General features: G+C 44.2%; 1 protein-coding gene across 1 annotated transcript; it reads left to right on the top strand.

Annotated features, from left to right (window-relative positions):
* The first annotated feature begins 37,179 nt into the window (after positions 1 to 37,179).
* On the top strand, positions 37,180 to 69,341 carry ATP5F1D (ATP synthase F1 subunit delta). Its single transcript, XM_073597080.1, has 5 exons — positions 37,180 to 37,397; positions 46,617 to 46,770; positions 62,091 to 62,179; positions 65,431 to 65,559; positions 69,271 to 69,341. The coding sequence occupies exons 1-4, from the start codon at positions 37,275 to 37,277 to the stop codon at positions 65,551 to 65,553; spliced, it is 489 nt and encodes a 162-aa protein (XP_073453181.1). The 5' UTR covers positions 37,180 to 37,274; the 3' UTR covers positions 65,554 to 65,559; positions 69,271 to 69,341.
* Positions 69,342 to 72,089: the final 2,748 nt, after the last annotated feature.

Genomic DNA, 72,089 nt, shown 5'->3' with positions numbered 1-72,089 from the left:
CGGAAATTCTGATCGTGTGTACACAAATCCGACGCACAAAGTGCCACGCATGCTCAGAATAAATTAAGAGACGAAAGCTATTGGCTACTGACCCGTTTATAGTCCCCACGTACGTGTTTTATGTCACCACATTCAGAACGATCGGATTTTCTGACAACTTTGTCCGACCGTATATGCAAGACAAGTTTGAGCCAACATTCGTCGGAAAAAGTCTATGGATTTTGTTGTCGGAATGTCCGATCAATGTCCGACCGTGTGTACAGGGCATTAGTGTTGTGGTGACGAAATCTGAAGGGTCTGCATCCCTTTGGGTGAGGATGAGCTTAAACTAGCCATATAGCTAGCTGTGGAAGTTGCTTATCACTGTAGTGGTCGACACTACTACAGTGATTGTCACAGTTTTCTGGTTTGTGTACCATAGGGGGTAGCCTGATTTGCACTGCTGGCATTCAGAAAATGACTTGTATTTTTTTAATGAATACAAGGTGTTCTCTGATGACGCCACTGCCCCACCTCTTAGCCTCATCCAAGCTGGACCAATGTAAGTATGAGTTAAAGATCGTAAAGTCCTAGACTTCAACTTAAAAACCCTTGGCAGGAGTTACAAGTGTGTGCCAAGTACGCATTTTGGCATTGCACCATTTACCAGCTCCAACAGAAGCTCCTGGTCATTTTCAAGCTCCTGTCCATTAAAGTGGTTGTAAACCTTTATGCCCTGTACACACAATAGGATTTTCCGACAACAAAATCCATGTTTTTTTTCCGACGGATGTTGGCTCAAACTTGTCTTGCATACACACGGTCACAGAAATCTAGCTCATTATGCCTTTGTCTTTTTCAAAGTGGGTTTACAACCACTTTAAAGTATAAGCAGGGCCTGCGCTACCAATAGGCGAGGTAGGCATCGGCCCAGAGCGCACGTCAGCTGGGGGCGATCTGCTTGCCGCCCGTTCACAGTGTCACTCTGCCCTTATTTATACTGACACCACCGTCTCCTTCTCACTGTGCTCCGACCACCACTTTCTGAGCCGGTGTTCTGCCGAGAAAGCTCCGCTCGGCGGATAAGGACCCCCCTCTACTGCGCAGGCGCTGCGCCAGCGCAGTAGGATCCGGCGGAAATAGCCGAAGATGAATAGGGGAAAATCAGCTGTATACGGCGCCTGTAAGAGGGCCCCTCGCGGGCTCGCTTCGCTCGCCACACTTCGGGCACGGCTTTGCTTCGCTCGGCTCTTTTTTATTCCCCCTCTAGGTCCACTTGGATGGTGGGGAAGGAACCTGGACCCAATGCGCAGGCGCCGTGTACAGCTGATTGTAGATTTTGTGCTTCGGCTATCTCCGGCGGCAGATAGTAGTTCTTACTGCGCAGTACAGGGGGGGAACTTATCTGCCGAGGGAACTTTCTCGGCAAGACACCGCCTCGGTTGTCTGAGCTGAGCGATGGGCGGCAAGCGCCCTGTGATTGACCTCACAGAGTCATGTGTGGGTGGCAGGGCTAGCCTGTGGGTGATCGCGGCAGGCACATGCGCTTGCTCCCGGAGTCCTGCCTCTCTGCCTGCCGCGCGCTGTCTCCTCTGCTCCGGACCAGATCTCCTTGTGACAGTCTAGCAGAGGCAGATGGGAGACAGAATAAGCAGGCTGCATTCAGGAGGTGGCAGGGTTGTTGTCTGAAGACCTGACAATGGTTGCTGTGAATCTGAACTAAGTTTTAGAGCTGCAGATGCACTGGCAGAGTTAGGAGCTCCAGTGGTATCCAACACTTCACCTGATGTAGAGGTCAGTGGGAAGTTCCATTCCCCCCAGAAATCTCTTGATGCATGTTATGTTATGATTTTTTTTTTTTAATACTTACCTTTTGTGAAGTCTCAAAGCCGTAGTAAACCAGACTTTTTTTTTAAAATCCCCTGCAAGACAATGCATAATGTGTTAGTATGCATTGCATACTAGCACATTATGATATACTTACTTCAGAACAAAGCTCTTGCCCCAGTCTTCTCTCCAGGTTCACATGCTGCAGCCATCTGATTGGCTGCACAGCGATGACGTCACTCCTGCGCACTGCTCACTGACTGGTTGTCCTCACCGCACACTGTTCATTGGCTGGCTGTCCTCACCGCACACTGCTCACTGACTGGCTATACTTACCACACACTACTCACTGACTGGCTGTCCTCACCGCACACTACTCACTGACTGGCTGTCCTCACCGCACACTGCTCACTGACTGGTTGTCCTCACCGCACACTGTTCATTGGCTGGCTGTCCTCACCACACAGGTAAAATCCTCCCTGCTAGCGGCCGAAAAGCGCTGATAAAATGCCCAGCACGGCAAAAACTACTGGTGTTTTAGTGCCGTTTTAAAGGCGCTGTAGTGTGAAAGGGGTCTAAGTAAAGAAAAAAAAAGTTTGCCTGTAGTTCTTCTTTAACTTGACACAAATGTATCTATTTAGATAACACAGACACAGCTCTTAAAAGAGAAGTATGGCATTTTTTTATTCCATATTCATACTTACCTAGATGGATGCAACATCGGTCCGATGCTGCATCTGTCCCCCTCTGCCTCTTCACTGAGAACCGAGCCACCGAACACCACCGATGGTTTGGTTCTCTCATCTCTCCGGCCGGAGAGCTGCTGCCTGTCAGTCAGCACCTGTCCTGCCCTGCTCCTCCACGCTCATTGGAGCGCTGAGCTGTGGAGGGGCGGGGAGTGGCCGTCTCAGCGTCACAGCGGCTTGCCATCAATCCAGGCACCTGGCGGATCCAGACTTGTGAAGTTGGGATTACGCGGTGTCTTGACTGGTGATGTCAGCAGAGAGCGGACTTTAGACCTAGCAATGTGGCACGACCCCAATCTCTGTAAAGAGCTGCGTCTGCGACTCTTTAACCATGTGATTGGCTGTGTCCAATCACAGCCAGTCACATGTAAACACCGAGATGCTGGTAATCGACGCTCCTCGCTTCACACTGACAGAGAGTGCGTCGAGGGGAGCCGATCAGCAGGATCTTCACGCAGGGGGACATCTACACATGTAATCAGGGCACTGATCATCAGTGCCCTGATTACAATATAGTGCCAACAGTGTCACCAATCAGTGCCCACCATTGCCCACCAGTGGCAGCAATCAGTGCCCATCAGTGGCAGCAAATAGTGCCCACCATTGCTCACAAGTGCCACCAATCAGTGCCCTTTAGCGATGCCAGTCAGTGCTGGCTATCAGTGCCACCTATCAGTGCACCCCATCAATGCCCTTCACTGCTGTCGATTAATGCCCATCAGTGTCGCCCATCAGTACCCTTCATTAGCGCCTATCCGTGACGCCTATTAGTGCCCACCAGTGCCGCCTATCAGTGCCCACCAGTGCCCCCTATTAGTGCCCACCAGTGCCGCCTATTAGTGCCCATCAGTGCCACCTAACAGTGCCCATCAGTGCCACCTATCAGTGCTCATCAGTGCCACATATCAGTGCCACCTAATCAGTGCCCATAAGTGCCACCTCATCAATTCCCACCAGTTCAGCCTATCAGTGCCCATCAGTGCCGCCTCAGCGCACATCAGTGAAGGAGAAAAATTACTTAGTTACTAAATTTACTGACAGAAACTAAGTAAAAAAAATTTTTTTTCTTCTTAGTAAAAAATAAAAAACCCAGCAGTGATTAAATACCACCAAAAGAAAGCTCTATTTGTGTGAAGAAAATTATAAAAAAATGTGTTTGGGTAAAGTGTAGCATGACTGCGCAATTGTCATTGAAAGTGCGACAGCGCTGAAAGCTGAAAAATGGCTTGGGCAGGAAGGGGGTGTAAGTGCCCTGTAGGCAAGTGGCTAAAGACTAGAAGTAGCCTGCATAGGTGGATGAGCCACTTCTCTATTTTGCAGCCACTGTACAGTATATTAGGTGACGCGCAAGAATGAATACAATATCATAAGCCATTCTAGCAATAAATGAAAATAATGGATGTTCTGTGGTAGGTATTTATACATCAATGGTCAAGGACAGAAATTTTTCTTGACTCTGCTATGTTAAAACGTTACTAGGATACATGATATGGCTCATGTACTTTATTTCTTATAGATCTGTTTTTATTGATTTTTTTTTTGTGTAGGAAACACTTACATACTCCAGAACTAGATAGTTGGCCCATGTATCAGTCCACAACAATCTAGGTAAGGTTCCAAAGTGTCTCCTCATAGATAAGACACCAAAAACACTAGATAACAGAAAATGCAAGGGCTTGGATTCGGCTCTTAATAACAGAGGGGAACATAACAAAGGGCCTATATTCACCACAGTTGATGGATCCTCTAGCAAGCCCACACAGTATGAATTTTTTTCTTTCTGCGCCAATTTTCATAGGAATCCTGATATAACGGAAGATTTGAGTTGAGTAAGCATTTCCAGAAAGTGATAAATGTAGGGGTCGCTTTCTTCCAGTGTATCATGATTGATTTCCTAGCATACTTGAATGGCATATCCCAGATGTCGGACCAGTCCTCATTATCTATATCCAGTGTATCTCTCAGAGAGATCCAAAAAGAACATTAAAGATGAGACAATAATTTAATGAGGAGGCTGGTTTCTGGAATTGATCATTATGCAACAGGTTTTCTAATGAAGAACAAACTAGAGATAGGTCTTGGCGAGGGAATTGGCTGCGGAAGGCATAAGACAATTGCATATATCTAAGCTGGTAGTATAATGGCAAATTGAATTTTAGAGAAAAGATGTCAAAGGGCATTGACTTCCCATTGGTAATGATAAGTCCCAGGGCCTTTTTAATTTGGCCCAGCTGTGGGGATCTGGGAGCATATGAAAGTGTGCCAGAGTGAGATTGTTCTACAGTGGGCTACAAGGTGAGAAAGTAGGAGGGACCGGAGATTACATAAGGGGGGGGTCAGTGTATAGGGGGCTCTGATGCCACTAAATAGTAGGTGTTGTAGTGCCTCCAAAGAGTTTAAAATGGCTGCCTCCAACATTCGGGAGGAATTGCTCAGATTTGGCACCAGCCACCAGTGGGCAGTAACAAGATGTGTGGCTATAAAATACTTATAAAAATCCGGCATGCCCAAGCCACCTTGTATCGTCAGTCTAGTTAATGTGGCCAGTTTGTATAACATGAGGCCTGTGATGCCCAATAAAAGGAAAGCAAAATTTAACTGAGTTGTTTAAGAAAAGGACTTAAGGATCTAAGTGGGTACATTTTGAAAAAGATATTTGGGGACAATCTTCATTTTGATCAAATTTATACGACCAATTAGAGATAGGGGCAAGTCTTAAGCCGATTTTTAAGCTCTGAGCGTACAGGAACCAGATTCAAGTTCACATAAGATTTGACTTAGTTAACTCTCAGGCCAGAGACCTGTGAGAAGCTCAGTAGGACATTTAGAGGTCCCTGTAGAGAAGGTCCAGCAACATTCAAAAACCGCAGGAGAATAAATAAAGAATTGAATAAAAAAAAAAACAGAAGGAGGTTGTCCACATATAATGCAACCCTCTCCTCTAGCCAGCCATCACTGACAACCCCAATGCCAGTAGAAATAAGTATAGCCTCCGCGATTAGCTCAATGGCTATGGCACGTAATGCACGGGAGAGGGGACAACCCTGACGCATGCCTCTGTGTAATGTGAATGAAAGTAAAAGCTGTCCCCCCTAGATGCACAGCCACAGTGGGTCTATCATACAACAATTGTAACCATGCAATAAAGCGTAATGGGAAACCCATTATCCTTGGTACCTCCCATAGATAGGGCCATTCCACAGTATCAAAATATTTTTCAATATCTAAAGAAGCCACCACTCTGGAACCTACATTAGTGTGTTGTGCCTGGATGTTTCTAAACAGCCTGTGGATTTTTATATGCGTTGACTTGTGGGGAATAAATCCCGTCTGATCCAAATCAATGATAGTGGGCAATAATTGGGTGAGCCTGGAATTCTTGTATCCCTGTTAAAAATTGTCTAATTTGCATCTGTACAACTCTGTTCTAGTAGCCTCTGATAGATGGAGCTGTAAATCCCACCTCATAGATATAAGAAGATAAAAGTTTTCTTTGGAAGGGGAGGAGGCATATTAGTCAGCCTGAGCCTTTGCAGCATACTGTAAAGGCTGGGTGCAGGACGCAAGATCAGATGTTATGGTTTTCTGTATAGAGATGTATTGGCCAATCATGCACGCCTTGAAGGCATCCCAGACCAAAGCAGAGGAGTCGGAGGAGGAGTGCTTTGTTACGAACCTGAGAGGTACCCAGAATCAGAAATACAGGGCTATGGTCTGAGATGCCCCCTAGGAGGTACACTGCATCAGCAACATTAGAGAGCAGTGGTGGATTAGCAAAACCTAAATCTATATGGGAAGAAGACTTGTATGAATTAGAGAAGCACGAATAGGCTCTATCAGTGTGGTGTCACCATCTCCAGATTTTGTTCATATTAGAGGCCAGTGCCCAACTGGAAAGATCCCCAGAGTGTCAGATTAGTGGAGAAGGTCTATCTAGGTCTAGGGACAATGTGGCATTAAAGTCTCCCGTTAAACGGACCTTGGCTGGACAATAAGAGCTGACTTTGTCTAGTAACACATATAAACAGATCTGAACAAAAAGGTAAGAATTAACAAAAATATATCTACAATCCCAGATAACAAGGCAAGGATTTGCTAGTTAAGGTGGATACACCCCTAGAATATAGAGAGTATGTGACATGGAATGCCATTTGAATCCACGATCGTTTCAATAATAAAACCTTGCTACCCGGCCGTTAAGTGCATTTCCTGCTAAATAGAATATTAAATCTGACGTACTGGAATGAAAAGGAGCTCTTTTGCATTTAGAATTCAGGCCTTTAATATTCCAGGACATCAAACGGAGAGATCCAAAGCCACAACTAGTCATACAATGATAACATATCATAAATGTAGGAGATGATGCAATAGAGGAATACTAATAGCAATGTAAAAGTACTGTGGAGAGCACATTAGCCAAAGAAAAAAAAACAGTGTAAGGCCTGGTTCACACCTATGCAGGTTGCAGTTTGCATATTCCAGGTGCATTTTGCATTTTTCAATACACATTTATGATCTATTGAAGTCTATGGAACCAAGAACCAGAAAAAAATCCTGGACCCTTTCCATAAAATGCATAGATGTGAACGTGACCCATAGGAAACCATGTTAGATAGACTGTAGTGTGTTTCTGCAAAACTGAAAATGCAATAAAAAATGCATAGGTGTGAACCAGGCCTTAAAGCAAAAAGAAGAAAATGGCTCATGTACTTTACATTGGGGGCCACAGTATAATTCTGTGTACGGCTGGATTCACACCTATGAATTTTTAGTGCTTTTTGCATTTTGCAGATTTGCACTACAGTCCATTTAACATGGTTTCCTATGGAACACGTTCTGTAGTGAAAATCTGCAAAATGCAAAAAGCACTAAAAATGCATAGGTGTAGAACCCCCAGTGTCTCCGAAAACATTATGCTCCATACGGTAGGTGGAAAATCCATTCCAACTCCTCTTGAGGCATTAGCTTTTGGAAAACCTTAAAGAAGCTTCCCCACATATAGCTTAAGGCTCGATTCACATTTATGCATGTTGCTTTTGAGCGTTTCTGCAGTGCTTTTTGAGGTGCTTGCCGCGTTTTTTGACAGGTGTTTTTACCGCAATTTGCATTTTGCCTTTTCCGAGAGAAAGGCAGCGTGGGGTCCCCCCCCAGGTCCATACCAGGCCCTTGGGTCTAGTATGGATTTGGAGGGGACCCCCCACACCAAATTTAAAAAAAAAATGGCGTGGGGTCCCCCCAAAATCCATACCAGACCCTTATCCGAGCCAGGCAGGTCAGCAAAGGGAGGGGACGAGCGCCCCCCCCCCTGAACTGTACCAGGCAGCATGCCCTCAACATGGGGGGATGGGTGCTTTGGGGCAGGGGGGGCTCTGCGCCCCCCCACCCAAAGCACCTTGCCCCCATGTTTATGGGGACAAGGGCATCTTCCCGACAACCCTTGCCCAGTGGTTGTCGGGGTCTGGGAGCTGCCTTTAATAAGGGGGCCCCCAGATCCCGGCACCCCACCCTATGTGAATGAGTATGGGGTACATCGTACCCCTACCCATTCACCTGGGAGGTAAAAGTGTCAATTAAAAAAACACACTACATAGGTTTTTAAAGTAATTTATTAGGCAGCTCCAGGGGTCTCTTCCGACTTCTCCACGCTCTCCGGCCTCTTCTCCCGCTCTCCAGTGTCTTCTGCTGGGCTCCTCCGCTATCTTCTGCTCTTTTTCACGCTCTTTTGCTAGCGGTTGCCCGGTCTTCTCCGTCGTCTTCTTCCCTCCGGTCTTCTTCCAATGTTGACTCGACGCTCTCTCCCGCTGTAATCCCATGTGTGCGGTGGGCAACGACTTATATAGGCATGGGGCGTGGTCACCGGGTGATGTCATCCAGTGATCCCACCCCCTTATGACGTCAACGTCCCATCATGCCCCGGGCGATGACATCACAAGAGGGGTGTGACCGCCAGATGATGTTATCTGATTGCCATGCCCCCATCGTTATTTAAGAAATGCAGGACATCGGCGCCGACAGATCAGCGGGACACAGCATCGGAGGAGGGTCGTCAGCGGGAGTGGCGGCAGAAGAAGAAGAACACCGAACAAAGAAGACAGAAGAGCGGAAGAAGAAGCAGGGGGAGAAGGAGAAGACCGAAGGATGAAGATGGAGGAAGACCGGAGGGAGAAGCGGAGAAGAAGAAGATTTTTAATAAAAGACTTGTCAAAAACTGTCTACTGTATTTTTTAACACTACACTACTTTTTTTTAGTGAATGGGTAGGGGTACAATGTACCCCATACTCACTCACATAGGGGGAGCGGGATCTGGGGGCCCCCTTGTTAAAGGGGGCTTCTAGATTCCCGATAAGCCTCCCGCCTGCAGACCCCGACAAACACGTGCAAGGGTTGTCGGGAAGAGGCCCTTGTCCCCATCAACATGGGGGCAAGGTGCTTTGGGGTGGGGGGCGCAGAGCCCCCCTGCCCCCAAGCATCCATCCCCCCATGTTGAGGGCATGCAGCCAGGTATGGTTCAGGAGGGGGGGGCGCTCGCTCGTCCCCTCCCTTTCTTGACCTGCCGGGCTGCGTGCTCGGATAAGGGTCTGGTATGGATTTTGGGGGGACCCCACGCCATTTTTTTTTAAATTTGGTGTGTGGGGTCCCCTCCGAATCCATACTAGACCCAAGGGCCTGGTATTGACCTGGAGGGGGGACCCCACGCTGTTTTTTTTCACAATTTTTTTTTTTTTAATTCAGCTGGAAACCCGCTGACAACTGATGACTCATCGGTTGTTAAGGACGCGGCAGCCGGCTTCCCGGCCCCCTCCTTAGCAACCAGCTATATACAGTGTAAAAAAAAAGAAATAAAAAAAATGCACAACGCAAATCGCGGCAAAATCGCGGTAAATTTGCTGTAAAAACACGGTACTTGCGTTTTGGATACGGGTCCATTGAATTCTATTACATGCAAAACGCTGCATTTTGTGGGAAAAAAGTCCCAGACCCTTTCCAAAAACGCAGAGGCACAAAAATGCATTGATGTGAACATCAATTCCATAGGAACCCTTGTTAAAAAATTTCCCTGCATTTCTGCAAAATGCAAAATGCATAAAAAAACGCATTAGTGTGAATCGAGCCTAATACAGAAGATATGGAACAAAACCAGCTATTTACAGGGGGCGACAGGTATTAATGAGTTCAGCCCCATTTGGGTAAATGAGTCCTATTCGGAGCTAGCCAAACTGCAACATATGGAAAGGTGGAAGAGACGTGGTGTTTTCTACCTGATGCAAATTATTAGTAATGGGAAATTACTGCCTTTCAAAACTCTGAGGGAGACGTATAGGCTACCAATACAAATGCACTTTTACTATATGCAACTCAGACATGCTTTCATAGCCCAATCGAAGGCCTCTGAGTGGCATGTGGACTCTACACCCATTCTTTTTCAGCTTAAGACAGCGGAGACGTCTAAAGGATTCATTTCCCAGAGTTATGGTACATTAATAAGTACCTCAGAAAACACCCCCTTACAGTTAAAAGAAAGTGGGAAGCAGATGTAGGACCCCTAGACGAGGATCAGTGGGAGGAAGCCCTACAGTCAGGCGCCATATGTTCCTTAAACGTGACACAAAGGTTGACACAACTATATACACTCCTGAGAGTATACTACAGGCCTCACAGATTGCATAACATGGGACTGCTACCCACGCCTATGTGTACTAGACACATAGGTAAAAGGGACCATGGGGATTTGATACATATGCTCTGGCGTTGCCCCAAATTCCACGTATATTGGAAAGGGGTTTACGAGAAGATCTGGACAGCCACACAGCGGGAGAAAATGCAAGTGTCTTTATTGTAAAATCTGGATCATAAAGCATACAGGACACTGTAGCGAAAAAGTACAGAAAAAACAGCTAAGGCGTTTCGCACTTATGCCAAGTGCTTACTCATATTGGAAGGGGATGACAGACACTCTAAACACAGTGTTTCAGGTGTCAGTCCTTTTGGACCCTAGACACTGCATTTTGAATTTGCTAGATGAGCTGGAGTGGGAACCCCATACGAGAGAAGCCCTCACTAGGGCCCTTTTTATGGCTCGCAAATTGATAATGCTACATTGGAAGTCTGAGTCAACCCCCTCGGTTAAGGAATGGATTACTGCACTAGGCAACACATTGCGAATGGAAAAAGTTATATACCAGCATAGAGGATGCTCTAATAAATTCGAAAAACTATGGGAGCAATGGTTGGGGACCCCGGGACTCGCTCCGGATGACCTAGTCATGGATAGACTCTTAAGGCTCAATACGGGCTAAATACACTACACACTCTGAACTACTGCTAAATTAAGATGGGTGGGTCGAGTTGCTACAGAAAATTGGGCAGGGGGCACTGTGGAACTTTACCATGGTTGTATGGTATTTGGTGATGGTGAATTTATTAGAACGAAAAAAAAGGTACTGCTTTCATGGTACATGGAAATGTTTACATTTGCTAAAAATGATTTGACTGTGGATCTTTGGACTGTATGTGTTTAAAGGGGTTGTAAAGTTGTTTTTTTTTTTTTTTTAAAATAACAAACATGTTATACTTACCTTCACTGTGCAGCTCGTTCTGCACAGAGTGGCCCCGAACCTGGTCTTCTGGGGTCCCTCGGCGGCTGTTTCAGCTCCTCCCCGCAAGCATTTACCACCTTCATGCGAGCTCCCTCGCACGGTGGTGAGTGCTTGCGGGCGCGCTCCCGTGATACAGCCGGCGGCTATAGCCGCTCGCTGTATCACTCGGCCCCGCCCCCCGGCGCGCCGCGTCATCGGATGTGATTGACAGCAGCGCGAGCCAATGGCTGCGCTGCTTTCAATCCATCCACTGCAGCCAATCAGCGACCAGGCTGAGCTGCAATGAAGCTGACGAGGACGAGGAGCGAAGATTCGAGGCGTCAGGTAAGTAAAACGGGGGGGCTGGGGGCGGCGGTACTGTCAAAAGTTTTTTCACCTTAATGCATAGAATGCATTAAGGTGAAAAAATTTTTACCTTTACAACCCCTTTAACTTTCAATAAAAAATCTTCTTTTTGGATAAAAAAAAAAATAAAAATGCATAGGTGTGAATCCAGCCTAAGGAACACCAACTCAGCAGCTCTACCCCCCCCCCATGTCTAACTGAATACAAAACAGCACTGAAGAGAATTCATACTAATAAAAATAATATTCTTTGATGGATATCTAGTAAATTAGCACTAACATAGTTAGACTCAGATCATGCTGCCTACCAGTTAAAGTTGAAACCTAACCTTTATTGTATGCTTACGTTGCTCCAGCTTTTCATAATGTAAGTATCTATATATCATACCCAATGGACCACTGGCGAAGCTGATGACTGTAGTGTCAGCTCCACTACAGTGATAGCAGTGTTCTTCCAGGTACTGTGCTGAGCAGCTTCCCCTCTGCACCCTGGTCACGGGGGTCACCCGCTCAGTTGTTTATGCAATCTTTACATATGCTATTTTGAGTGATTCACAATGTTTTATATCAAACACAGTACCGCCAGAATAGGTACATATATATTTAAGTGTTAAAATTGTCTCTAATGTACTAACGCAGACCTTAAAGAATCCCTGTCTCTTTGAAGAGCACCGCCATATGGTAGATCTCTAGATATTCCTGTCTATGGTGACAGTGGGTATTACAGATATTTATTATAAGTCATAATTGTTAGTGTGTATGTTTGATATTTTATGATAAAAGTATCTGGTGGCAATGATTGATTTGGGATATAAAGAGTTAACTGCATTGTTAACCAAACCCAGTGACGATCGCTCTCAGTTAGCTAGCACTTAGATTGTGCTCCGGCGAGCTGGAAAATCTTTGTGCAGGGTGAGACTGAGAGTGCCATCATCCAGGGGTGTTGCTAGGCCTACAAAAGATCTGGAGCTAGAGGCCATAGAAGCGAAGTAATGAAAGTCATACGCTTGGGTGGACATACACATGTATATAATTTACGTATTCTTCAGTGTTGTCACATGAAAAGATATAATAAAATATTTACAAAAATGTGAGGTGTGTACTCACTTTTTTGAGATATTGTATTTATATATATATATACAGTATATATACAGTATCTTACAAAAATGAGTACACACCTCACATTTTGATAAATATTTTATTATATCTTTTCATGTGACAACACTGAAGAAATGACACTTTGCTACAATGTAAAGTAGTGAGTGTACAACTTGCATAACAGTGTAAATTTGCTGTCCCCTCAAAATAACTCAACACACATCCATTAATGTCTAAACCGCTGGCAACAAAAGTGAGTACACTCCTAAGTGAAAAATGTATAAATTGGGCCTAAAGTGTCAATATTTTGTGTGGCCACCATTATTTTTCAGCACTGCCTTAACCCTCTTGGGCATGGAGTTCACCAGAGCTTCACAGGTTGCCATTGGGGTCCTCTTCCACTCCTTCATGACAACGGAGCTGGTGGATGTTAGAGACCTTGCGCTCCTTCACCGTCTGTTTGAGGATGCCCCACAGATGCTCCATAGGGTTTAGGTCTGGGGACATGCTTGGCCAGTCCATCACCTTTACCCTCAGTTTCTTTAGCAAGGCAGTGGTCATCTTCGAGGTGTGTTTGGGGTCATTATCATGTTGGAATACTGCCCTGTGGCCCAGTCTCTGAACGGAGGGGATCATGCTCGGCTTCAGTATGTCACGTACATGTTGGCATTCATGGTTCCCTCAATGAACTATAGCTCCCCAGTGCCAGCAGCACTCATGCAGCCCCAGACCATGAAACTCCCACCACCATGCTTGACTGTAGGCAAGACACACTTGTCTTTGTACTTCTCACCTGGTTGCCGCCACACATGCTTGACACCATCTGAACCAAATAAGTTTATCTTGTCTCATCAGACCACAGGACATGGTTTCAGTAATCCATGTCCTTAGTCTGCTTGTCTTCAGCAAACTTTTTGCAGGCTTTCTTGTGCATCATCTTTAGAAGAGGCTTCCTTCTGGGACGACAGCCATACAGACCAATTTGATGCAGCTAGATATATGGTCTGAGCACTGACAGGCTGACCCCCCACCCCATCAACCTCTGCAGCTATGCTGGCAGCACTCATGTGTCTATTTCCCAGACGACCTCTGGATATGACGCTGACCACGTGCACTCAACTTCTTTGGTCGACCATGGCGTGGCCTGTTCTGAGTGGAACCTGTCCTGTTAAACCACTGTATGGTCTTGGCCACTGTGCTGCAGCTCAGTTTCAGGGTCTTGGCAATCTTCTTATAGCCTAGGCCATCTTTATGTAGAGCAACAATTCTTTTTTTTCAGATCCTCAGAGAGTTCAACACACCTGCTCCCCATTCACACCTGAGACCTTGTAACAGTAAACATAACACCGGGGAGGGAAAATGGCTAATTGGGCCCAATTTGGACATTTTCACTTAGGGGTGTACTCACTTTTGTTGCCAGCGGTTTAGACATTAATAGCGTGTTAGCATTAGCATTAGCATTAATAGTGTGTTGAGATATTTTGAGGCGACAGCAAATTTACACTGTTATACAAGCTGTACACAAACTACTTTATATTGTAGCAAAGTATCATTTCTTCAGTGTTGTCACAAGAAAAGATATAATAAAATATTTACAAAAATGTGAGGGGTGTACTCACTTTTGTGAGATACTGTATATATATATATATATATATATATATATAAAATATTGTTACATATCTGATTGCAGATCCCCCTTACATCAGGGTCCCCTGAGAGCCCCCCACTTACATCAGATTCCCCAGAGCCCCCCTCATTACATCAGGGTGCCCAGAGAGCCCCCTTTTACATCAGTGTCCCCAGAGAGCCTCCCTACTTACATCAGGGTCCTTAGAGCCCCCCTCATTACATCAGGATCCCCAGAGAGCCCCAGGGCTCAGGAGTTCGCTACATAAAGAATGCAGGGTTCAGGAGTGCACTACCAAAAGAATGCAGGGCTCAGCTGTGCCCATCTTTGCAGCCTCACCAGTGCCCAGCAATGCAGCCTCACCAGTGCCAAGCAATGTAGCCTCACCAGTGCCCAGAAATGCAGCCTCGACCTGTGCACAGGAATGCAGCCTCACCTGTGCCCACATCTCAGCCTCACCAGTGCCCAGGAATTCAGCCTTACCTGTGCCCAGGAATGCAGCCTCACTTGTGCCCAGCAATGCAGCCTCACCTGTGCCCACATCTCAGCCTCACCTGTGCCCACATCTCAGCCTCACCTGTGCCCAGGAATGCAGCCTCACCTGTGCCCATGAATGCAGCCTCACCTGTGCCCATGAATGCAGCCTCACTTGTGCCCACATCTCAGCCTCACCAGTCCCCAGGAATGCAGCCTCACCTGTGCCCATGAATGCAGTCTCACCTGTGCCCAGGAATGCAGCCTCACCTGTGCCCAGGAATGCAGTCTCACCAGTGCCCAGCAATGCAGGCTCACCTGTGCCCAGGAATGCAGCCTCACCTGTGCCCAGCAATGCAGCCTCACCTGTGCCCAGCAATGCAGCCTCACCAGTGCCCACATCGCCCTCACCTGCCTTGGGGATCAAAGAGGAGAGGAAGAGTGGAGCTGGCTGGATCATCACACAGGCTGGCGTCTCCCGCTGTGTCATCTTTAATTTGAATCGCCGGGTGCACGCCGTCGCATAAGTACTGCCTCCTGGATCGGCTCCCACCTATGATAGGCAGCACATGGCCCGGCATTGGGCAAGTGTGCTGACTGTCAGAGGAGCCATACCAGGAGGCGGGACTTTGTAATGGCGGAGGTCTGGCGATTCAAATTAGAGCTGACACAGCATACAATACCAAACTGACACCCGCCTGTGTGTGGCACCCGGGGCGGAACGCCCCCCCACCTCAGCACCAGCCCCGGTCACCCTAGAGACTCGGGGCTATGGGCCCCAGATTCAGGGCTATACACCGCATCCTACACAACCACCATGTGCATTGCATGCAGTTTGCAGGGCAGCTCCTTTCACTTTAATGAGTTGCATTTGGCAGCAGCATGGCCCACTGAACGTGACAGGGGATATCATTTTTGCCATGGCTGCAAAGCACCACAGCTACAGCAAGTGTACAACCACTTTTACCCGCTGTGTTAGCCAAAATCCCCATTATGGGATAAAACTAACTTTTTACTGCACTACTCTCCCACCCCCTCTAATCTGTATGGTGGTTTTTCTTGTCCCCCTTACCTGGTAAAACCAGCAATACTTACCTAAGTCCTCAATACAGGTCCCTTACTGCTGCCAGCTCCTGTGTGGTAGACCACTATTTCAGCGTTGAGATGGCGCCCAGAGACCACTGTTCCCCTATTATCCCTAAAAATCCCAGCTGGCGGCCATTCAAGAGGAACTACCCATGTCATGCAGGCAGTGAAGTAGACATCAAAAGAAGGACCCCAAGCAGAAAGTAAACATAAGAAGAATCTAAACTGAAGTGTCTCATGACCCCTGCAAAAAGTCTAACTAAAATCAAAAATAAATAAAAACTGTGAGCAGGCAGGCTCTTTATTGCAGAAGAGACACGCAATGTCTACTTTCCAAAAAAGTTGTAATTTTGTAATTTTTGTATACTGTTCTGACATTTATATTTGCTATGGTTCAAAACAAAGTCATTTTATTTTTTCCCTGTGGTTTATTTTTCTCCCACCGACACAAACAATGTGGACATACACATGTATATAATTTACGTATTCTTCAGTGTTGTCACATGAAAAGATATAATAAAATATTTACAAAAATGTGAGGTGTGTACTCACTTTTTTGAGATATTGTATTTATATATATATATACAGTATATATACAGTATCTTACAAAAATGAGTACACACCTCACATTTTGATAAATATTTTATTATATCTTTTCATGTGACAACACTGAAGAAATGACACTTTGCTACAATGTAAAGTAGTGAGTGTACAACTTGCATAACAGTGTAAATTTGCTGTCCCCTCAAAATAACTCAACACACATCCATTAATGTCTAAACCGCTGGCAACAAAAGTGAGTACACTCCTAAGTGAAAAATGTATAAATTGGGCCTAAAGTGTCAATATTTTGTGTGGCCACCATTATTTTTCAGCACTGCCTTAACCCTCTTGGGCATGGAGTTCACCAGAGCTTCACAGGTTGCCATTGGGGTCCTCTTCCACTCCTTCATGACAACGGAGCTGGTGGATGTTAGAGACCTTGCGCTCCTTCACCGTCTGTTTGAGGATGCCCCACAGATGCTCCATAGGGTTTAGGTCTGGGGACATGCTTGGCCAGTCCATCACCTTTACCCTCAGTTTCTTTAGCAAGGCAGTGGTCATCTTCGAGGTGTGTTTGGGGTCATTATCATGTTGGAATACTGCCCTGTGGCCCAGTCTCTGAACGGAGGGGATCATGCTCGGCTTCAGTATGTCACGTACATGTTGGCATTCATGGTTCCCTCAATGAACTATAGCTCCCCAGTGCCAGCAGCACTCATGCAGCCCCAGACCATGAAACTCCCACCACCATGCTTGACTGTAGGCAAGACACACTTGTCTTTGTACTTCTCACCTGGTTGCCGCCACACATGCTTGACACCATCTGAACCAAATAAGTTTATCTTGTCTCATCAGACCACAGGACATGGTTTCAGTAATCCATGTCCTTAGTCTGCTTGTCTTCAGCAAACTTTTTGCAGGCTTTCTTGTGCATCATCTTTAGAAGAGGCTTCCTTCTGGGACGACAGCCATACAGACCAATTTGATGCAGCTAGATATATGGTCTGAGCACTGACAGGCTGACCCCCCACCCCATCAACCTCTGCAGCTATGCTGGCAGCACTCATGTGTCTATTTCCCAGACGACCTCTGGATATGACGCTGACCACGTGCACTCAACTTCTTTGGTCGACCATGGCGTGGCCTGTTCTGAGTGGAACCTGTCCTGTTAAACCACTGTATGGTCTTGGCCACTGTGCTGCAGCTCAGTTTCAGGGTCTTGGCAATCTTCTTATAGCCTAGGCCATCTTTATGTAGAGCAACAATTCTTTTTTTTCAGATCCTCAGAGAGTTCAACACACCTGCTCCCCATTCACACCTGAGACCTTGTAACAGTAAACATAACACCGGGGAGGGAAAATGGCTAATTGGGCCCAATTTGGACATTTTCACTTAGGGGTGTACTCACTTTTGTTGCCAGCGGTTTAGACATTAATAGCGTGTTAGCATTAGCATTAGCATTAATAGTGTGTTGAGATATTTTGAGGCGACAGCAAATTTACACTGTTATACAAGCTGTACACAAACTACTTTATATTGTAGCAAAGTATCATTTCTTCAGTGTTGTCACAAGAAAAGATAAAATAAAATATTTACAAAAATGTGAGGGGTGTACTCACTTTTGTGAGATACTGTATATATATATATATATATATATATATAAAATATTGTTACATATCTGATTGCAGATCCCCCTTACATCAGGGTCCCCTGAGAGCCCCCCACTTACATCAGATTCCCCAGAGCCCCCCTCATTACATCAGGGTCCCCAGAGAGCCCCCTTTTACATCAGTGTCCCCAGAGAGCCTCCCTACTTACATCAGGGTCCTTAGAGCCCCCCTCATTACATCAGGATCCCCAGAGAGCCCCAGGGCTCAGGAGTTCGCTACATAAAGAATGCAGGGTTCAGGAGTGCACTACCAAAAGAATGCAGGGCTCAGCTGTGCCCATCTTTGCAGCCTCACCAGTGCCCAGCAATGCAGCCTCACCAGTGCCAAGCAATGTAGCCTCACCAGTGCCCAGAAATGCAGCCTCGACCTGTGCACAGGAATGCAGCCTCACCTGTGCCCACATCTCAGCCTCACCAGTGCCCAGGAATTCAGCCTTACCTGTGCCCAGGAATGCAGCCTCACTTGTGCCCAGCAATGCAGCCTCACCTGTGCCCACATCTCAGCCTCACCTGTGCCCACATCTCAGCCTCACCTGTGCCCAGGAATGCAGCCTCACCTGTGCCCATGAATGCAGCCTCACCTGTGCCCATGAATGCAGCCTCACTTGTGCCCACATCTCAGCCTCACCAGTCCCCAGGAATGCAGCCTCACCTGTGCCCATGAATGCAGTCTCACCTGTGCCCAGGAATGCAGCCTCACCTGTGCCCAGGAATGCAGCCTCACCAGTGCCCAGCAATGCAGGCTCACCTGTGCCCAGGAATGCAGCCTCACCTGTGCCCAGCAATGCAGCCTCACCTGTGCCCAGCAATGCAGCCTCACCAGTGCCCACATCGCCCTCACCTGCCTTGGGGATCAAAGAGGAGAGGAAGAGTGGAGCTGGCTGGATCATCACACAGGCTGGCGTCTCCCGCTGTGTCATCTTTAATTTGAATCGCCGGGTGCACGCCGTCGCATAAGTACTGCCTCCTGGATCGGCTCCCACCTATGATAGGCAGCACATGGCCCGGCATTGGGCAAGTGTGCTGACTGTCAGAGGAGCCATACCAGGAGGCGGGACTTTGTAATGGCGGAGGTCTGGCGATTCAAATTAGAGCTGACACAGCATACAATACCAAACTGACACCCGCCTGTGTGTGGCACCCGGGGCGGAACGCCCCCCCACCTCAGCACCAGCCCCGGTCACCCTAGAGACTCGGGGCTATGGGCCCCAGATTCAGGGCTATACACCGCATCCTACACAACCACCATGTGCATTGCATGCAGTTTGCAGGGCAGCTCCTTTCACTTTAATGAGTTGCATTAGGCAGCAGCATGGCCCACTGAACGTGACAGGGGATATCATTTTTGCCATGGCTGCAAAGCACCACAGCTACAGCAAGTGTACAACCACTTTTACCCGCTGTGTTAGCCAAAATCCCCATTATGGGATAAAACTAACTTTTTACTGCACTACTCTCCCACCCCCTCTAATCTGTATGGTGGTTTTTCTTGTCCCCCTTACCTGGTAAAACCAGCAATACTTACCTAAGTCCTCAATACAGGTCCCTTACTGCTGCCAGCTCCTGTGTGGTAGACCACTATTTCAGCGTTGAGATGGCGCCCAGAGACCACTGTTCCCCTATTATCCCTAAAAATCCCAGCTGGCGGCCATTCAAGAGGAACTACCCATGTCATGCAGGCAGTGAAGTAGACATCAAAAGAAGGACCCCAAGCAGAAAGTAAACATAAGAAGAATCTAAACTGAAGTGTCTCATGACCCCTGCAAAAAGTCTAACTAAAATCAAAAATAAATAAAAACTGTGAGCAGGCAGGCTCTTTATTGCAGAAGAGACACGCAATGTCTACTTTCCAAAAAAGTTGTAATTTTGTAATTTTTGTATACTGTTCTGACATTTATATTTGCTATGGTTCAAAACAAAGTCATTTTATTTTTTCCCTGTGGTTTATTTTTCTCCCACCGACACAAACAATGGGAAAATTTTTACTCTCACTGACACCAGACAAGTGGCTTATATTTGCTCCCAATCACCGGCAAGGGGCCATATGTTTCATACTCCTAACCCCTGCACTTTCTATGCCCTGTTATAGCTGTGGTCTCTAGCAGTCTCATATATTATGTTTCTAGTCTGTGACTGTTTCCTGAAGCATGTCCCCAGTCTTCAACTACACCTATACTATGCCCACAGTCTCTGATCATATCCTGTACCATATCTGCCATCTCTGACCATTTGCTATACCATGTCCACAGTCTCTGACCTTCTCTTGCATCCTGTCCACAGTCTCTGACAATCTTCTGCATCCTGGCCAGAGTCTCTGTGCATCTCTTGCATCCTGTACGCAGTCTATGACCATCTCTTGCATCATGTCCATAGTCACTGGCCATCTCTTGTATCATGTCTGCAGTCACTGGCCATCTCTTGTACAGTATCATGTCCGCAGTCACTGGCCATCTCTTGTATCATGTCCGCAGTCACTGGCCATCTCTTGTACAGTATCATGTCCGCAGTCACTGCCCATCTCTTGTATCATGTCCGCAGTCACTGGCCATCTCTTGTATCATGTTTGCAGTCTCTGACCATCTCTTGTATAATGTCTGCAGTCTCAGACTATCTCTTGTATCATGTCTGTAGTCTCTGGCAATCTCTTGTATCATGTCTACAGTCTATGACAATCTCTTGCATTAAGCCCATAGTCTTTGACTATATTCTGTTGTGTGTCTGCTGTCTCTGACACTGAATATTTACTGAATTTTTTATGTGGCTCTTTGGTGATGTTTAGGGTTCTCCGCAATGCTGTACGGTACATACACATACCTCCCAACAATTTGAGATGGGAACAAGGGACACCTATTAGCAAAAGTATGTAGGCATGGGGGACACACCTTGCCACGCCCCCTTAATAGAGAGTTATGCAAAAAAATGTATGCTTTTTTTACCACTACTATTCCATTATACTGGCTTTGGAAATTTACAGATGCAGCAATTTAGATATTGGATGAAAGGTTTAGCACTGGGAATAACTTTTTGAAAAACAAAAAGTGCATTTTATTTACAACCATATAGATCAGATCTAAATGAGGGACAAATGAGGAGGAAAAGGGGACAGAGGGACATTGTTCCAAATCAGGGACAGTCCCTTGAAATTGGGGACAGTTGGGAGCTATGCATACACCTATCCCTGGATATTAAATACTCTTAACAGTTGCATTCTGTACATTACATTTTCTGATCTGAGTATTCATTGTCTCAATAGTTGTTGGTTGCTATGTAGACCCTGACTGTTTGAGGACCAATAAACAAACAAAACATATTTAGTACATCTCTGGATAGCCAAGGCAAAAACCAAAGAGGGGGCGCAGGCATGTAGAATGTATATTGAGCTGTGCACACACAGCTCAGTGTTTATTCTTGGAACACCTTAGAACCACAATTAACTCCCACGTGCATGCTTGGGAGCTTCATCATTCCCCAGCCAGCCAAACAAACAGCTGTCAACCTAGTTCTCAGAAGAATCCAGGGAGAAGTTGACACCAGGACCTTGCATTGTTGGAGCGGAGGTATTTTTGGAGTATATTTCTGCTTTAAAACTAACTGCTTTAATTCATATTCTTCACTGGGCTCAAAAGGTACCCGAACAAACTCCACGAACGGTAATATCAATGGATGCTGTGAAAGCATTTGATAGGGTAAATTGGGCCTTTATGAGAGAGGTGTTAAAAGGGATGGGACTAGGGGACAGGATGGTGGGTTGGGTTTCAGCACTATATACTGGCCCTAGAGCAAGAGTAAAGGTGAACGGTACATTTTCGGACTATTTTGGCATATGCAATGCGACTAGACAGGGGTGTCCCCTGTTCCCATTGCTGTTTGCCTTGGTCCTGGAGCCCTTCTTTGTATGGTCAGGGGAAGGGAGGCGATCTCGGGGATTTGTATTGGGGCAGTGGAACATAAGGTGTCAGCTTACACAGATGATTTATTATTTTTTCTCTTCCGACCCTTGGGCGTCTTTAGCCGCTTTGATGTCCGAGGTTGATAGATACGGGCTTATGTCTGACTTCAAAATACATTTTGAGAAATCTGTGCTCTTGCCAATTCATGTGCCCCCAGATGTGGCAACATCCCTGCAATGTTCCTTTCCCTTTATTTGGCATCTAGACTATTTATTGTAGTTTATATTACCCCGGATCCAAGGCTTTTATACGACCTTAACTATAGTCCTTTGCTGACAGGAATAATGAAGGAATTGCAGGGATGGAAGGGTTATAAAATGACATGGTTTGGGAGGGTGAATGCTCTAAAAATGATAATATTACCTAGGTTAATATATACCCTATATACAATACCGATTGCAATCCCACAAAGCTTTTTTAAGCCTTTCAGACTTTTGTATTTAATGACAAACATCCCAGACTGGTTTATGATATAATGCGCAGACCTAAGTGGGATAGAATGAATATAATGGGTAAACTGGCCCGCAGACATCTCCTTTGGCCCCTTTGGGAGGATATCCTTGGTTCTCCTCAAGGGAAGAACTTAGAACACTGGGAATATGGAGTACAGATGGGAACACGACTTGTGCGAAGTTCGCCCCAAGGGATAAATTGCCCCCCCCCCAATTGGAGCTGACATCATCTCTTGGGAGTATACTTTTAGCGTCATGGAGAAATCTCCAGATGACAGATTTTTTTGATAAATTGAAACCTACAGTAAGATCTTTAAGCTTGTTAACTGCATTTGAAGCGTATGGAAAACTGAACATTAAGGCTATGGGGGTATCTCATCCTTACTAAACTTTACACATATAGAGAACCAACATGAAGGATTATTACACCCCAGCTCTCTCTCCCATTCTCTAATAAAATATGGAGTTGAGGTGTATTGCCCACTAAGGACCAGTCTATACATTTGCGCTAATAGGCGTCCAGATTCTGAGATATGAACACATAACACTTCAAATGCATATAGAGAACCAACATGATGAATTATTGCGGTACCAGAGAGGAATTTTAGCACAAATTGATTAATAATACATTTATTGTAACAAAATGTATACGTAGAAAAGTTTCATGAATAAAAACATCCAATTCAATTGTCAGGTTCAGTACAAAAGTTAAAAAATATCACAGAGATGGTTGATGCGTTTTGCTTGTTAGCTTCTTCTGAACCGATTACTCAGTGAGATGCGTGGCTGCCAATACACCATGGCCCCTAGGTGAAAACAATAACCAGAATAGTATTCCAAGATAATTACAAATCATCAAAGGGGTATTGATATCACACGATGTATTAAGTTACTTAATACTGACCTCTACTATACAAAATATAGTGGCTCAATATGATTAGCTGGCAGGGTCCCAACCCTCAAGAAGATAATATCTGTGGGATACCTAAAGAATCCACAGGGTAGTTCATATTAGATAATTATATATATTCCTAAACAACACAAAGGAGAGGAATGAGCACAGGGGCCACGGTGTATTGGCAGCCCCGCATCTGCTTGTCCATTAATCCTCTTCCTCTTTGACATGGGCAGCTCGATTCTTCTATAGGTGGAGAGTACTCAGAATGGTCAGAGGTGGGTAGTGGGGTTCCCCAGGGTTCTGTGCTTGGACCAATCCTATTTAATTTGTTCATAAACAACCTGGAGGATGGGATAAACAGTTCAATCTCTGTATTTGCAGACGATACTAAGCTAAACAGGGCAATAACTTCTCCGCAGGATGTGGAAACCTTGCAAAAAGACCTGAACAAATTAATGGGGTGGGCGACTACATGGCAAATGAGGTTCAATGTAGAAAAATGTAAAATAATGCATTTGGGTGGCAAAAATATGAATGCAATCTATACACTGGGGGGAGAACCTCTGGGGGAATCTAGGATGGAAAAGGACCTGGGGGTCCTAGTAGATGATAGGCTCAGCAATGGCATGCAATGCCAAGCTGCTGCTAACAAAGCAAACAGAATATTGGCATGCATTAAAAGGGGGATCAACGCCAGAGATAAAACGATAATTCTCCCACTCTACAAGGCTCTGGTCCGGCCGCACCTGGAGTATGCTGTCCAGTTCTGGGCACCAGTCCTCAGGAAGGATGTACTGGAAATGGAGCGAGTACAAAGAAGGGCAACAAAGCTAATAAAGGGTCTGGAGGATATTAGTTATGAGGAAAGGTTGCGAGCACTGAACTTATTCTCTCTGGAGAAGAGATGCTTGAGAGGGGATATGATTTAAATTTACAAATACTGTACTGGTGACCCCACAATAGGGATAAAACTTTTTCGCAGAAGAGAGTTTAATAAGACTCGTGGCCACTCATTACAATTAGAAGAAAAGAGGTTTAACCTTAAACTACGTAGAGGGTTCTTTACTGTAAGAGCGGCAAGGATGTGGAATTCCCTTCCACATGCAGTGGTCTCAGCGGGGAGCATTGATAGCTTCAAGAAACTATTAGATAATCACCTGAATGACCGCAACATACAGGGATATACAATGTAATACTGACACATAATCACATACATAGGTTGGACTTGATGTCTTTTTTCAACCTCACCTACTATGTAACTATGTAACTAGGTGAAGCTATCTTGTGTAAGTGCTCAATGAATTATAATTTTTTCTCCTTTTTGAGGATATTTTTGCTATTATTATAATTTTTCTACACGAGATATGTGCACTCCATACCTATCTAACATGAAACTACTCTTAGTGTCATTTGTTTCTTCTCCAGGTCTTTAATGTGAGGTTTTGTTGTTGCAAATCACTGAGTAATCGGTTCTGAAGAAGCTAACAAGCGAAACGCGTCAACCACCTCTGTGATATTTTTTAACTTTTGTACTGAACCTGACAATTTAATTGGATGTTTTTATTCATGAATCTTTTCTATGTATACATTTTGTTACAATAAATGTATTAATCAATTTGTGCTAAAATTCCTCTCTGGTACCGCAATAATCCATCATGTTGGTTCTCTATATGCATTTGAAGTGTTATGTGTTCATATCTCAGAATCTGGACGCCTATTAGCGTAAATGTATAGACTGGTCCTTAGTGGGCAATACACCTCAACTCCATATTTTATTAATATTTATAAGGGCAGAAATAGTCAGCACAAAGCACCACATCCCATATTGAATGCACATAGAAAAAAGAATGGGAGAGGGGGTTTAGAAAAAACACCCCAGGGACTTTTAAGGTGCTTAAAAATATATGAGAAGGTAGAAAAACATGTACGATGTAGTTATAAAAAATATATAATTTTTATTGAAAAAGACACCATCTTAAAACGATAGTACATTAATCACAATAGTTGAACCCACCATGGGCGCATAAAGACAGAGCCACTTATTTCCGTATACTTATATTCCGAAAACAGTTAATAATGAAGAAAGCTAAACCAATAAGGTTTAGCAGAGTAATATATAAGAATCAATGTACATTTTTAATCATACATGTATGGGGCAATAATAGATATGTTTCAAATGAAACTATACATACAAAGAAAAATACAGTGTTTGATATTAATAGTCTTACCAGGCTGTCGTTTTCAAGGCAAAGTATTGAGATTGGGAAAAATAGCTTGCTGCAGTGCTTTCAATATATGGGCTCTCATAATATGGATTCTCTGTCCTGGTATGGCCAACAGGGGGATATAAAGTTTTGTATATCCTTAAATAATGAAATTATCAAAGGTTACCAAAATGGAATGAAACAGGGTGCCACCATTGGCTTAGGATTTGAAAGAATTTTTTTTTACCTTAAATAGAATCAATGATTATTTGCTCGAAGTGGACAAACACCTCCTAGCATGGAATGAAGGTAATAGCAGCAGTAGATCAACACAATATAGAGGAGCCCTAGTCAAGGATTGAGGAATCAGACTGGGAAAAGAATTCCCATGCAGCAGATTCTAAATCAAGGTAATAAAAAATTGCACCAATTAGAAAGGCTTATCAAGTGCAGTTCCTGTCAATATTAGACATGGCTGCACCAGAGACACCTACTTGAAGAAATCAAAAGGCAGGTAGGCGATGGAGCGATCCACACACTCCCTGTGGTGTGGTGCCAGTGACAGAAGATGTGCGGTGTCTAACCGCCTTTATAAGCCCTCCATCCCGGCGGCATCTGACATCACCGCTGGGATGCGGATGTATATTGAGAATGCCCCAGCTGCAACCGAGTAGGGAACGTAGCGACGTCAATGACGACGCTTGCTGCGTGCGCGATCGATAGTGCGCATGCGCGAAACGGCAATAACGTAATAGAGCCTATGAGGCTAGCGGCGCCATCTTAAGAAGGGCAAAAGGATGACAAACACAGCGGCGTCAGTGTTAAACATAAGGATGTGACAAAAACCAATTGGACATCAATGAGTAAAGAGATGTGATAGTCTACATTGAAGATGACATTAAATAATAATAAGTATTCACTGATCACCGGTAATCAATTAAAAAATGGGCGCGGAGCAATATAGAAAAGAAAAAAAGAGAGAAAAAAGAATTTTTAGTTTTTATTTTTAATTAGAGAGGGACTGACATCTCTAAATGCTACTCCCATGTATGTTGCAGAAAGGGACTAACATCTCTAGGGCTCCCAAAGGAGGAGTGATTGATCACTCGTCGAGTTGGGTGCCGTGTGGACCTAAATAGACAGAAACATCCATACACGAGGAACCACATCTATAATGGAGCACTGTTAAATTTATGAATTGAAAACAGACTAAATTGTTTAGGTAAGGACAGCCTGTAAGGTAAGGATATCAACTTAGTGGGGAGTTAATACCAAAGGAGCCATAAGGTGCAAACATATAAACCTGGGAAATATTTACCATAGACAAAGGTATACAGAAAAGGCAGAACAAATACAGGAAAGAGAAGAGAAGTAGAAAAAAAGAAGAAAAGAGAAAAAAGGATGGTCCAAAATTACAAAGTAAAAAACAAAAAAAAATTTAATTTATTTACAAAAAGGGTTTGAAGCTGAATGCGTCATTCATGCCCGGGTATTTTAAAGCTGACAATTCGTGTATCCAACGTGCCTCCTTTTGAAGGAGTAATTTATCATAGTCTCCTCCTCTGTCTCCAGGAGGGATGTGTTCTAGGGCAAAAAAGTGCAGACAGCTGCTATTAAAGTTATGTTGTAGGCCAACATGGCGGCTGATGGGGGTTTCCATTCTCTTTCTTTGTATTAAGGAAACATGATCCCTTATCCGGCAAAAAAAAGGTCGTTTGGTCTTGCCAATGTAAAACATCTGGCATTCACATTGCATGATGTATGCAATGCCTACTGATTGGCAAGTTACTGCAAAGTTAGGTTTAAAAAGGCAACCACTTGGAAGCAAGAAGCTTTGAGCCGCCAATATAAATCTACAAAAGTTGCAATGATGACAAGGTCTGCTCCCTTTATTGGTCTCGTTGGCCATTTTTGTATGACTATCGTAATGACTGTGTACCAGAGAGTCCCTCAGGGAACAAGATCGCCTGAAGGTGATCTCCGGATAAGGTTTTAAATGCTTAGCAATCTTTTCATCCCCCATCAGCAAGTACCAGTATCTTTTCAGGATTTCTCGTATCTGCTGGTGCTGGCTGGAAAAGCTAGTGATGAGTCGAACACCAGGATTGACTCTTGTTGGTTTTGGGTTATGTATAAGGGAAGCTCTATCATGGTTTTTTGCCCTGAAATAGGCTTTCTTAAGACATTTTTTGCTGTAGCCGCGCTTGAGAAAACGCGATCGCAGCAGACAGGCTTCTCTTTCAAAATTAGTCGGCACTGCAGTTGTGCCTAATTCACAAGTATTGTCCATAGGGCACACTTGTGATGAGGGGAGTGAGGGTGGGAACTGGTGGCGTGGAGCAAGGAATTCCCTGCAGATGGCTTGCGATACAGGGTCGTGCTACCATCAGGATTGACTAAAATTTGAATATCAAGAAAGGTTAGGTTTTGTTGGCTCAGCTCAAATGTAAATTTAAGATTAAAGCTGTTAATCTTAAGACTATCCAAAAAAGAAAGAAGTGAGTCCTTGGTGGTCGTCCAGATGAAGAAGATATCGTCAATGAATCTTCTCCATACAGGAATTTGTTGAAGGTAATTTTGCATGTCATCCCTATGAAAAAGTTCACGCTCCCACCCCCCCAGATACAGGTTGGCATAAGAGGGGGCAACAGGTCCAGAATGAATCTGTTGTAGTGGTGAGAGGCCTCCGGGTGGTGAGAGGCCTCCGGGTTCTCAGAATATAGCCCTTCACAATGTCAACACCCCGGAGATGGGGGATGGAATTGTAAAGGGCCTCCACGTCGAGGGCCACCAACCACGAGCCCCCAGCAAAGGAGATTCCATCGAGGGCGCGTAGAAGGTCATTGGTGTCCTGAAGGTAGAACACCAATCCCTCGATGTGGGGTCTTAGAAAATCATCAACTAACTGGCTAGCGGTTTCGGTGAGATGCCGTTACCGGAGACGATAGGACGGCCCAGGGGGTTTTCTAGGGTTTTTGTGAATCTTGGGGAGTGCGTACAAAGTTGGTGTTCGTGGAGAAGTGACATTTAAAAATTCCCAAGTGGATTTACTTATAAGGCCTTTGCGATAGGCCGAGCCAATTAAATGCTGGTAGCGATTAATCGTTAGGGCAAGATGGTTGGGTGATACCTTACGGTACCATTAACGATTCTGGACCAACGCCAGCACCATGGGCTCATACTGGCTGTTGTCCATCACCACCAAGTTCCCATCTTTGTCCAAACAAATGGTATTTTTTGAAGTACACAGAAGAAAATATCTCCCCTTGGGGTTTGAGAATTCAAATCTTTCCTACTATTGCCCAGATGGAACCAGAGTTCAAACTTGAATGGGAGAACAACTTGCAGAGATGCTCTATGAAAATGATGGAGCTTCTCTGCAAGCACTATACTATTGAACTCTCTCAACTAGATAAGGAAATTGAAAAATGATATCAGGATAATCAATTGATCACCACTGATGGGCTGTTTCTTACACGTGAAAATGATCTTAAAGAAAATTTAGAAATTTACGTCGCAGAAATTCTTAAAACAAAAGAAAAGAAATACATTAGAGATAAATTGGCATATGATAATAAACAGGCCTACAATTGGGCCCACAATAATTATAAAGGGAAAAAACGAAATAATCAAGCACGCCAATTTAGACAAGCAACTAGTGAACCCAATGACTCCGATTCATCTGTCTCTTCTGTTTCCTCAATACAGGCACAAGAATTCACGCGGTTCACCAAATCTCAGGGATCTTAAAATCCCAAACACTTGAAAGGAAACGCACTTGCAGGCACTGCTAGGCGCACTCCCAATACCAAGGCACCTATGGTCACTCGAGCAGGTGCGGTTAAAAATTCACTCACTAACGCACCGGGACACTCCGAATCGATCACTAACATTTGTGCAACCAACAGTGCACTACCATTCACTTCTAATACACAGGTAAGCAACACTAATGCTATCTCTTCACAGCTGGATTTTCGCCCAGCTCCGATTTTTTTCACAAGCAATATCGGAGTCCTAAAAAGTTGTCAGCCCAGACTTGGGGAATCCCAAACCCCCGAAAGCCAATTCGAGGTGATCAATATGTCTTCTTATCCCCTTTTAGCAGAACAGATCTCTGTGTTGAATTTGGGCTTAACTTTTTGTCCCTCACACAAGGTGGATCAGTTTGAATTGATAAAAGACCTCAATTTATTTTCTAGAAAACTCATGTTTAAAATTCTGTATGACAAGCCAGTCACCTCCATTTAAAATTCCACTCTGGACAATCCCCTATGGAAAGGCATGTCCATTAATGATATTAAAGCCATGGAGGACCTGATGGAGCTGTGGGAGGAGGGAGGCCTTGATGAAATAGACCTTTTCGAGGCTCATACCCTTGAATTAGGTCTCGGCCCCTCTCCTCCCCCACCCCCATCGGGCCGCCTCTCCACTTTTTCCAAACCTCAGAACTACAAACCTAAATCTCGGAGGTTTCCTACGTTACAGGGGAACCCCAATGTATAGGCATTCACGAGTCAAGTGACCAAAGAAATTATGGAGACCAAGTGGAAAAATACATCAGAGTCAAACTTGACTCCCTCTCAACTGGCAGCCCTAAAATCGTTACAATTGAACAAAAATATCACGATTAAGCCTTCGTACAAAGGTGGGAACTTGGTGGTGATAGACAACAGCCAGTATGAGGCCATGGTGCTGGCGTTGGTCCAGAATCGTGAATGGTACCGTAAGGTATCACCCAACCATCTTGCCCTAACGATTAATCGCTACCAGCATTTAATTGGCTCGGCCTATCGCAAAGGCCTTATAAGTAAATCCACTTGGGAATTTTTGAATGTCACTTCCCCATGAACACCAACTTTGTACGCACTCCCCAAGATTCACAAAAACCCTAGAAAACCCCTGGGCCGTCCTATCGTCTCGGGTAACGGCAGTCTAACTGAAACCGCTAGCCAGTTAGTTGATGATTTTCTAAGACCCCACATCGAGGGATTGGTGTCTTACCTTCAGGACACCAATGACCTTCTACGCGCCCTCGATGGAATCTCCTTTGCTGGGGGCTCGTGGTTGGTGGCCCTCGACGTGGAGGCCCTTTACAATTCCATCCCCCATCTCCGGGGTGTTGACATTGTGAAGGGCTTTATTTCTGAGAACCCGGAGGCCTCTCACCACTACAACAGATTCATTCTGGACCTGTTATTATTTATCCTCTCCAACATTTTTCTTTTTGGTGGCTCCCACTACCTCCAGATACAGGGAGTGGCTATGGGGACCAAATGTGCCCCCTCTTATGCCAACCTGTATCTGGGGGCGTGGGAGCGTGAACTTTTTCATAGGGATGACATGCAAAATTACCTTGAACAAATTCCTGTATGGAGAAGATTCATTGACGATATCTTCTTCATCTGGATGGGCACCTAGGACTCACTTCTTTCTTTTTTGGATAGTCTTAAGATTAACAACTTTAATCTTAAATTTACATTTGAGCTGAGCCAACAAAGTCTAACCTTTCTTGATATTCAAATTTTAGTCAATCGTGATGGTAGCATAGGAACGACCCTGTATCAGAAGCCATCTGCAGGGATTTCCTTGCTCCACACCACCAGTTCCCACCCCACTCCCCTCATCATAAGTGTGCCCTATGGATAATACTTGCGAATTAGGCGCAACTGCAGTGCCGACTCTGATTTTGAAAGAGAAGCCTGTCTGCTGCGATCGCGTTTTCTCAAGCGCGGCTACAGCAAAAAAAGCCTTAAGAAAGCCTATCTCAGGGCAAAAAACCATGATAGAGCTTCCCTTATACATAACCCCGAAACCAACAAGAGTCAATCCTGGTGTTCGACTCATCACTAGCTTTTCCAGCCAGCACCAGCAGATACGAGAAATCCTAAAAAGATACTGGTACTTGTTGATGGGGGATGAAAAGATTGCTAAGCATTTAAAACCTTATCCGGAGATCACCTTCAGGCGATCTCGTTCCCTGAGGGACTCTCTGGTACACAGTCATTACGATAGTCATACAAAAACGGCCAACGAGACCAATAAAGGGAGAAGACCTTGTCATCATTGCAACTTTTGTAGATTTATTTTGGCGGCTCGAAGATTCTTGCTTGCGAGTGGTCGCCTTTTTAAACCTAACTTTGCAGTAACTTGCCAATCAGTAGGCATTGTATACATCATGCAGTGTGAATGCCAGATGTTTTACATTGGCAAGACCAAACGACCTTTTTTTTGCCGGATAAGGGATCATGTTTCCTTAATACAAAAAAAGAGAATGGAAACCCCCATCAGCCGCCATGTTGGCCTACAACATAACTTTAATAGCAGCTGTCTGCACTTTTTTGCCCTAGAACACATCCCCCTGGAGACAGGGAAGGAGACTATGATAAATTATTCCTTCAAAAGGAGGCACGTTGGATACACGAATTGTCAGCTTTAAAATACCCGGGCATGAATGATGCATTCAGCTTCAAACCCTTTTTGTAAATAAGTTAATTTTTTTTTGTTTTTTACTTTGTAATTTTGGACCATCCTTTTTTCTCTTTTCTTCTTTTTTTCTACTTCCCTTCTCTTTCCTGTATTTGTTCTGCCTTTTCTGTATACCTTTGTCTATGGTAAATATTTCCCAGGTTTATATGTTTGCACCTTATGGCTCCTTTGGTATTAACTCCCCACTAAGTTGATATCCTTACCTTACAGGCTGTCCTTATCTAAACAATTTAGTCTGTTTTCAATTCATAAATTTAACAGTGCTCCATTATAGATGTGGTTCCTCGTGTATGGATGTTTCTGTCTGTTTAGGTCCACACGGACGCCTGGGGCACCCAACTCGACGAGTGGACAATCAATCACTCCTCCTTTGGGAGCCCTAGAGATGTTAGTCTCTTTCTGCAACATACATGGGGGTAGCATTTAGAGATGTCAGTCCCTCTCTAATTAAAAATAAAAAATAAAAATTCTTTTTTCTCTCTTTTTTTCTTTTCTATATTGCTCCGCGCCCATTTTTTAATTAATTGCTGGTGATCAGTGAATACTTCTTATTATTTAATGTCACCTTCAGTGTAGACTATCACATCTCATTACTCATTGATGTCCAATTGATTTTTGTCACATCCTTATGTTTAACACTGACACCGCTGTGTTTGTCATCCTTTTGCCCCTTCTTAAGATGGCGCCACTAGCCTCATAGGCTCTATTACGTTATTGCCGTTTCGCGCATGCGCACTATCGATCGCGCACACAGCGAGCGTCGGTCATTGACGTCGCTACATTCCCTACTCAGTTGCAGCTGGGGCATTCTCAATATACATCCGCATCCCGGCAGTGATGTCAGACGCCGCCGGGATGGAGGGCTTATAAAGGCGGTTAGACACCGCATATCTTCTGTCACTGGCACCACACCACAGGGAGTGTATGGATCGCTCCATCGCCTACCTGCCTTTTGATTTCTTCAAGTAAGTGTCTCTGGTGCAGCCATGTCTAACATTGACAGGAACTGCACTTGATAAACCTTTCTAATTGGTGCAATTTTTTATTACCTTGATTTAGAATCTGCTGCATGGGAATTCTTTTCCCAGTCTGATTCCTCAATCCTTGACTAGGGCTCCTCTATATTGTGTTGGTCTACTGCTGCTATTACCTTCATTCCATGCTAGGAGGTGTTTGTCCACTTCGAGCAAATAATCATTGATTCTATTTAAGGTAAAAATTCTTTCTTTCAAATCTTAAGCCAATGGTGGCACCCTGTTTCATTCCATTTTGGTAATCTTTGATAATTTCATTATTTAAAGATATACAAAACTTTATATCCCCCTGTTGGCCATACCAGGACAGAGAATCCATATTATGAGAGCCCATATATTGAAAGCACTGCAGCAAGCTATTTTACCCAATCTCAATACTTTGCCTTGAAAACGACAGCCTGGTAAGACTATTAATAGCAAACACTGTATTTTTCTTTGTATGTATAGTTTCATTTGAAACATATCTATTATTGCCCCATACATGTATGATTAAAAATGTACATTGATTCTTATATAATACTCTGCTAAACCTTATTGGTTTAGCTTTCTTCATTATTAACTGTTTTCATTCAATGTCTTATGTATGTCTTTTCTATTGTCTAGAGCCTACTACAATTTCTGCCATAAACTCCTGAAGAAGCTCACATTAGAGTGAAACATGTCGAGCGGCAGATTGTGTACGGAAATAAGTGGCTCTGTCTTTATGCGCCCATGATGGGTTCAACTATTGTGCTTAATGTACTATCGTTTTATGATGGAGCTAAATTTTCAATAAAAATTATATATTTTTTATAACTACATCGTACATGTTTTTCTACCTTTTCATATGTTTTTAAGCACCTTAAAAGTCCCTGGGGTGTTTTTTCTAAATCCCCTCTCCCGTTCTTTTTACTTTGTGCATCCATATTTTATTAGAGAATGGGAGAGAGAGCTGGGGTGTAATTTCACATCTTCACAAGTTAAGAGATTGATTAAAGGGACCCGCTGCTCCTCTATAAGTTCCCAAATACAGGAGATGTCATATAAATTCTTAACCAGATGGTATCGGACTCCTGTACACCTAGGACAGATATACCCGACAACAGATGATCGATGCTGGAGAGGTTATGGACAATGGGGCACGTACATCCATATATGGTGGACGTGCCCCGAGAATAAACCATTTTGGGAATCAATTGCACCATGAATTAAACAACTGACATAGAAGTTACTCCTTTACACCTCTTTTTCATGGGATACCGTGTTCTAAAAAGTTCTATAAAAAAATCATTACACCTTATCTGTTGAATGCAGCAAAATCATTAATACCAAGGCTCTGGAAGCAGGAGAGAGGCCCCACCTTGATGGAATGGAAAAAGGAGGTTAATGCAATAATGGAGGCGGAACGATGGGTATTTACAGTTAAGGATCAAAAGGATAAGTTTAAAGATATATGGGCAGGTTGAATGTATTACTCAAGAGAAATATCAGCTGACTAGGGTTACTAGTGATCCCCTTAGATTGGTTAAACTACATAGGGCAGTAGATTTTCCCCTTAGATGCACCTGTTATTAGTTAATGGTTAAGTTATTTTAGTATGAGAAACCCCATATGGGAAAGGTTTTTTTTCCAACTAGTTGATGGAACAGATATGAGAGGGGAGGGAGAGTGAAGGGGCAGTTGGTGGGAGGAGGGAGGGGAAGAGGGAAGGGGGAAAGGAAAATTAAGAATTACATTTTTTATTTCTTTATTTTTTTAAAGGGGCTGTTAAAGTTAAAGCTAAAGCGGAGCTCCACCCAAAAATGGAACTTCCGCTTTAAGTGCAGGTGTCTCCCTGACATTTGGCATGTCCTTTTTTCAGGGGGGGGGGTGGATATCCTCTTTTTAGAGGGATCCACACTTCCTCCCAGGGCACCGCGGGGCTGGAAGGGAGTTCACCTCTCCCTCTCAGCAATCATCTGGGACACGTCACAGGTCCCAGATGAAATGGCCGGCCAGTCACAGTGCGCAGCGCGGCTCGCGCATGCACAGTGCGTGCTCGGCTGTGAAGCCATGGTATGAACGGAAGGAAGCACATGCATGGAGTCTGCATTAGGTGCAAAGCGGTACCCCATTACAGTTACTGGGAGTGAGGCAGCGTAGATACACTGGACAAGTGGAGAGAGCATCGGCTCTGCGTGTGCCTCCTAAATGCAACAGTGACCATAGTGGTGTATACTAACATCAAGAGAGTTTACTAGAGTTCAGTCATCTGCTCAAGTAAAAGTATCCCATATGTAATGCAGTGACCCTTTCAAGGTGCCCAGTGTAGCCCAGAAGAACTCAACCTGGGGTAGGCCTCCTTGGTCAACCACACTTTGCACCAAATGAGGAGGGGAACATGGAAGAGGTACCACCTGCCTAACCCCTACAAGCCGCCCAATGGCCTGCGCTCATAGCAAGCTGGCCACATTGCTTCAAAGGCCTCGTTCACACAGGGCATACAAAGTGTACACCAGTGGAGGACTATGTATACCTGGAAGGGGATGCACAGGTGTTTAGTGCATCCTGTCCCATTAATGTCCCTTGGGATGCAGTGGCTGCACGGCCACAGATGCTGCTCCCAATCTGACGTGGGTGCAGGTGTATGGCCTTCAACACACAGGTTTATTTACTAAAGGCAAATAATCTGTGCAGTTGCCCTTGAGATTGGTAGCAGACGCTTTGCTGACTTCCATCATCCAATCATGTGCAAGAAAAAATGCTGTTTTTTAAGTTATCCTTGCATGTGATTGGGTATTATTTGCAAAGTGAAGATTACCTAATTTACTAAGCTCTGGAGCAACTGCACTTTGCTAAGTGCACAGTCTATTTGCCTTTAGTAAATCAACCCCACACTGTCTACATTTAGCCTCTTTCACATCCATGCCCCATGCACTGCCATGCAGGCAGTCCTGTTTATGTCTATTGGGACAAGGCAGCTGCATGGACACAGCCACTTTGTTCCAATATGATATCCTTGAGGGTACGTGTCCCTGAACTCACCCTGAGTGCCTTCTGGACCATGCACCCACGCAGATGTTACTTTGGGAGCAGCAGCTGTGTCTCAATAGACATGAATGGGACTGGGATAACACCTATGCATTCCTATGCTGCTAAAACATGGCTCTGCAGGGGACATGTAGCTGCACCTACGTCAGACATGGAGCAGCATCTGTGTCTGCACAGCCACTGCGTCATAATTGGCACAAACTTGACTGCCTGCATAGAAATGCAAATAATACTAATGAATCCCCGTATGGGTAAACACGGCTCTTCTTTGGTGTACACCACATGTGTCAAACACAAGGCCCCAGGGTCAAATCCGGCCCTCCAGTCCATTTCATGTGACCCTCACACCACACAGCTGTGGAAACACCCCCACCCCCCATTGTTCTCCCCACCTTGTCATGGTATTCAGCAGCAGAGAGGATGACAGAGCTCCTCCACCAGATCCTGCGCTTCTCCATGCAGCCATAGAGAGGCTCGTATTTGCCCCCTCACCAGCAGATGGCAGCAGAGAGGAAAAGAGACCTCCTCCTACAGATCCTGTAAGCAGCACCCCATCCTTTCCGCCTCTCCTAGCCTCAACATTCAGCCCTCCTCCAGACCCTGCACTTTCTGCTTCCCAGCTCCACCCCCAGGTTCTTCCTGGCAGTGACACAAGGTAAGGGGGTGCACTGTGATTGTAAAGGAGAGTGGGGGGACTCTTGCCATCTGATGTAAGGAGGGGTGCTTTGGACATTTAGTCTTATGGATACAACCGGCCCCTTGAGGGTGACCATAATACTGATGTGGCCTGCAATGGAATTGAGTATGACACCCCTGGTGTATGCTTTGTGAACGGGCCTAATTGACAAGTAGTGTCTTGGCACTTTCACCCTGACACAGGAAGTGTTATTATTGGCACTTTTTCCAGATAAGAAACTTTTCAATAGTTTCCAGTCTTCAAAAACACAGCAAAAATTCTGGTGTTTGCACCTTACAAAAAAAAAAAAAAAAAGCTGTTATAAGCGGGACTTTTAATGAACCTTCATTAATGTGCTACAGTACGCACAATTGACTGTCCACTCCTGACAGGCAACTTGAGTTTCGCTTCACCAGCGTTAGCCATTGCATGCCGGGACATGTAGTCTGCATCAGGCAGTGGGCGGTGCTGTGAGGCTCAGGGTTACACTACAACTCCCGTGAGCTCCCGCGCGGCGGCCTGTCTTGGTATCCGGTGCCCTTGGCTTCGGTCAGAGTAATTCCCTGTGTTCACCATGCTGTCCTCTCGGGCTCTCCGGTTTGTACGTTCTGCTGTACCCCGCCATGTACGAAGCTATGCTGAAGCCGCACCTAGTGGGACGTCGGCCATGAGCTTCACATTCGCCTCCCCTAGCCAGGTTGTATCGTATGGAGTATGAGTTGTCTGTGTGGAGTTGTGGGTCATTGTAGAGACACCAATGGGGACCTGGTATTCATCCTAGTGATCATTCAAGTGTGGAAGGAGAGACCATCATATTCTAGGCTCGCAGTGGGGAAATGCTTATCATCTGTCTTCTGAATCAGTTTAGCTTGATTGACACACGGGTGACCTTAATGGCTGCACTGCTTCAAGTCACTAATAGCGATTTGTGGCTAACAATTTAATGGTTAAGAGTCGCTGGGTTGTGCTGCTACAGATCGCTCGTCCTTCATGTTTTGTAACAGAACGATTGCAGCAACGTTTCATAGACAAGCATTAAGCCCTCGTTCACATTGAGCGCAGCTTTGAGATCATGGGACTTTATCTGAAATCGCACAATTTCAAAGCTGCATGTCAGTGTGACTTTGAAGACATCTGTGCGGCTTCATGCACAGATGTCTATGCAAGTGGCACCTGAAATCGCTAAAAGTAGTGCAGGAACTGCTTTTTCAAATCGATGTTGCACCGATTTGAACAGTACCGTTGCCGACGATAGGATGTAACACTTGTCAAATCGCATGACAAGTCGCTCCAATGTGAACAAGGGCTTAAAGTGGAACTAAACCCATTGATTTAAAGGCTTCAAAAAACAGTTACATTCCCAGCATGCCGGGATGCTAACTGTCACATTTGCTTGTGCCCTCAACTAAATTTTGAAGCCATCAAATGGCTGGTCTCATAACTGATCACATGTGCAGCACCATGGCAGTTCTAGATCAAACAGAATCCAAGGTGGCAGCTTCCTTGGCTGTATAGAATAGGGGGGTTTTGTTCTGCTTTAAAGCAATAATAATAAAGACTAATTTTTTTTATCTTAAAATGAAAAAGATGTTATACTTGCCTGCTCTACATAATGATCTTGGGTGGAATAGCTCCAAACCTTTTCTTTGGTTCACTCCCCCCCCCCCCTTTCTTTTTCCTCTGGGTTCCCCCTTGGCAAGGTGTGCGCTTAGGGGGCAGTCGTACCGGTGTCCTCCCAAGCTGGGCTGTGTGCATCCATAGACACACATAGCCTGGCTCAGGTCCGCCCCCTCCTCGCAGGAGTTTGACAGCAGCAGGAACCTATAGCTCCTACTGCCCTCAGTCTCCTGTGAAACCAGGAAGAGGGGAGAGCATGGCTGGAGCCAGGGTGGCTCTGGATCAGTGAGAGGACTCAGATCAGTGTTCAAGGATGGGGTAATGGGGCATAACAAGTAGTGGGATGGTTTTTACCCTAATGCATGGAATGTGTTTAAAGCGGTAGTAAACCCGCTGACTTTTTTTTTTTTTTTTTCCCCCTACACCTGTAAGGGAAAAGGCATAATCAGCTAGTATGCACCGCATACTAGCTCATTATGAGATACTTACCTTAGAACGAGGCGCCGGCATCGCACCCGTCCATGCCAAGGAAGCTGATATTTCCCCTCGGCGTGCCTTCTGGGTATCGCGGCTCCGGCGCTGTGAGTGGCCGGAGCCGTGATGTCGTCACTCCCGCGCATGCACGTGGGAGACTTTTTTTCCGGCAAAGTCCGGCGGCCGCCGGGCTTTCAGCCGAGAATCCCCTGTGTGCATGCGCCGCTGCAGTCAGCGGCTCATTGCGAGGGGAATATCTCCTACACCGTACAGGTTTAGGAGATATTTTTTTTACCTACAGGTAAGCCTTATTATAGGCTTACCTGTAGGTAAAAGTTTAAAAAAAAGGTATACAACCGCTTTAAGGTGAAAAATGTTTTGACTACTGTAAAAGTGATTGTCACTAGAGATTTTGCCACCAAGCTGAAACACTGATGAATCTCGATCGCTGAGCAGCAAAACATTTAAAATAATGTCACTGGTAGCGATCCCATAGAAAATCATTATGGCGTTCTTAGTGCCAAATCACTGTAAAGCAAGCCATAGGGTGGAAGGAAACAAAAGTTGCTCGATTTTCCCATCAACACAGTCAGTGTTAATGGGGGAATCCCTCCTGTAGCGCTATCGTGGTGTGCCAGTGGGGAGCCTTCCCTGCCAGCAGAATACAGTGGTCACTGCTGGCGGCTATAGCATGCAAAAAAAACAGACAGGCTGGTTGTACTGAAGTCGATCGATGGACTGACTTCAGTACAACCAGCCTGCCCATAGATGGATTTCAACTGGCCGCTGCTGAACCAGCCAAGATTTGATCTATCTATGGCTGGCTTAACAAGGGTTGTGATTGGGGAGGTGGGGGTTTGGTAATCGCTACAAGCAAATTGGCCTTGTGTCACCAGTGTTGGGCAGATGACACAGGGGTGATTTTACTCCTAGCGACTAATTGTCATCAGTGTGTCCCTGTGGAATTGCTTTCCCTGTAGGCATTTGCAGCAAGATATCTGTCACTGGACCAAAAGCTGCTGAATCTTGTTTGATAGATAGTAATGGAAGCAATATCTCCCTGCGTCAGCTACACAAGGAACATTCAAACCTGCTGCTGGGGATTTGACAAATTGTCAGTGGTAAGATCGCTGGAAGCAGAGTCACCTATGTGTCATCCTTAGTGATCTCATAGAAAATAATTATGATTTTTTTTTTTTTTTTTAATAGCGACAAATCACTGTATCAATCATAATTGCTGCAAATTAATCGCCCATGTGTCATTAGCCTAAAGCAGGCCATACGTTAATCCTTTTTTTTTTTCTTTGGAAAAAGAAAAAATGATTTGATTCCCACATCCACACACTCCTGAGTTATTGTATTCTGACAGTGAGGAGCCTTCCTCGCTGTCAGAATACAGTGATCAGTGCTGGCAGCACTGCTCATTCAGGAAAAATCTGACTGCTGGTTGTACAGCTGTCGATCTGGAAATCATCTGCTGTACAACCAGTCTGCACATATGTAAATCAAAATTCAGCAGGTCCCTGCTGAACCTGCCAAATTTCTATCCATGGATGACCACGCTAAGCCCAAGATTTCCATTGTCTTCAAAGGTCAAATGGTGTTTGGTTAGGGAAAGTTATTGATGTGACCCCTAGAACGTATCCACTTTTCTGTTATAATTTTACACAATTTTCAGACTTGATCATGAGTTATCTAAGGCTTCATGTACACTGCTGCTGGTAAATGGAGGTTTAGGAGCAATTGGGCATTTTTCAGCTGCCCCTGAACTCTCCTCTGTTATCTTATACATGTACACAGGTTCTTTTATAGTCCTTTCTAGGCAGTTGAGGTTAGAAGCGTTTTTTTTTTTTTTAGAACACAAAAAATGGGTTCAGACGGATGTTCAGAGGCATTTGAAACGCCAATTGCTTGTAACAGCTTGTAAACACTGCTAAACGCATTAACTCACGTTTAGCAGCATTTCGTTTACAGAAGTTTTTTCATTTCAACAAATATTTTTTTTTCACAAACACTTCTTGACGCAACCGCGGCTAAATGGACGTTTTTAGACACCAGTTTCTAGCTGTCAAGTTAAATCGTTCAGGAGAGGTTAAACAACGTCCCGTGTACGTGAAGCCTAAGTGAAAAAATACAGAAGCGAGGATTGTTGCCTAAAAGTTGGTTCTCAACTGGCTGCAGATCTGCCTTTTCTCACTAGTTTCAGCAATGTAAAAATGTAGGTGACCTACAAAACTTTGTACTGGATGTCACCATTTCTGCCCCTTATTGGTGGTGGTTTGATTGGCTTTGCTTTAGGCTGGGTTCACACTGCTGCGGTGGCAGACATCGCATGTGATTCGCAGCGCACTGCTGTTCACATCACATGCGATGTCTGTGCTGTGCGATATCAGCCATACAGATAGTATGGCTGATATCGCACCGCATTCGGTCCAAACTCGCACAGGACCCTTTTTTTTGTTCGGACCAAAATCGGATCGCATGGGTGTTCACACCTATGCGATCCGAAAATGTCCGAATTGTCAGTTCGCATTGCGATATGCGGGCTGAACTGGGGGTGTCATTAACATTGTATGACACTCCCCAGCAGTTCGCATATGGCAGTGTGAACTGCCGTGCGAGTTGGTGCGATGCGGGAACCCGCAGTAAATTCGCTGCGTTCCCGCACCGCAGCAGTGTGAACCCAGCCTAAAAGTGGAACTTTAGGCCTACAAAAGGGCAAATGGGCAGGAGTTTTAGTGCAGAAGAGACCATCTTTTCTCTTCTGCATTAAAGTTACATATCTGCCAGTCTGCCCTTGCCCATACTGCAGCTTTGTCATGACAGAAACATAGGGGCTGCCATTGCTGACCTCTTCTGGAATTTTAAACAGCTCTTGCTTCCATACATTGAGTCGCTTTGCTGGAACATGCATACTGATCAGGACTTTTCCAGTACTGATATTTTTCTCTCCCTATCAGGACTGCTTATCTCCTTATACACCCGCAGAAGCAACTTGAAGCATGTCAGATGCAGCACAGCTGCATCTACAATGAATTCTAATTGATCTCAGAAGTATCTTAAAGGGGTTGATAAACCCTCTTGTTTTTTTCACCTTAATGCATCCTATGTATTAGGGTGAAAAAACTTCTGTCACTGACCAGCCCCCCTTGTTTTACTTACCTGAGCCCTGGAATTTCCCACGGCAGAGACGTGCTCTTCCTCTGCTGGGGTTCTCGGCTCTTAATTGGATAGATTGATGGCAGCGCAGCCATTGGCTCCCGCTGCTGTCAATCAAATTCAATGATGCAGCTCCGGGGGGCAGGGCCGAATGCTAGACTCGGGAGCGCGCCTGCAAGGTAACCCCCTGGGAGAGCGCTTCTCCTGGGGGTTATATGATGCGGGGAGGAGCTACCAGCGCCGCTGAGGGACCCCGGAAGAGAATTATCGGGACCACTCTGTGCAAAACGAACTGCACAGTGGAGGTTAGTATGACGTGTTTGTTATTTAAAAAAAAAAAAAAAAACTCAAAGCTTTATGATCACTTTAAGCTAACGTCAAAAACCAAGCTCTTTTTCTTTAACCACTTGAGTACTATCCTGTATACACCCCCTTCCTTACCAGGGCAATTCTGCATTTTTAGTGCTGTGATATTTTGACAATTTCTGTCATGCAACACTTTATCCAAATTTTATGCAAATAAGTTGCTGTCTTTTAAAAATTTGGCGAGGCACTAATATGCCGCACTACTGATGGCCACTGGTGGGCACTGATTGCTGCCACTGGTGGGCATTACTGATGGCTAGGCTTGTCCCGATACCACTTTTTTAAGACCGAATACAAGTACCAACACTTTTTTTCAAGTACTTACCGATACTTTTTTTTTAATGTCACGTGACAGTGATTTTTGTTTTTGTTTTTTTTCTTTTTGCAATTTTTTTTTTTTTTTGTTTTTTTTACAATGCTTTCTTTTTTTCTTTTTTTAGGGAGGGAGGGGGTGGATGGTGTCTGTGTGTTTTTTATTTTAATTTTTATTATTTTTTACAATTATTTTTTTTTTATTTATTGCAATACTTTTTTTTTTTTTTTTTTATCAGCCCTGTTGGAGGGCTTTGTGAGATATCAGGGGTCTTAATAGACCCCTGCTATCTCCCCCTTGAGACAGAGAAAGAGACCGAGGATAGAGATTCCCCATTTCCTTTCTCTGCAGCCTCAGCTGCACTGAAAATGAATGGAGAGAAGACAGCGACTCCTCTCAATTCATAAACTGAGACATCGTAATCACGGGAGATTACAATGTTTCAGTTATGTGAATGGACACAGTCAGCTGACTCTGTCCATACAGTAAAGGAAGGAGGAGGACATGGAGAGGTACAGCAGAACGGAGGGGGACACGGAGGAAAACTGGAGGGGGACAGCAGCAGAATGGCGGGGGGACACGGAGGAAGAAAGGAGGGGGACAGCAGGACGGAGGGGGACAGCAGCAGAACGGCGGGGGACACGGAGGAAGAAAGGAGGGGGACAGCAGAACGGAGGGGGACAGCAGCAGAATGGCGGGGAACACGGAGGAAGAATGGAGGGGGACACGGAGGAAGAAAGGAGGAGGGACAGCAGAACGCAGGGGGACACAGAGGAAGAAAGGAGTGGGACAACAGAACGGAGGGGGCATGGAGGGGGACTGGAGGAGGATGCGGTGACAGTCAGCGGTGATCGTGTGTGGGGGAGTTACAAGCACCGATCACCGCTGTATAGATTTCACTAAAGCAGCTGAAGGGGGGGGGGGGGGGGGAGCTTGTAACTCTCCCACTCACCGATCACTGCTGACTGTCCAGGTATCGGGAGCATTTGCCCGAGTACAAGTACTTGGGCAAATGCTTGGTATCGGTGCCGATACCGATACTAGTATCGGGACAACCCTACTGGTGGGCACTGATTTGTGACACTATTTTGCAATATTGTAATCAGGGCACTGATGATCAGTGCCCTGATTACATTCCTAGATGTCCCCCTGTGTGGAGATGCCGCTTATCGGCTCTCCTCGCCACACACTCTGTCAGTGTGAGGCGAGGAGCGCCGATTAGCGGCATTTCCTTGATTACATTTAACCGGCTGTGATTGGACACAGCCGATCGCATGGTTAAAGTGCCGTGGCTTTTTACAGAGTTCGGGGTCACGCTGTGTCCTAACACGGCGTGGCCACGATCGCCGCACTGCTCGCCCCCATGGGTGCGCGAGAGCAGCTGTTCTGGGACGCCCTCATATGACGTCCCGCCCCACCGTCATTTGACAGTGGGTGGGCGGCAAGCAGTTAGAAGTTGTAAAGGTAGAAACCTTTTGTGTGTAGCAGCCCTCCTAATTACTTACCGGAGCCCAATCTCTCTCCAGCGATGTCCACAAATGTCTAAGCCATCCAGGACACTCCTCCTGATTGGCTGAGACACAGCAACAGGGCTGTTGGCTCCTGCGGCTGTCAAAGTCAGTCAGCCAATCAGGGGAGAGGGGGGTGGGGCTGGGTCGGGGCTTTGTGTCTGAATGGACACGCAGAGCTGTGACTCGGCTCCAGTGCCCCCATAGCAAGCTGCTGGCTGTGGGGGCACTCGATAGAAGGGAGGGGAAGGAGCACAAGCACCAAAGAGGGACACGAGAGGAGGAGGATCAGGGCTGCTCTGTGAAAAACTAACTGCACAGAGGAGGTAAGTATAACATGTTTGTAACGTCTTGTTTAAAAAAAAAAAAAAAAAATCACTTTAAGGCCCCTTCTACACGGGCTGTCTGATCAGGTCCACAGGTCAGTTTTTCTGGTGGACCTGATCGGACCCTGCATTGTTCTCTATGGAGTGGCAGATCCAGCCGACATCGGATGGAAACAGGTGGTCCGTTTTCATTCGATCTCCCCATAGAGGAGAGCAAGACTGTCCGTGTCTGCTCTGCATAGTGAGGGATTCCCTGCTGAGTAAGCAGATTCCGCTTAGCGGAGGCACCCATGTGAAAGGGGCATAAAGAACACGCCTAAGGCGCTGTTTTTCAAATGTGTTCAGGCGCATCAAGCGTTTGGGCATTCATTCATTCCATTTGCCATAATATTAAGCTCTAAACACACCTAGCATTTAGGTGCGTCTGGTGTTTTTTCTGCTGAAACTTTCCTTGCCTGAACTTGCTAGTGATGGGGGACAGGTTGTGCCTCTAAACCCCTGTAGGCTCCTATGTGTGCGCACAGACACTTTGGCTAGCACAGAGGGGTGTTTTGAGGCAGAAAAATATAGTCAAATGCCCTTAAAAGCAGCATTCCTGTCACCCAGAGTGTCAAACAAAAACTTTCTTTTTTAGTTTGGATAGGGTGGGGAAGGGCAAGAACTCATGTTGGATTTTTAGTGCTATCAAAAGGAAGGAAGGGAAAAATCTACAACGTTCCAAATGTGTCACAATGTACAGCAATGAGATGATAATAAGAAAAAAAAATAATAGAAAAGAAAGTCCTTGAGCTCCAGCTGAGTGACTTTATCTAGAATAAGTTAATATCAATTGGCAGCAGGCAGGAGAAAGCATCTCCCCCCCCCCCATGATCAGACTACAGCAATAACTTTGTAGCAAATCATAAGGTGAAAAGCAGCACAACAGGGGCTTATTTTTGTCAGACTTTGTAACAGTGGCGGCTGGTGTTTCATCTTTTTTTTTGGGGGGGGGGGGCAAGCAAACAAACCCCCAGGTTTATGACCCATCAAAGATAGCTCCATCCCAGAGAACAAAGCAAATAAAAGCATTGTCGGAGGAAGTACAGTCATCTTTGTGAGAGGTAAAATATAACCTGGAAGTTACACCCACACATTGCTTGGTGTGTGCTTATCGCAAAAAAATCTGTTGCTAGGTATATTTGTATTTGTGAAATAGAAGATTTCTGTACTGCCAATGAACAGAAGGGATGTGGTTGAAAAGGTTGAGGCATGTCACAATGATAACATGCCATACTTTTATGCCTGATGTGCTGTAAGGGTGATCAGTACTGAGAACAGCTCCATAAAGCAGGTGTCGTTGTATGCATATGGCAAGGGGGAATGTTGCCTCTGAAATGTCATGCTACAGCGTTTTGTATTTTTGATACACTGAATACATTCATAGGGAATATTCTTACATAACAGTAAATTGACCTTGCTAGTCATCAATGGTAATCCGTCTGCAAAGTGGGTGGGTGATTGGTATTTTCAGATCAGCTATGGTCATTTTCTTTTGGTTTGTGTGATGTCCATTTATAACCACTTTAGGACTTTCACACAAACCAATCAATATACACTTATTGGGATTTTATTTATTTTTTTCTACCAGAGACAAGTAGCATAATATATTTTGGCCTAAATTTAGTAAGAAATGTGATTTTTATATATATATATATATATATATATATATATATATATATATATATATATATATATATATTTCGCATATGTTTTATAGCAGAAAGTTGTTTTTTTCCTTAAGCGTTTTTATTTTATGCTTTTATTATTTATTATATAAAAAGAAAAAAAACCCAGTGGTGATCAAATACCACCAAAAGAAAGCTCTGTTTGTGTGGAAAACATGATATAAATTTTGTTTGGGTACAGTGTTGCATGACCGTGCAATTGCCAGTTAAAATAGCGCAGTGCCGAATAGCAAAAAATGGCCTGGTCATAAATGGTGTAAAACCTTCTGGGGGTCAAGTGGACATATCCACTCTCAAATATGATTTCTTGAAGAGTTTGTGAAAAATACAATTAAATGTTTTTTTTTTTTTTTTTTCATAATGCATGAAAGTTTAATAAATAAAACACTTTGCTAAAGCGGTAGCTATAACTATTCTTTCCTGGCTTAGGTCTTTTACAATGGATCCAATGTGAAACAAGTGGATGTTCCTACAACTACGGGCATGTTTGGTATCCTAGCAAGTCATGTCCCAACATTGCAAGTTCTCAGACCTGGACTTGTCACAGTGTTTGGTGACGATGGATCTGCAACCAAGTACTTTGGTGAGTGTCTCTGAGATACAAAGCACTGCCTCATGAAGCATGTAGTTAAAGTGGAACTAAACCTTCCTATCCTTTACAGCCAAGGAAACTGCCATCTTAGCCTCTGTTTGATCTGCGGTTGCCATGGTGCTGCACTTGTGATCAATTATGAAACCAGCTATTTTATAGCTTGACAGTTCCTTCGGAGCACAAGCAACTGTGGCTGTTAAAATTCACAGCATGCTTTGAATTTTACTGTTTTGGGAAACTGTTAAACTGTTCTGCTTTAATATTACATTTTGTATGGCAGATGTTCATTTTTTTTTTTTTTTTATAGATTTTTTTTGGAATATCATTGAAAATCTTCAGCTTAAACTCATGTTTCAGTTTGGGATAAGTACCATGGTTTTGGACAAGCTGTTGCGTTCAATATCTTGTATATTTAGGTAGCAAGATTTGCACAAGGCCATTAAGAAGGTGTTGCTTGCTTTACAGCTCAGTTCCCCCACTTATTTGTTAATTCTTTGTTAAAAATGCATAGAAGAAGTGTGTGACACCATCCTTTTGTTATAGATAACAGTGGTACTGTCAAAAAATGGTTATGTCTTATCGCTGGAGCTTGTGAGCAATCTGTTGCTTTTAGCGGTTGTGGATTCAGTGCCTAAAAAAAAAAAAAAAACCTCCTTGCTGCGTTTTTTCAGCAACACTTTGTATGCGAATGAATGGTAAGGCATGTAAAATGAACAACACCAAAACTGCACCCCATGAAAAGCAACAAAGTGTATGTAGTATTCAACAAGTCAATCAGCTTGTTTGTAACTATACAAAACTGGAATATCACTTTTGAATAGACTTGGCCTTTTGAGAGAGTTCTTCTGCCCTTCCTTTTACATCAGAGAGACTGCCAGGGAGACAAAAATGAAACACTGCTTCAGGTATTAGGTGCCTGCACATACTTGTAGCAGCCTTTCAAACCCTCTTGTCATGGCAAATCTAAGACTGTTCTGAAAAACAAAGATCACCACTTCTTTTTTTTTCCCTACAACCCAGTACATTCTGTTGGACAGTGAAGCTATCAATCATAGTAAATAGGCAATTGGGGGGGGGGGGGCGCCTTAGGAGTAAGCTCTGTCAGATCTGAGCCTATTAGAATGACCCGAATTTTGGCTGTGACAGTAGTTTGGCAGGGGCATCTGGGTGCAGGGGAAAAAAGGCCATCAAAAGCGATCCTAGAGCACAGAGGAGCCTGCAGGAGCAGAGGATCAGGTAGGTTAAACTGCTTTACCTGGTTCCCCTAGACTTAAATGAGTAATTATCCCTTAGCCACTGTTCGTACCAATGCCATTTGTCATGTGATTTGACTATTCAAAATCGCATGACAAGTTGCACCCTATTTGTGCCATTGAAAATGTTCAATTCAGTGCAAATCTGACTTGCACTGTTTTTAAAAAGAAAAAAAAAAAGGTTTCTGCGCTATTTTTGCTGATTTCACGTGAGACTTGCATTGACTTCTGTGCATGAAGTTGCACAGATATCGGCGAGCTGCACATGAAATTGCACTACTTCAGCTGAAGTAGCGTGATTTCACAGCTACATTCGGTGTGAATCAGGGCTTAACCAGTTCAGCTCTTTGGATGTACTATGTACGTCCAAAGAGTGAACCTTTGCTCACAAGCTAATAGGCCCCCCCATCTCACCCACGGCCTGCCCTCCCGTGCTTACTGACGCCTGGGAACACATCCGCCGGCAGGGGGAGAGAGACACCGTGAGACCAAAGCAAATCCATGCCTCGATCTCACAAGCAAACAATGAAACCTGAAGTGATGTGTTTCATATGCACACTTTCCTGGCTAGTACAGCCAATCTGTGCTTGGTTAGATGGTGTGATGGGCAGGAGTGACATTGGGGTCTATTAGATCCCTAATGTCTCCAAAAAGTACCGGTCACCTGCCCAATGCTATCACATAGGGGTTCGTTAACCCCTTGTGATAGCAATCGCGTAAAAAATAAAAACAAAGTAAAAAAAATAAAATAAAATGATTTATTAAAATTTCACCTTTTTATTCTACAGGGCCTCTGATTTCAGAAAATAATGTTTTGGGGATTTATGTGATTTTCTTGCCAAAAATTAGGATTTTTACATTTATGAAACAAGGAAAAAAATTGCTCTGCAGCTGAATTGGTTAGTGTCAGTGCAGCCCCACTGCAGGGAGGGTACTTTTACATTTCCCAGAGTTCAAACATTAACAACTATTCAGATATATCCACCACACAAGGCATGCATTGTATTCCCAAATAGTCTTCTTAGATAGCACATGTAAGGTAGGAACCACCTCCTCCAGGAACAGGAAATGCATCATCACAAACATTAAACAAAGTCCTTCTTGTACTTGTGTTTTTTTTTAGTCTCTTCTGTCCAGAACTTGGTGGAAGGAGGCTTATTCCAGGGCTCACACTTGCAGGGAGGGGCCCACTGGATAAGACCAGTACTGTAAGGTGACTTACTCCCTTGGTGGTCTGACCTGGTTTGAACCCTTCCTTCCAGAGGTATTGGAGCAGTAAATGTGTGCCTAGGGATGTGCCAGGGTAAGTCCACTTGACCAGCAGTGGGGGTTGTCATTTTCACCAGAGGTGATGTTTTTTCCCGGTTGCTGCTGTTCCTGGTACCTAGGGCCACATGGGCCAGATTAGGTCAATGATGTTACAAGCTTCCCTGCCCCTTGTTATATGCAGCTATGAAGCAGGGCATGCTCTGGCTACAGTGACTGCTTCCTTCCGGGTTTGGTGTGAACCTAAGTTCAGACCAAGCCCATGCTTGTCTTAAAGCTAGCCATAGATCGATCAAAATCGGATGGTTCAGCAGGGAATGTTGAAAAATCTTTTTCGATCAGTGGCTGCAGCCTATTATCAGTATATACAGGGTGGGAGATAAGAAAGTCTCTTGATTCCCCGATCAGCAGTCTTTGTTAAAGGGGGAATGCCTCTCGCTGTGATGTTCTATTCTGCCAGTTGGGGGACGCAGGACGCAGGGAGCATTCCCGGCTAGCAGAATACAATTGTTACTGCTAGCAGCTATAGCCACTGGCAACTGTATGTAGAAAAATCTGACATGCTGGTTGTACCCAAGTTGATCAATCAACTTAGGTACATCAGCCTGCCCATACATGGATTAAAATTCGGCTGGTCCCTCCTTAATCAGCCGAATTTTTATCCATGTATGGCCGGTTTTACTGACCAGATAAAAATAGAAGAAAGCAAGCTTAAAAGAAAAGATACAAGCTTTTGGGATTCATTTGATCCCGTAATCAGGCTTTATACATGTCACTACTATTTAAAGTGATTGTAAAGATTTCTTAAAACATAAAAATAAAAGAAATACAAAACATGTCATACTTGCCTGCTCTGCAATGATTTTCCTACAGAGCAGCCCCGATCCCCCTCTTCTCAGGTCTCCTGCCAATGCCCTTGGCTCCCCCCCCCCCCCCCCCTAGTGCCCACTATAGGAATTGTTTCCTATGGGGGTACTTGTATGGGCTCGCTCTCGAGTCAGGCTGTTTGCATCTATTCAGACACAGCCTGGTTCGGCACCACCCCCCCCCCGTTCTCTGCTAGCAGGTTTTTGACTGACAGCAGCAGAAGCCAATGGGAGAGGGGAGAAGAGCTGCAACAAGCATGCACAGCGCAGGATCCAGATTTGGGCAAAGATGAGTATTTGGGGGGGGGATGCTATAATTAAAAGTTTTTTTACCTTAACTGCTTGCCGCCCGCCATATAGCAAAATGATGGCGGCAAAGTGGTTGTGATATCCTGACCGGACATCATATGACGTCGCCAGAATATCAAGCCATTGCACGCTCCCGGGGGCGCGCATTACGGCGATCGTTGTGTCAGTCTGACACACCGCAACACTGATCTAGGTAAAGAGTCTCTGACGGAGACTCTTTACCACGTGATCAGCCGTGTCCAATCATGGCTGATCACAGTGTAATTAGGAAGAGCCATTGATCGGCTTTTCCTCACTCCTGTCTGTCAGACGGGAGTAGAGGAGAGCCGATCGGCTGTTCCTCTGACAGGGGGGATCTGTGCTGATTGATTATCAGCACAGCCCCCCCCAGGATGCCCACACTGGACAACCAGGGATGCCCACCACTAGTCACCACCAGGTATGCCAATCAGTGCCCACAATCTGTGCCCACAATGCCTGCCTGTCAGTGCCCACAATGGACGCCTGCCAATCAGTGATGCCCATTCGTGCTGCCTATCAGTGCCCATCCGTGCCGCCTATCAGTGCTGCATATTAGTTCCCATCATCAGTGCCACCTCATCGGTGCCCATCAGTGCGGCCCCATCAGTGAAGGAGAAAACTTGCTTATTTACAAAGTTTTGTAACAAACAAAAAAAACAGTTTTTTTTTCAAAATTTTCGGTCTTTTTTTTATTTAGCAGAAAATAAAAATCCCAGAGGTGATCAAATACCACCAAAAGAAAGCTGTCTTTGTGGGAACGAAATGATAAAAATTTAGTTTGGGTACAGTGTAGCATGACTGTGCAATTGTCATTCAAAGTGCGACAGCGTTGAAGGCGGAAAATTGGTCTGGGCAGGAAGGTGTATAAGTGCCCTGTATTGAAGTGGTTAAAATGGTAGTAAACACTCATATTTTACCTACCTGTCCTGCTGTCAGAATACAGTGGCACAGTGGGGAGGATTCCTCTATCCACTTTGCTTGTGTTTTTTGTTTGTTTTTTTTGTTTTTGTTTTTTAATCGGCCCACTGGCTAAGGGAAGAAAAAAAAAAACAAGGCATCTATGACCAGCCTCAAAGCAGAGATAATCTGCATCTTAACACCAGAAAACAAAAATGCTATGCAATTAATTTTTAATATTCATAGTAAACTCCCCCATCCATTCATCAGTGTCTTTATTTTGCTAAAAATCACTTAAAAAAAAAAAAAACTAACACAGTGGGGTTCATTTACTAAAACTGGACAGTGCAAAATCTGGTGCAGCTCTGCATAGAAAACAGTCCGCTTCCGTTTTTTTTTTTGTCAAAGCTTTATTGAACCAGCTGAAGTTACAGTGCCTTGAAAAAGTATTCACAATTCTTAACTTTCCATATATTGTCATGTTATAAATAAAAACTGAATACAGCTGTTCTGTGAAGCTCTCAGAGGTTTATTATAGAACCTTAGTGAACAAACAGCATCATGAAGGCCAAGGAACACACCAAACAGGTCAAGGTGACTGTTTTGGAGGAGTTTAAAGCAGGGATAGATTAAAAAATAAATAAAATAATTAGATAAAAAAATCCCAGGCTTTGAACAACTCACTGAGCACTGTTCAATCCATCATCCGAAAATGAAAAGAGTGACATGGCCCTCCACCTAAACTGACAGTCTGGGCAAGGAGAACATTAATCAGAGAAGCAGCCAAGAGGTGGTAACTCTGGAGGAGCTGCAGAGATCCACAGCTCAGGTGGGAGAATCTGTCCACAGGACAACTGTTAGTCGTGCACTCCACAAATCTGACCTTTTATAGAAGAGTGGCAATAAGAAAGCCATTATTGAAAGAAAGCCATAAGAAGTCCTGTTTGCAAGAAGCAATGTGGGGGACACAGCAAACATGTGGAAGGTGCTTTGGTCAGATGAGGCCAAAATTGAACTTTTTGGCCTAAAAGCAAAATGCTATGTGTGGCGGAAAACTGACACTTCACATCACCCTGAACATACCACCCCCACCATGAAACATGGTGGTGGCAGCATCATGTTGTAGGGATGCTTTTCTTCAGCAGGGACAGAAAAGCTGGTCAGATTGTAAGCTCTAAGGAGCAGGGCCATCTGATTCCTACTGTATTAAAGTGTATTGTATTTGTACTGTCTAACCTCAAGTTGTAAAGCGCTACGTAAACTGTTGGCACTATATAAATCCTGTATAATAATGTGGATGAAGCCAAATACAGGGCAATCTTAGAAGAAAACCTGTTAGTCTGCAAATAACTTGAGACTGGGGCGGAGGTTCACCTTCCAGCACGACAATGACCCTAAACGTACAGCCAGAGCTACAATGGAATGGTTTAGATCAAATCATATTCATGTGTTTGAAGGGCCCAGTCAAAGTCCAGACCTAAATCCCAATTGAGAATCTGGCAAGACTTGAAAATTGCTGTTCACAGACACTCTCCATCCAATCTGACAGAGCTTGAGCTATTTTGCAAAGAAGAATGTGCAAAGCTGGTAGAGACATACTCAAAAAGACTTGCAGCTGTAATTGCAGTGAAAGGTGGTTCTACAAAGTATTTCCAGATATTTATTTGCAAAAAATTTTGAAAACCATTTATCGTTTTCCTTTCACTTCACATTTATGTGCCCCTTTGTGTTGGTCTATCACATAAAATCCCAATAAAATACATTTTACATTTCTTTCGTCTCTTTCCCTCTCATCATTTGAAGCTCACTGTATACGTCTATTCTCTCCAACTTCCCTAAGAATTGCTGTGACCTACCGGCCCCTTGGACCATTATCGACTTTCCTTGATGAGTTTTCTGCCTGGCTACCCTACTTTCTCTTCAGAAATTCCCATAATCTTTCTCGGTGATTTCAACATCCCTGCTAATACAAACACTCCTGATACTTCTAAATTTCTTAGTCTAACCGCTTCATTTGACCTTAAGCAATGGGTACAGGCTTCTACTCTGATGGCAACACCCTTGACCTTGTATTCTACCTATGCGCTCCATGCAACTTCTCAAACAATCCTTTTCCTCTCTCTGACCATCACCTTATTATTTTTTTTTTCTCTCCCTGTCTTCCACCACCTTTCCCTCCAATCGTCTAACCACCACCCGTTGAAACTTTTGCAACTTCAACTCTTCTCTCCTCTATTCTGCTACTGACCACCTCTATGACAAAATCTCTCCCCAGTCCTGCCCCAACCAAGCCACTTCCATCTACAATAAATCCCTGTCCTCCACCCCGGACAAGCTTGCTCCCCTCACTACATGCAGAATCGGGCCTCGACCCCTACAACCCTGGCAAACAGATGACACTAAAACTCTCTAAAAACATAGTCGCACTCTTGAGCGTCTATGGCACAAGACTAAGTCTCTCAAAGACTTCAACCAATACAAATCTGCCCTCCAAAAACACTATTCTTTCCTGCACACTGCCAAGCAGACCTATTTTACAACTCTTAACACCACCTCATCCAGTCTCCGTTAACTTTTCTCTACCTTCAACTCTCTACTTCGGCCTCCACCCACTGACTCACTCACTTCCCAGGAGATTGCTAATCACTTCAAAAACAAGATTGATACAATCCGAGCTGAAATCTCCATTCTACAGGTATCTCCCCCAGTTAAGACCCCATATCAACAGGTATAATTGACACTCCCCTTATTCAAATCTGCTACTACAGATGAAGTTGCTCAACTCCTTTCTAACTCCCACCTGCCCCCTGGACCCTATTCCCTCTCAAACACTACGGTCGCCCTCTGACTCTATCCTACACTCTCTAACCCACATCTTCAATCTCTCCCTCACTTCTGGCATTTTCCCCAATGCTCTAAAACATGCACTGGTCAACCCCATACTCAAAAAGCCGTCCTTGGACCCTACCAATCTTAACGCCCTATCTCCTTGCTCCCCTTTTCCTCTAAACTCCTTGAACGCCTGGTTTACAACCGAGTGACCACCTCATTAAGAATAACCTTCTTGATCCCCCTTTTAATCTGGATTTCGCCCTCAACACTCCACAGAAACTGCTCTTTTAAAACTCACAAATTACCTACTAACTGCAAAAACCAACGGACACTATTCTGTACTCCTACTTCTGGACCTTTCAGCTGCCTTTGATACGGTTGACCACCCCCTCCTCCTCAAAAAAACTTTACTCCCTTGGTCTCTGTGACTGTGCTCTTCAGTGACTCTCATCCTACCTATCCCAACGCACCTTCAGTGTCACTTACAATTCTACTTCCTCCACTCCTCTTCCCTTCTCCGTTGGGGTCCCCCAAGGTTCTGTTTTTGGACCTCTTTTATTTTCAATCTACACCTCTTCCCTGGGTCAGCTGATAGCCTCTCACGGCTTTCAATATCATTTCTACGCTGATGACACACAAATCTATCTCTCCACCCCTCAACTCACTCCCATCAGTCTCCTCGCGCATCACTAACTTACTTACAGACATATCTGTATGGATGTCACACCACTTCCTCAAACTCAACTTGTCCAAAACCGAGCTTATAATATTTCCTCCCCCACGTGCCTCTTCCCCTGACTTCTCTGTCAAGAGCAATGGCACAACCATCTACCCATCCCCACATGTCAACGTGCTAGGTGTTATCTTGGACTCTGAACTCTCCTTTCGGCCCCGCATCCAATCACTTTCCAAAGCTTGCCACCTCAACCTCCGCAACATCTGCAAACTATGTCCCTTTCTAACCAAGGAAACCACAAAGCTCCTGATTCACTCCCTGGTTGTCTCTCACCTTGACTACTGCAACTCCCTCCTCATTGGCTTACCTTTAAATAGACTATCCCCCCTTCAGTCCATCATAAATACTGCTGCCAGACTCATCCACCTTACAAACTGCAGTGTCTGCTACCCCTCTTTGCCAATCCCTTGACCTTCTCCCCTGGATTGTAAGCTCTAAAGACCAGGGCCCTCTGATTCCCCCTGTATTAAATTGTATTGTAATTGTTCTGTCTGCCCTAATGTTGTAAAGCGTTGTGTAAACTGTCAGCGCTATATAAATCCTGTATAATTATTATTATTATTATTATTATGCTCTTGTGCATGTGCATAGCATCCAGTATTATATAGTATATCAATATTGCAGTGCTGGGTTGTTCAAAGACGTGCTCCTGTACAAGTGTATGGTATCCAAAAAGAGTCTATCCAGATGTAATAAAGTTCATGCGATTATAAAACCGCTAAGTGCAATAAAGTTCATGCGATTATAAAATCCAGAACATACCATGGTGTTCCTGACTCTGGTGCTCCCCTTAGGTATTTAATGCTCACCTCAGAGTGTGCGACCTTGCAACTAAGCGCAGTCAAAACGCGCATATGAACCACCTCTGGGCTCTTGTAGTTACACCGGAATCCTGGACTCGTCAGTGTGGTACCTCGGTGAGTATATAAAGTAAAGACTTGATAGTGTAATAGAGTTTTAATGGTTTAATAAACAAAGCAAAAAAGGCCCCCAACTGGGGTACTTACATAGGTTAGGTGCGCCAGTGCACTGCTCTATATCAGGTAAAACAATGGTAAATACCGAACTGGTATTGGGATGGTATGTTGTTCCTCTGTCAGATCACCTGTGCAAACGTGCCGTCCTGTCCCCTTCCTCCTAAAATTTAGGGAAAAAAAAAAAAGCTTTTCTTATTTACAAAATTTACTGACAGAAACTAAGTAATTTTTCTCCTTCACTGATGGGCGCTGATGAGGCGGCACTGATGGGCGCTGACGAAGTGGCACTGATTAGGCACGAATATGCCACACTGGTGGGCACGGATAGGTGGCACTGGGAGGCACAGATGTGCAGCAGTGATGGGTGAGGGCGGTAGTTCTGGGAAGCCGTCATGACGTCCACCCAGAACGAGAGTCTCACCGCCCAGCTGTCATTTGACAGTGGACAGGCTGCAAGTGGCTAAACTTTCACCATGCTGGAGGAAAAAGTAAGTGAATCCTCTGAGTTAATGGCTGGGTTAACCTTCTTTGGCAGCTGTAACTTCAAGCAAACTCTTTCAGTAGCTCTGGATCAGACCTGCACAACATTCAGGAGGAATTTTTGACCATTCCGCTTTACAAAACTGCTTCAGCTCCAACATACTTGAAAGATGTCTGTTGTGAACGGCTCTCTTCAGGTCATTCCACAGCTTCTCTCTGGAGTTAGGGTCTGGGCTCTGACTGGGCCACTCCAAAAAGCGCATTTTCTTTTTCTGAAACCAGTCTGTAGTGGATTTACTTAGGGTGATGCTTAGGGTCATCTTGCTTCATCACATAAGCTTCAGCTGATGGAAAGCCATAGACAGATGGACAGACATGGTGCTGAATATTCTTCCCCAACAATTAAACTTTTGTTTCATCAGAACACAGAATGTTTTTTAACAGTAGCTTTGCAGTTTGCCAAACTTCAGGTATGCTGCAGTGTTTGTCGTTTTTTTTGGTGAGCAGCGGTTTCCGGCCTAGTGTTATGCCATGGACATCTTGCCTGTTTAAAGACTTACATATAGTAGACTCATGAACACGGATGTTTGTTTTAGTGATGTCTTTAGCAGTTAACTCGTTCGTTCTTCATTGAGTATTTTGTGTTGTGCCTTGGAAGTTATCTTGGCTGCGTGCTCACTATTAGGAAGAGCAGCCACAGTATGAAACTGTCTTTTTTTTTTTTTTTTTTTAGACCATTTGTCTAAATGTTGACTAATGAATGCCTAAACACTTTAAGATTGCTTTGTATCCCTTTCCAGCTCTATGCTGATTAACTACTCTTGATTATGTGTCTTCAGAGAGCTCCTTTTTGTGAGGCATGGTATAGATCAGCTGATGCTTCTTATGAACAGCAATGTTAAAATGTTTATAAGTGCTTTTTATCAAAGTAGCTCTAAATCACACCTCCAAAATCATTTCATTAATTGGACTCCAGTTTACAAACTACTAATTCCAACTAGCTTTCCTTTGAAGTAACTAGTCTATGGGTCCACTTTTTCCACCAGAATTGTGAATGTTTAATGGGTGTGTTCAGCAAAGACACCAGAAATTAGTATTGTTTGTGTTATCAGCTTAAGCACATTGTGTTTGTTTATTGCTGTGACTTAGATGTGGGTCAGACCATATTTTATGGCAAATTACTGCAGAAAATCAGTTAATTCCACTACATTTATTTAGACAGATCTAAAAAGTACTGATCTCTGCAAGTATTACAATGAAATGATAGATTATTATTATTATTATTATTATTATTATTATTAATATACAGGATTTATATAGCGCCAACAGTTTGCGCAGCGCTTTACAACATGGGGCAGACAGTACACTTACAATACAAATCAATACAGGAGGGACCAGAGGGCCCTGCTCGTTAGAGCTTACAATCTAGAAGGGAGGGTCAAGTGGAAACAAAAGGTAATAACTGTGGGGGATGAGCTGATGGGGAAAAAAATGAAAATACAGTTGTTAGGTGTGGGTAGGATAGGCTTCCCTGAAGAGAAGGGTTTTCAGGGATCTTCTGAAAGCTAATAAAGTAGGAGATAAGCGGACAAATTGGGGTAAGGAGTTCCATAGGATTGGAGAGGCTTTGGAAAAGGCCTGGAGGCGAGCATGGGAGGAGGTGACAAGAGAGCTAGAGAGCAGGAGGTCTTGAGAGGAACGAAGAGAGCGAGTAGGTTGGTATTTAGAGACTAAGCTAGTGATGTAGCTGGGGGCGAAATTGTGGATGGCTTTGTACGTAGTTGTTAGAATTTTCAATTTAATTCTTTGGCCGAGCGGAAGCCAGTGGAGGGATTGACAGAGAGGAGTGGCAGACACAGAGCGATTGGTAAGGTGGATGAGTCTGGCAGCGGCATTCGTAATGGATTGAAGAGGTGATAGACTATGTAGAGGTAAGCCAATGAGAAGGGAGTTGCAGTAGTCGAGGCGAGAGATGACCAGCGAGTGAATTAAGAGCTTTGTTGTGTCATTGGATAGAAAGGGGCGTATTTTGGAAATGTTGCGGAGGTTGAGGCGGCAGGATTTGGACAGTGATTGGATGTGTTGCTTGAAGGAGAGTTCAGAGTCTAGGACTACACCTAGAACCTTGGCATGTGGGGATGGGCTTATAGTTGTGCCATCGATTTTGACAGAGAGATCAGGGGAAGAGGCATATGGGGGAGGAAAAATTATAAGTTCGGTTTTGGCTAGATTGAGTTTAAGGAAGTGGTGAGACATCCAGACTGATATATCTGAGAGTAAATTACTGATACGTGAGGAGACAGAGGGAGTGAGCTGAGGGGTAGAGAAATAGATTTGGGTGTCATCAGCGTAGAGGTGGTATTGGAAGCCATGGGAGGCTATCAGTTGACCCAGGGAGGCAGTGTAGATTGAAAATAGTAGAGGTCCAAGAACAGAACCCTGAGGGACCCCAACAGAGAAAGGAAGAGGAGAGGAGGAAGTAGAGTTATAAGAAACGCTAAAGGTGCGGTTGGATAAGTAGGAAGAGAACCAGCGAAGTGTACAGTCACGGAGACCAAAGGCGTGTAGTTTTTTGAGGAGGGGGTGGTCAACCGTATCAAAGGCAGCAGAGAGGTCCAGGAGTAGGAGTACAGAATAGTGTCGATTGGTTTTGGCCGTTAGTAGATTGTTAGTTTTAGCAGAGCAGTTTCTGTGGAGTGTTGAGGACGAAATCCAGACTGAAGGGGATCAAGAAGGCCATTATCAGCGAGGTGGATGCTCAGTCGGTTGTAGACCAGACGTTTGAGGAGTTTGGATAAGAAGGGAGCAAGGAGATGGGGCGTAGGTTGTTAAGATTGGATGGGTCCAGTGAGGGCTTTTTAAGTATGGGTCTGACAAGTGCATGTTTTAGAGAGTAAGACCCCTTTCACACTGAGGCGGTTTGCAGGCGGTATTGCGCTAAAAATACCGCCTGCAAACCGCCCCTAAACAGCCTCCGCTGTTTGTTCAGTGTAAAAGCCCGAGGGCTTTCACACTGAAGCGGTGCGCTGGCAGGACGGTGAAAAAAGTCCTGCAAACCGCTTCTTTGGAGCGGTGAAGGAGCGGTGTATTCACCGCTCCTGCCAATTGAAATCAATGGGACAGCGCGGCTATACCGCGGCAATACCGCGGCTATAGCCGCGCTGTACGAGGGATTTTAACCCTTTTTCGGCCGCCAGCGGGGGTTAAAACCGCACCGCTAGCGGCCGAATACCGCTGCAAGAACGACGGTACAGCAGCGCTAAAAATAGCGCTGTTGTACCGCCGACGCCCCCACCGCCCCAGTGTGAAAGGGGCCTTAGGGAAGATGCCAGAAGAGAGGGAGAGATTGAAGATGTGGGTTAGAGAGTGTAGTATAGGGCCAGAGGGTGAACGTAGCATTTGTGGGGGAACAGGATCCAGAGGGCAGGTGGTAAGGTGGACATTAGCAAGTAGTTTAGCAACTTCGTCTGTAGTGGTGGGGTTGAAAGAGGGAAATAATAATTGTGCCTGTGGGCATAAAGTGTAAATCGTGGAGGGTGTCGGCACAGTAAAGATCTCAGCGCGAATAGTATCAATCTTCTGTTTGAAGTGATTGGCGATCTCCTGTGCAGTGAGTGAGTTGGCGGGTGGAGGACGAAGTAGAGAGTTGAAGGTGGAGAAGAGTTGACGGGGACAGGATGATAAGTTGCTAATGAGAGTGGTAAAATAGGTCTGCTTGGCAGAGAGGAGGCTGGAGTTGTATTTTTGGAGGGCAGATTTATATTGGTAGAAATCTCTCTGGGACTTAGTCTTACGCCACAGGCGCTCCAGAGCACGACTACGTTTTTTCAGACTTCTAGTATCATCTGTTTGCCAAGGTTGAAGGGGTCTGGGCTTGATTCTGTGTGTAGTGAGGGGGGCAAGTGAGTTCAATGAGGCTAGAAGTGAAGCGTTGTACACAGAAGTGGCTAGGTTGGTGCAGGATAGGGGTGAGATTTTGTCGTAGAGGTTGTTGATAGCAGAGTAGAGAAGAGAAGGGTTGAGATGACGTAGGTTTCTGCGGGTAACTTTTTTTTTTTTATATATATCTTTATTTGTCCAAAACATTTTACACTTTATAACATAACATACAAATACAATCATATCAAAAGTATTTATCTTCAGTACGCTTCAAATCTACATCCACTCTCATACTAACTAACTATTTTGGATTAAACACATAAAAACTCCTATATCATCCCACCATCCACCCGTTCATCCTAACCATCCATTCATATGAAGGGGAGGGGAAAAAGAAGAAAGAGGAAAAGAGAGAGAAAAAAAAAAAAGGGGGGGGGGGGAAGAATCATCCGGAAATACAATGTCTCCTGTCCCTGGGGGTCTACATATTTCTATCCATCACATAACAGTTGTGAGGAGGCACTATAGTCTACCCATCTAGCCCGTATGGCTTGTATCTGTTTTATCTGTTTATTTGAGCCCTCCTCTAGCACTTTTCTCTCCTCTAGAGCCCGCATTTCCGCCATCTCACATTCCCATTCCATCATGGAGGGCGTAATACTACTTTTCCATTTTCTCGCTATGCAAGTACGTGCAGCAGTTAAGAAATATTTTAATGAGTCTCTTTTTATGTTTTTTATTGAACCAGGTATCATAGATAATACTGTTATTAGTATATCTGGATATATTTCCTTTCCTGTCATAGCCCTATAGATTTCAAAAATCTTTTGCCAGAATGGCAGGATTTTGGGACAGTAATACCATATATGGGACATAGTCCCTGATGAAGCTTGACATCTCCAGCATTCGTCTTCATTTGTTGGGTTCATCCTATGTAAATCTTTCGGGCACTTATACCATCTAGCTAAAATTTTATAATTTCTTTCCTGATGCTTACTGGATACGGATAATTTATGGGTTACTGCAATGGCTTTTTCCCATTTTTTTCCTATGGATCTCTATCCCCAGTTCCTCCTCCTGCGGGTAACTTTAAGGTGGTTGGAGGGAGAGGAGGTGAAGGAGAGGGAGAGAGTGAAACTAATAAGGTGGTGATCAGAGAGAGGGGATGGATAGTTAGAGAGGTTGCATGGAGTGCAAAGGTGAGAGAACACGAGGTCAAGGATATTGCCTTCTGAGTGAGTTGGAGCATGTATCCACTGCTTCAGGTCAAAGGAGGATGTTAGGCTAAGAAGCTTGGAAGTGGAAGGAGTGTTAGTATTAATAGGGATGTTGAAGTCCCCGAGAATGATAGTGGGGATTTCAGAAGAAAGAAAGTAGGGTAGCCAGGCAGAGAAGTCTTCAAGAAAGGTTGATACTGGTCCAGGGGGCCTGTAGATCACAGCTATCCTAAGAGAAATTGGAGTGAAAAGGCGAATACAGTGTGCTTCGAAAGAGGAGAGTGACAGGGAGGTGGCTGAAGTACCTGAAAGGTGCTATGTGGGGCTAGAAGGATTCCGACACCTCCTCCCTTACGTCCGCTGGATCTGGGGGAGTGAGTCCAGAGAAGACCACCATGGGATAGGGCAGCAGAAGATGCAGTGTCGGATTCGTGGAGCCAGGTTTTGTTAATGGCGAGTAGGTTAAATGAGTTGGCAATAAAGAGGTCATGGAGAGAGGTGAGCTTGTTGCAGATGAGTTGAAGTAGAATACATATAAGAGTATAATAACTGCATCATTCTCTTCTTTTGTCTCTTAGTGAGCAGTGGGTCTGTGACTGTGAATGCCGATTCCTCTGTACAGTTGCTGGCTGAGGAAGCAGTAAAACTGGACATGTTGGACCCAAGTGTAAGTACAAAGCTAAGTACAAAGCTGTGCTATTACATGGTTAAATGATCAAACACTTCTCTGGCAGACAGGGAGACAGGTTCTGCAGCCCTAATGAAACTTGGAGGAGAAGAACCACACTGTATAATTTAGAGGAGTTCTATGGTCCCAGCATACACTCTCATTCTGTAACATCAACATTAAAGTACAAATAGTAGTTTGACAATCGAATTTTATCTTTAAAAATCTTCATGTTATGAGTGCTGCCTGGCCCATCGTTCTACAACTTTTTGTATTCGCTGCCTGTTGTGCAGCTTTTCCTCTGCTGCTTATGATTTGATTTCTAAGTATGTTGCTGCCTGCAAGCATTGAATCCTGTGCTGACTCCGCCTCCTGAAACTCCTCCTTGAAGGAGTTGTAAAGTCTTATGGTTTTTCACCTTAATACATTCTATATATTAAGGTAAAAAAATCTTCTGTGCTGCAGCTGCCCCCCAGAGCCCCCCTATCATTTCAGCGACTAGCATGAGCACAGCAGCCCCAGCCGTTGTCTCCGGTCCTCATTGGATAGATTAATAGCAGCAGGAGCCATTGACTCCCGTTGCTGTCATTCAAATCCAGTGACACGAGAGCGAGACCAAGTCCTGCTGTCTGTGTCGATGGAAGCAGCAGGACTCAGTAGCGTGCCTGCACAGGTCACCCCATGGAATGCGGCTCGCTGTGGGGGCACTCGATGAGGAGGGGCCAGGAGTGCCGCAGGGGGACCCCAGAAAAGGAGGATCGGGGCCGCTTTGTGCAAAACCCTTGCACAGAGCAAGTGGTTTTTTTTTTTTTTTTTGTTTTTTTTTTTTTATATAAATAACAATCACTTTAACTCCTATATAGCTCAGAAGGCAGGCTCTGTGAAATGTGTGACAAAGCGGTATTTGTCCTCAGGGCATAGTGCTTATGTGCCACAGAATTCAAGGAAGTATGGGACCTTTCAAATGGGCTAGGAAAAAAAAAATGATGAAAGCTGATTAGGTTACATCAGTTTGCATCTCCTTCTTCAGTTCCGTTTACGGCCTGTTAACACACAGCGTGATGACTGGTGTTTTTTCGCAGTGGAAGAATGGCACTCAATGCTAGTGTACTGTTTGCAATGCAACCCAGACATTCGGTGCAGTGAGTTGCAATTAAATGCAGATTTGCTGTGACTTAGAGCCCTTTTACACTGGGGAGGTAGCGGTAAAGCGTTGCTAGTTTTAGCGCTGTTATTGCATCACTTTGGTGCCGCTATTTGAATACAATTTTCCCCCTTAGGGTGGGACTTTATAGGCACAGATTGTGAAACAATGTTAAAAATTCAAGTTTATTTTTTTTTTCAGTATCAAAAAGTAGTAATCATATACAAAAGAATTATAAGAACATGGACTGTTAGACCAGCATACATTATACAACATCAGATGCAAATAGAGAGTGAAAGGCACACATGATGTGGACAATAAATACGGTTTGCATTCGTAATTCCTACATGCTACGGAGTAAACTGGCACCACTATTTTGGCGGGAGCGGGGCGCATTTAACCCCCTAGAAGGGGTTAAAAGTGCCCGTGTAGCACTGCTGCCAAAGCGATTTGCAGGCGCTTCGGCAGCGCTGCCCATGCATTCCAATGGGCAGGGGCGGTTTTAGGAGCAATGTATACATCACTTGCAAATTGTCCCAAAGATGCTGCTTGCAGGACTTTTTCTAATGTCCTGCAAGTGCACCGCCCCAGTGTGAAAGCACTCGGGCTTTCACATTGGGACTGCAGATGAGGCATTTTTCAGGTGCTTCACATGCGCTATTTTTAGCGCTAAAGCCCCTGAAAAACGCCCCAGCGTGAAAGCCGTCTAAGGTAGGTACTGCGTGTTGCTGCACAACATCACAACACGCCACGCTGTTTTGTGGAGACATGAATGAAGTGTCGCGTTGTGCACTTCAAATAAATTTGACAGAAAAAGGGAACTGTATAATGTGCTGAGATGAACATCACACTGCCCCCTCACAGCGGCTCATTGCAGCCAAAACTGACAGCTTGCCTGCACATTAAGGTGTACATTTATTAACCACTACAGGCCTGGAAGGATTTACCCCCTTATTGACCAGGCCGTTTTTGCGATGCTGCACTGCGTCACTTTAACTGACAATTGCGCGGTCGTGCCACGTTGTACCAGAACAGTTTGTCTTTTTTTCCCTTACAAATAGAGCTTTCTTTTGGTGGTATTTGATCACCTCTGCGGTTTTTATTTTTTGCGCTATGAACAAAGAAAGTGACATTTTTGAAAAAAAACTATTTTTTTTACTTTCTGCTATAATACATATCCAAAAAAAATATAAAAAAAACCCCAAATTCATCAGTTTAGGCCAATATGTATTTTTCCACATATTTTTGGTAAAAAAATTGCAATAAGCGTATAGTGCAAGATCAGGGGCTCAAATTCTCCTGAATGAAAATAAAGTATAAAAGATGAAAAATAAGGATTTGAAAATAAAATTAAAGTTAATAAAAGTTCTTTGTTAAAGGAGCCATTTACAGATGTGTTTTTATTTATATGAAGACATTAATACAAATATTAAGCTGACAGCTTCTTACTGAGCTGCAATGAGAAGTGCAAAACATAATTTCCAGTCCATATTGCAATTTCATAAACTACTGCACAGTGAAGATGAGCTGCAATAGTGGCTCTCCAGTTCATAAACGTAAACCTTAAGGGCCCTTTCACATGGGCTTGTCTGTTTGCTCAGTGGCGGATGACAGGTCTACACTCACTGTGCTGAGACGGACCTGTCAGAGCTCCGCTCTCCTCTATGGAGAGATCTGATGAAAACGGACCACCTGTCCGTTTTCATCCAATTTGCCAGACAAATGGAAAATATGATCACCATCTGTCTGGATTTCATGGACAGGATCAGATAGCAGCGGGTGTCAGGGGACATGTCACCGCTGACATCCGCCACTCTGTAGGAGTGAATGAACTCCTTTATGTACATCTATGTATGGCTCAATTTGCACTGGATCCATACCAAAAAAATGTGCAGGGCCCTTTTTTTTTTTTTTTTCTTTGTCCGCGCTGGAATTGAATCGCATGGGTGTTCAGACCCATGTGATCTGATTCCACAGTTCACACTGTTCACACAGAACGCATTCTGCAAAACGATATTTGTCGATCGCTATCCTGCGTGTATCGTCGGCAAATATAGTTACTTGGAAACATAAAGACTGTTGCTTCTCTTTAACTTTTTTTTGACAGACTGCAAGGTCAAACCTGGAAAAAGCACAGGCAGCGTTGCAGAGTGCGGGAGATGAAGTGGCAAAAGCAGAAGCTCTGGTTAATGTGGAGGCATGTGAAGCCATTGTTAAAGCCCTGGAATGAAAGCCGGTATGTATCCATGTCATTATGCCCCCACTTTCTGCATTTAGCGTGCATGATTAAAAAAACTTCCTTAACTGAAACCAGTACATTGACCTAGAACTAACCTCCTGAATAGATTTATCTGGAAATTCCTGTCATTAAGAAATATGGAAGCTATTTGCCAACCTGATCGTGACAATTTGAGTTGGCTGTCTGTCTGGCTTTACTACTTGGAGTCACTGACCCAGAACAAGCATATTAGAGAGACTTCAGAGTGACATTCCAATTTAGATCTTCATACTTGTTCTGGGACTGTGATTTGGCCTAGGTTCACACTGATGCACTGCGAGTTGAATCCATTTTGCAGTCTGATTTGAAGGAGCAGCAGTGTGAATTGATGCAGTTCAGACGCAATGTGTTTTTAATGCGATTTGGATACAGCTGCAATTCCTGTCCTGGACTCACCATCTCTCTCCTTTGGGACATGGTCCAGGGATGGGAGGTGAACAAAAAAATGAAAGACTTACTTAAAAATTACTGGAATTGTGCTACTTTAGGACAGAGAAGCGTGTTGCATGCAGTTACCATTAAAGTCTATAGAGCTAAAAATCACACCGATCTAAACTGGCACAGGACCCTTTTTAAAATCGCATCAGATTCACATATTCAGCGGGTAAAATAAGTATTGAACATGTTACCATTTTTCTAGGTAAATCTATTTCTAAAGGTGCTATTGACATGAAATTTTCACCACATGTTGGTAACAACCCATGCGATCCATACATACAAAGACACCAAAACAAATATGTTCAGAAATTAAGTTATGTGTAATAAAATGAAATCCAAGACACCAGCTGAAATCTATCAGTCATTAAAAAGCAATCCTGCCCCTTGTCAGTGCAAATTGATATCAGCTAGTTCAGTCTCAACTGAAGGCTTATAAAAAGGTGTCTCGTTACCAATGTGTCACACACAAAAAATCTCATAATGGGTAAAAGCAAAGAGCTCTCTCAAGACCTTTGCAACCTTATTGTTGCAAAACATACTGATGGCGTTGGTTACAGAAGTACTTCTGAATGTTCCAGTGAGCACTGTTGGGGCCATAATCTGAAAGTGGAAAGAACATAATTTCGCCATAAACTGGCCATGACCAGGTGCTCATCACAAGCTTTCTGACAGAGGAGTGAAAATAATTATCAGAAGAGTTGTCTGAGAGCCAAGGACCACTTGTGGAGAGCTTCAGAAAGACCTGGAATTAGCAGGCATAATTATTTCAAAGAAACCAATAAGTAATGCACTCAATCGCTATGGCCTGTATACACACATGCTACACACATGTACATGCTCACCATGCAAGACTCCGTTGCTGAAGAAAAAGCATGTAAGGCTTAATGTACACGGGACGTTTTTTACAACCTCTCTTGAATGATTTAACTTGACAGATAGTAACCGACGTTTAAAAACATCTGTTTTTCCATGTTTAAATGCCGCTTTTAGCCGTGTTTGTGTTTTTAGAGGCGTTAATTTTTGACCATTTCGAAAAAAAAAAAGCCTGTAAATCTGCTGCCATCTACCAAGTTGATGAAGATAAAACGAGGGCGGACATTTCAGCTAGACTGATCCCAAACACAAAGCCAAGGAAACTCTCAATTGGTTTCAAAGAAAGGAAAATAAAGCTGCTAGAATTGGCCAGCCAATCACCTGACTTGAATCCAATAGAAAATCTATGAAAAGAACTAAAGATCAGAGTTCATAGAAAAGGCCCACGGAGCGTTCAAGATTTAAAGACTGTGTGGGAGAATGGGCCAAAATCACACCTGAGCAATGCATGAGACTAGTTTCTCCATACAGGAGGCGTCTTGAAGCTGTCATTACCAACAAAGGATTTTGTACCAAGTATTTTTTCAGTTAGCATGTTCAATATTCTTTCCCTGTGTCATTCCATTTTTATTACACATAACTTAATTTCTGAACCTATTTGTTTTGGTGTCTTTCTGTGTATGGATTGCATGGGTTGTTAACGACCACGTGGTGAAAATTTCATGTCAATCGCACCTTTAGATATATTTACCTAGAAAAATGGTGACGTGTTCAATACTTTACTCACTGTGTGTGAATAGCCTCCAAAAAAGTAGTTATTTTACTTGTCATGCAATTCCATGTGTTCTGGAACGCATCGGAAATCACATCAGTTTGAATCTGGGCTTATGCTGCCTTGCACTGAGCAAATTTCAGCTGGTTCCTAATCAAATGGTTAAATTTAAGGAGCAGGAGCACACACTTCCATGTTTGGATGAATGCATCTGTTGGATTTTTCACTCAGTCTGCAGGCTTAACAATAGAAATCTACGGGTGTGTGTTTTCAGCATTTCAGAAGGAAAGGTCAAAAATGGTGGCCTCCATATTTCTCAAATTTCCTTTTTAAAGTGAGGTTGTAGCTACGGTTCACTTTTGAAACCAAGGCGTATATGTAAAACGACTGTGTAAATGCTTGCTTTTTTGCTGCCCACGCCACTAAACTCAACTACAGAAATCCTCAGGTAAACAGACCCTTCTGGGTCCCCTGCAGCTCACTGGTTCCTTCTGCTGACTGCCATATTATTACTGTGTCCTCTAGTGACATTGAGGAACCATTGAGCTGCGTAGGACCCAGAAGAATAAAACTCTTGGAGGTGGCCGTTTCCCTGTGGATGTCTGCAGAAGATTTTCTCTGGATCGAAGTGGCGTTCTGCAGTGGCAGCAGAAGGAACGGTAACTATATTGTTTCTAAAAAGCCTTGACGTCAAAATTTTGCTATAGTTACAAGGTCGCTTTTATTTTACATACTGCTTACACTGTGCTGTTTTTTGTGGCTTACTACGCATGCATGCAACTTGATATTAACCTGTTATGTCAGAGTAGTACAGTAGAGCATATATTCTGGACTCCTACAATGCTGGTTTTGTGGTACGTTTTAATTCTACTCATTATTTTTATTTTTTTCCATCAGCCTTCCAACAGTTCCCTCTGACTACTTCCTCTACAATATACTTTAACCTCTGGCAGTCTTTCTGTGCATTTCCACCCACTTCTGACACATCACTCACCCACCTTACATCTGGCATCCCTGCTCTTTGCTCATACCACATCCCCTCACAGGCATCCTTTATACACAGACAAATGCTCTTACATTCTGTGCATGTGCCCCCTTCTGTCTTTTATGTGCCCGATTTGAATACATATTCTTGTCCCATATGCATATGAGTATAAAGAGAAGGCTTTTCTAGCATGTGTGGAAGTCTCAATACCGTTACAATCTTAAGTTCTGCACAGGAAAGTGTGCTGATAGTATATAAAAAGTAGATCAAATACAAACTTGAACATCAGATTTATTTTTCACATATTTTAGTGTAGAGTAGTAAGGGGAAGAACCTCCATGCCTATTTTTGAAAATAGCTTTACATTTTTAGTTTTATTTTTTTTATTTTTTTTTTACATTCAACAGCATTGTTGGGGGGAGGGGACACTGAGAATTATATACAGGATAACCCCGTTTTTTGTAATCACAGCTGAAAGCATCTCATTTAAGTACAATGCATCCTTTAACTAGGTTCCTCATATAGCACTATACCACAAGGTGGCAGTAATACCCCAAGTTTACTTAGGATAAAAAATGCTTTCATTTCTGTCAGTAGCTGCAACTGTATCGAAGGAGAGATTTTTAAATGATTTGTGATTCATTTTAATTTTCTCTTTCAGGAATTGTAAATCTCCAACAGCACCGCTTCCATTTGCCGTCCCCCAAACAATAAAAAAAAAAGCAAACAAAATTGTTGAGTTCTTGAGTCATTATTATGAGCGTCATTATGCAATTACATTTTTTCATCTAAATAGTTTTCCTATTTTTCATACTGTGTGATGGTTTTTTATTTTATTTATTTATTTATTTTAGAAGTGGTAGAAAAACCTGGTATATTTTAAAGACCGCAACCTCCTGTTGTGGTGCTTAAGAGGTTGGGCTTGTGTTTTTTTTTTTTTTTTTTTTTTTTTTTAAATCATACTTGGGTGGATGCAGCTTCGTTCCTTCGCCGACTGTAAGACTGAGAACTGAGCAATCAAAGACCACTAATTGCTCTGTTCCCATAGCTCCATGAGCAGAGAGCTATCCCCCCACCCACACGCTCAGCCCGCTGTCTGCTGAAAATGGGTCACAGGAGTGCAGAACGAACTGCACTCCTGTAATCCCCAGGAGAAATACAGCCAAAATAGCTTTGGCTGTACTTCTCCTTTAAGGGAAAAAAGGACTGTCCTCTTGGCTATTCTTGCACAACCGTCTTGCTGCCCTCAGGACTGTTTATCCTTAGGCAAACTATAAAACCCAAGAGAGTGCACCGACCAAGTGCATTACCATAACTCAGGTTTTTTTTTTTAAGTGAATAAGTAACAAAGCCAAGGTTTGGCTATGAAGAAGAGGGCTAGACCCTCCAAAACACATCAGCCATTCCTGTACGCTCTGAGGTCTTCCCATGCCATCAGTGGATTATGGTGCATCTGGAGGGGGTCACATCATCTTTTTTTTTTTTTTTTTTTTTTTTTTTTTAGTTATGCCTATGCATGAAATGCATTTGAGTATTCACTTGTTACTTTTTCACTTGATAAAATTGAGTTATGATAAAGCACTAGGTCGGTGTGCCCCCTCCCTTTCTTGGTATATTTTATAAAAGGCATATGGGACATACACTTATTTGTTGTTGTTTTTTTTTTTTTTTTACCTAGTGGCATTGGCTTTAGCTTTGTATGCTTTATCCAGAAGTGGTGTTAAAGGGTACTCTACCAAATAAACCCACTGCTGCTTCTGTCTTGGGTGGAGTGATAAGAGATCACCTTGTTATCCAGGAAATGGTGCATCCTCAAAAAATCGTGGCAGCCTGTGAACTTGCCTTTTTTCCCTTAAGTTACTTGTCACCGACTCCTGTATTCTTTATATAGACCACTCAGCCATAACTTTATGACCACCCACCTGTCATGTAGTACAATAAAAGGATACAAATTAAACACAAACAGGTGAATTATCCTAGGTGTCCATTGCACAATGTAGTCTATCTTTACGTCTAGTGACAAGTCATATTTATCAGATTGTATTCCAACACCCTGCACTAAAGACTCTTGATCATTTATCAATTTACAGTATGGTGTGATGAGGTTCTTGCATGTGACTTGAGATATTACTCATCCCCCAATATGTGTTCAGGTGAGCAGGTCTACTCATTGCATGTGTCTGGGGTGTCGAGCCACCTGTCCTAGAACTTATTGTATTTGGCAGGGCAGCCCCTGTGCCTGTATATAACTTTCTTGTATGGCAGATTCAAGTTTATTTCCCCAATCCAGGCCTGAATAGTAGGGGGAGCGGTTTGCATTCAGTGTCTGGCTACTAACTTCCATGCGCTAAAAAGGGTTTCGTGCTGGAAGGTGGCTAGGAACTTATCTATTGACACGTCTGGGAGTAGGCCCAGTAAACAGGATTTAGGGTCCAACTGTAGGGGCGAGCCCATGTGGTCGTGCAGAAATTGTATGATCTGTGTCCAGTAGTTTTGAATCACTGGGCAAGACCATAATAGGTGGTAGAATGTGCATGGGTGGCCAGCACATCTTGGACACAGTGGGTTGTAGTTTGGGTGGTACTTGGTGATTCTTGCTGGTGTGAGGTAAGATTTGTGTATGATGTATAATTGGGTCAAGCGCTCAGATAGCCTGGGGGAGGCTATCTTAGTATGTTTTAAAATCTCGTCCCAGTCTGATTCTTCACGGAGCCTATATCAACCTCCCATCTAGTTCTGGCCGTATCTATAATCCGTGCCACCAAGCGGGTTCTTAAGATATTATAGAGAGTGGATATCGGTTTAGCGAGATCTGCGCCTATGATTACATCCACCAGGGGTAAAGTTTGCGGGTTTGGAAAGCCGAGTGCGAATTGGGCCTGAAGGGCATGCCTCATCTGTAGATCTTGAAATAGCACATGGGGAGGGGGTAGCTCAAATTCATCCTTTAGTGATTGGAAGTTTCATACTCCGAGGGGGGTAATTACTTGGTGTAGGTAAAGTATCCTCTTAAAAACCCAGGTACGCCTGGGATTAAAGACAGTTTCCGTAGTTGAGGATTGTGCCACAAGGGTGTGTGTGAGTGGAAGAAGTCAGTGCCGGTCAATTTGAGCGCAATTTCCCATGTGTTTGTGGTGGGATAGTAGGAGGTTCTGGCTAGCGGCAACCCCTCTGCCTCCCTTGCCTCTGAATATTACCTGCAAGGGAGAGTGGGTACTACTGCCTAAATTCTTGCACGTTAGGGTTTGGTATCGAAGTTCATCTGTTTTGTGGAGATGATAGAAATGGGAGATTTGGGCAGCTATATAATATGACTGGAGGTCCGGGAGGACTGCTCCTCCTGAGGAGGTTGGGTTTTTGAGTGTTCCATGCTAATTTATGTCTGCTGGATCCCCATATAAAAGTGTTGAGAATGCCGTTAAGCATTTTTGAAGATTTTTAGGGGGTTTAAAACCGGAGAGTGCCAGAACATGTAGAGGA

Source organism: Aquarana catesbeiana, linkage group LG01 (assembly GCF_042186555.1).
Source record: "Aquarana catesbeiana isolate 2022-GZ linkage group LG01, ASM4218655v1, whole genome shotgun sequence".
Lineage (NCBI taxonomy): Eukaryota > Metazoa > Chordata > Amphibia > Anura > Ranidae > Aquarana > Aquarana catesbeiana.
Note: the sequence above shows the minus strand (reverse complement) of the source record. Positions and strands in the feature narration are given on the sequence as shown.

What these genes read in the sequence shown, in the direction of transcription:
- ATP5F1D (XM_073597080.1), top strand. Translation starts at nt 37,275, where the DNA reads ATGCTGTCCTCTCGGGCTCTCCGGTTTGTACGTTCTGCTGTACCCCGC. An exon ending in CATTCGCCTCCCCTAGCCAG is followed by an intron (nt 37,398 to 46,616) that starts GTTGTATCGTAT and finishes TTCCTGGCTTAG; the next exon opens with GTCTTTTACAATGGATCCAA. An exon ending in TGGACATGTTGGACCCAAGT is followed by an intron (nt 62,180 to 65,430) that starts GTAAGTACAAAG and finishes TTTTTTTGACAG; the next exon opens with ACTGCAAGGTCAAACCTGGA.